Source organism: Telmatherina bonti (assembly GCF_933228915.1).
Source record: "Telmatherina bonti genome assembly, chromosome: 7".
NCBI lineage: Eukaryota > Metazoa > Chordata > Actinopteri > Atheriniformes > Telmatherinidae > Telmatherina > Telmatherina bonti.
This window is the reverse complement of record NC_136625.1, coordinates 34,516,440-34,583,698: the sequence shown is the minus strand read 5'-3', so window position 1 is coordinate 34,583,698 and position 67,259 is coordinate 34,516,440. Positions and strand designations below refer to the sequence as shown.

At 40.1% G+C, this 67,259-nt stretch overlaps 4 protein-coding genes across 4 annotated transcripts; 3 read left to right on the top strand and 1 right to left on the bottom strand.

The window, feature by feature from the left end:
• Positions 1–485: 485 nt before the first annotated feature.
• Positions 486–2,626, top strand: LOC306758558 (regulator of G-protein signaling 21-like; the record flags this gene model as incomplete). The annotated part of the gene is made up of 4 exons (XM_079243885.1): positions 486–538; positions 805–815; positions 961–1,127; positions 2,372–2,626. The coding sequence occupies 4 exons, from the start codon at positions 486–488 to the stop codon at positions 2,624–2,626; spliced, it is 486 nt and encodes a 161-aa protein (XP_079100011.1).
• Positions 2,627–7,485: 4,859 nt separating this feature from the next.
• On the top strand, positions 7,486–21,766 carry ro60 (Ro60, Y RNA binding protein; the record flags this gene model as incomplete). The annotated part of the gene is made up of 9 exons (XM_079243293.1): positions 7,486–7,529; positions 9,758–10,349; positions 10,619–10,839; positions 15,936–16,082; positions 16,166–16,303; positions 16,377–16,493; positions 17,616–17,732; positions 19,226–19,372; positions 21,614–21,766. Exons 2-9 carry the CDS (start codon positions 9,776–9,778, stop codon positions 21,764–21,766), a joined length of 1,614 nt encoding a protein of 537 aa, XP_079099419.1. The 5' UTR covers positions 7,486–7,529; positions 9,758–9,775.
• A 3,959-nt stretch (positions 21,767–25,725) lies between these two features.
• On the top strand, positions 25,726–60,794 carry cdc73 (cell division cycle 73, Paf1/RNA polymerase II complex component, homolog). Its single transcript, XM_079244293.1, has 17 exons — positions 25,726–25,866; positions 26,390–26,495; positions 26,641–26,710; positions 27,647–27,709; positions 27,872–27,924; positions 31,273–31,361; positions 31,539–31,752; positions 33,108–33,206; positions 33,357–33,435; positions 33,939–34,003; positions 49,947–50,004; positions 52,221–52,256; positions 52,374–52,461; positions 52,537–52,698; positions 55,419–55,519; positions 57,383–57,524; positions 60,061–60,794. Exons 1-17 carry the CDS (start codon positions 25,736–25,738, stop codon positions 60,095–60,097), a joined length of 1,593 nt encoding a protein of 530 aa, XP_079100419.1. The 5' UTR covers positions 25,726–25,735; the 3' UTR covers positions 60,098–60,794.
• Positions 35,791–37,416, bottom strand: LOC306758734 (beta-1,3-galactosyltransferase 2-like). The gene has a single exon (XM_079244112.1). The coding sequence runs from the start codon at positions 37,319–37,321 to the stop codon at positions 36,068–36,070; it is 1,254 nt and encodes a 417-aa protein (XP_079100238.1). The 5' UTR covers positions 37,322–37,416; the 3' UTR covers positions 35,791–36,067.
• Positions 60,795–67,259: the final 6,465 nt, after the last annotated feature.

The window sequence follows — 67,259 nt, the reverse complement described above, 5'->3', positions numbered from 1 at the left end:
AAAACACATCATTTCATTGAAAAAGCAAAACAAACTCATGACCATATGACCTGCAACTATTAATAGCATAGACTTGAATGGTTTCTTAAGTGACGTAACGACTGAATGACTTTTATCAGCCTGTTTTAGGCATTAAACATGGAGAATGTGATGGGAGTTATGACACAGAGCTGTGTTTTGTTCTATAATTAAACTGAAAGGGAAGGCAAATGCTTTGACGTACTTGGCTCCTATGAGTTGAGTAACGTTCAGGATAAAAGAGACAGTGGGGTCCCACGGAGGAGACCTGAAGCCTGTTGTTCAGGGAGAAACATCAGACCCTCATCGACCCTGACTCTGAGCAGTGAGCAGGCCCAGAGGCTTTGGTTAGGCCAGGAGTTGTGGATCAGCTGCAGTCTGAAGGAAAGTCTTCTGAACATTCAGCATCGTTGTGGACAATGCGACGTACTTCCAAATCATAGCATACAGTGAAGAGAATAGCGACAATGAATGGGCTGTGCAAGTCGTCACATGTGGATCTGAAGGACGCATGGAGAATGTAAGTGCAAAATATATAATGAAGCCTGCTGAAGGCTGTTTGTTTTTATGCACCTGGAACAGTTGCACTGTTTAATTATTGTTATCCGTTATCCGCTCTTGTAGAGATATTGCTTGGAAAGCCAGAATCCATACCTTCATGCGGAGTCCATTACCATGCAGGAGAATCAGAAGGTGTCTTTTAATTTCCTCTTGCTGCGTGGAGATATTGTGTTTTCTTTGATATTGGAAGCAATCCAAATAAAACCTGTTTTCTCCTGTTTGCAGGCAAGAAACAAGTGAAACAAACCTTACGGGAGAATCTCTTGAGACACTCCTTTCCAAGAAAAGTAATTTCCGTCAACTTCCAACCAGTTTGAAACTAATGCCATGCATGGTTGCTGCTGATGTTATAATGAAGACATGTTGTCTTGTGTATAAAAGGTGGAAGAGGAGCATTTCGGGAATTTCTGAAATCCGAGTTTTGTGAAGAAAACCTGGATTTCTGGCTCGCCTGTCAAGAATTCCAGACTTCTGTCAACCGTCATGATCAAGCCAAGACAGCAGCTAGAATTTATGAGGAGTTCATCAGAGCTGATTCTCCCAAAGAGGTAAAGTGATCAATTTAACAAGGTCCAATAAAAAATTAATAAAGGATTTCCTTTATTAATTTTTTATTGGACCTTGTTAATTTAAAAGTATTAATGATAATAAATTACATGAATAATAAATTATTGTTACAATAATATTAATAATATTAATAATAAGAAAATGTATTACTGATTATATTATTACATTATATTATTATGTGATTTATTAATGATTAAATTATTAGATTATGTAAATTAGTCATTTGTTATTGGGTTGAACACGATTAAAATTAATTCATATTCATTATAATTATTTTAACATATATTTTTACTGCAATTTTAGTATCTAAAAATAACAAATATTGAAAAGAATCATGAAATAAATAATAATGGGAATTATAATAACTTTTTGTACTAAATTTATAATAATAATAATAATAATAATAATAATAATTATTATTATTATTATTATTATTAATATTATTATTATTATTATTATTAACAACAACAACAATAATAATAATGATAACAATAAATTTACAACTAAAAAAAATATTATAATAATAGCCATTCTTATTGATTTCATGATTATTTTCAATATTTTTTATTTTTAGATATTAAAATTGCAGTAAAAAAATATCTTTTAGAATAAATAAAATTAATTTTAATTAATTAGTTTTAATAATATTATTACTAATTCATTGTATTATTTGAATTAAGGTATTAATTTTGTTTTGTTTTATTTTTCATTTTTAGGAACAATTTATGACATTATTTACAATAAATAAACAAATAATTTTTTTAAAAAAAATGAATAATTGGAACCACATGTGGCTGCACGGTGGTGCAGTGGTTAGCACTGTGGCCTCACAGCAAGAAGGTCGCTGGTTTGATCCTTGGCTGGTTTGGTCAGTGGCCTTTCTGTGTGGAGTTTGCATGTTCTCCCCGTGTATGCGTGGGTTCTCTCCAGGTACTCCGGCTTCCTCCCACCATCCAAAGACATGCATGATAGGTTAATTGGTTACTCTAAATTGCCCCTAGGAGTGAGTGTGGGCATGAGTGTGGTTGTTCGTCTCTCTGTGTGGCCCTGCGATGGACTGGCAAGCTGTCCAGGGTGTACCCTGCCTGTCGCCCAAAGCCAGCTGGGATAGGCTCCAGCTTCCCCGCGACCCTGAATTGGAATAAGCGGTTCGGAAAATGAATGAATGAATGAAACCGCATGTTAACTTATGTATATGTGAATGACAATTGTTTAAACTTTGCAGGTGAATTTGGATTTCTGTACAAGAGAAATCATCAGACAGAATCTGCAGCAACCAAGCTCGTCTTGCTTTGCTGCAGCACAGAAGAAAATCTACAGCTTGATGGAAAACGGTTCCTTCCCACGCTTCGTCCAATCCGAGCACTACAAAATCCTTATTGATGCAGCTTCTGAACAGAGAGGACTTAAGAAACACCGTATGGCCTCGAGGATAAAGACTGCTGGGGATGATTTGAAAGTGGACAGGCAGAGGGATTAACATCATGTGTGGTGTTGATGGTACAAACTGTTGGGTCACAGACGCTGCAGGCAGTTTCACTCACTGACCTCAAAATATCAATGACTCTGACAAAGTGTGCATGATGCACTGCAGGAGCAGAGTGGCCATCAGTAAAAGTAAAACTGTTCTACTTAATACTGTGATGGATGAGACCACTGTCTTGAAGTGGATTAGATATTTTGTAACTATGCAAGGTGTTTGCACATGAATGCACATGAATGCACATGAAGTGTTTGTTACTATGTATGAATACTTCACATGGCCTTATTCTGTATGCAGGGAGCGATGTAATGCCAACAACCTCACGTCTGTGGTAAATTCCCGTCACTGGTTCTGCTGGTGGAGAAACTGAACCTCAGGAACACAAACTCATTCTGTCTGTCTGGTGCAGCATTGCCACCTAGTGGTGACTGGGGAGACCTACAAGCACATGAGCCAGAGACAGATGGAAGTTGGTCTGAATGGAGGTTTTGCATGAACTGCAGTTTGTTGGCTTACATAATTTTGCATCATCTATGGTTTACAGCACTGCACAGAAGTCCCATCTTCTCCTTTCATTTTACTTCCAGATTTTCAATGAATCTTTTAGTGCTTTTGAACATCAGTTCTCCAGGCTTTCTTAAGTTCTTTAATCCTTTTTGCCTGAACATCGGCAGCTTTTTCGCTCAGTTTTCACTCATCTTCAGTCTTTGTTGGAGGAGATCCTTAACAATGACTGATGAATGATTTATTTATTGCAAAATGGCTCCAAACTCAAGGTGAAAAACAAGGAATGTGTCTACACGTAACAGACAGGTTAGGAAAAAAAACAACTATAAAAGGGGTTTTGGGGCTTTTTATTTTGTTAGGACAGGCACAGAAGCAAATCATTTCCACCTAAGTTACATCTAAGAACAATGCGAACGATAACACGGTTTGACATGAAACTGTATTTTTGCACCAACAAGGTGATTCCCAAACAGCTGAAGACTTGGGATATTTCATCTCAGGGGTAAAATGTGCTTTTAAAACATGAGAAAACTGGATGAATAAAGGACAAAAGAAGAAGCATTGCCAGGAGTAATCACAGCTATTTACAGCAGATGAACAGGATGTGAAAGTAATAGGATCAAATCAAATAAAAAGTAGACCTTCAGCTGATCCTTTTGGTCAGAAACCAACTTTTATGCCCATATGACCAAGCACAGGTAGGGCCACTGTGGAAAAAACTGCAGACAAACCCACATGGGACCCCTATCTGCAGACTAAATGGAACCCTTATGGGCCCACATGGACATGCTGACTGGGACCAGGTCTGATGGAGGGATGGATCCTCCCCAGCAGCAGGACCTCAACAGTCCTGAAGAAGCATGGGATCATCTTGACAGCAAACAGAAAGAAATCAAGTCAGAATCAGAAGACGGGCTTCGGAAAGTCCTTTAAGAAGTCTGGAGAACTATCCCTGAAGACTAGAGCGGTTCAGACTCTGTTAAAGAATAAAAGTGATCGCACACATCACGGACTATGAAGCTCATTTGAGATGTGTTAACTGTTTCTCTCTTATTGCTGCATTTCTACATTTCAATAAACAACTGCATTCATTTCCCATTTACCTGCTAATGCATGAAGAAACAAAAGGTAACACAAGACGGTTGCTCAGGGATGAACTCATGGACTCCTCTTTGCAACATGCAGACATAAATCGTGATTCAAGTGAAATTTGCAGGTTCGACAGTTTCTGACACTCAAGACTTCCTTCCCTTAAGCTTTAACTTCTGAACATGGCTGCATAGAATGAAGATCAGTGGACTCACAACTACATTTGAGAGTGGAAATGACCTTTACAGACCCCTGAAAGGTTTCTCTCAGCAAAGAACGAACCCTTACTGTCTGCTGAAGGGTTGAGGCTTGCTCATTCCACCTAATCTACTCATTCTGTCTCTCACACACTTCCCAGTGAGGAAATGGGGATACCATAAAAACAAAGGGGAGCAGGGAAGCAGGAGGGATTTGATGGCAGAAAAAGTGAATTAATAAAATATAAAAATAGACATGAGACCTGTCAGGGTGTTCCTGCCTCATGACCAGTGATTGCTGGGATAGACTCCAGCTGCCCCACAACCCTTAACTGGACTAAGTGGTTATGACAGTAGATGGATGGATGCAGAAAGAAACTAATGGATAAAAACAGACATCTGTAAAAGAACTGAAAGAATTTGATATTTTTCCCAACCAGGGGTCCAGACCCTCTTGAGGGAGACCTCCAAGGAGCACTAAAAGTCCCCCAGACATCCCTTACAGAAAACCACATGTGGACTAGATATGCATGTGAACCACATCTGCATATGTGTGGTTTGGAAGATTTTCATGTGATTCACATGTGAATCACACAGGAATCATGTGCAAAACATGATAATATCTGCACATGTGGTTCACATCTGCATGTACATGTGGAGCACAGGTTTTCTGTGAGGGTTTGACTCTCCATCCTGCTATATACAAAATTTTTACACATGTATTTTTTGTCAAAAAAAAAAAACTACTTACAAGGCTAAAACTTGTGCATCTGAAGGTTTTTGCTACAGGGGTTAATGACGTCAGTGAGCAGGTGGGGCGACTGAAATGGTGCACATCCTCTCTCTGATGATAACCAGGATATTCCTGCAACATTTAATCAATAAAATGTGTCTGAGAAACACAAATTAAAAAAGGCTATATGCTGTTTTTAATTTTTGTAAGGACAGGACTCAGCCAGAATCATGTATTTATGGTGTAAATCTTGCTGATGAAAGCATAAAACCAGGCATTATATCAACACAGGGTGGGGCTCTGGGGGATCCGTGGTGTTTTAGTTTTCACATAAAGATGTTCTTTAAAAAAAATAGGTTGGAAACCACTGATATTGACCTCTGTGTGAAAATTACTTTAATTTAAAAAGTGCATACCACAAGGTCTGTTCATAGTAAAGGGAACACCTATGAGATCTGTTCAGATGTGTAAATGGTGTTACTGGTGAAGCCTAAATGGAGACAATACAGTACAAATGTCAAATGTTTCAGGCTCAACTTGAAAAAAACAAGAAAGAAAAAAAGCTTTCAAGAAAAATAGAAATATGTCTTTGCAAATGTGCAGCTATAACTGTGTTTAAATGGGACCTCAGGTTTTCAAACACAATTAAATTCCAGCAACACAGTGGAAAGTAGATGATAAAGCTTTATTATCATTGTCCAAGAATACATTAAATTTTGTTTTGCAGCATCTCTTACAGCAGCAACGTCACAGGAAAATGTTTAAAATAGATAAAGATAAAAATGTATATACGTTTTAAAAAGAAGCTATTATGACTTTTTTTTTTTTTTTTGGTGTTTTTGCTTTTTAATCTCCGCCTATCATTCTAATGCATTTGTGTTTGAAGAAATATCGTTTACTATTATTATTATTATTAGTTATTAGCTATAAGTAATTACTTATTTGTTTATTTATTGAAATAATATTTTAATTATGTCCTGCATTGAGTTTCACTGATAAGAAATTAATTTTTAAATGAGAAGAAGAATGTTAGTCCGGCGGTTAGCACATAGCACTAGCATCACACATTTTTCAACGGACTCGCCGCGCGTGCCTGTGCGCGCACGTGTTGTTATTGTTAAGTGGAATGCGCGTGCGTGCATGGGTGTTGATGTCCCGGCATCCACCGCGGCACCGCCCCTGGTTAAGCATAGACATAATATATACACGCCTCGTTGAGCGCTGGAGATTGAACCAGCGTGGCCGCCATATTGGATGGGTCACCGTTATCGAGTCTTGCTGCAGCTTCAACGTAGTTTCCCCACAAAACTCTTTTTTTGTGGAACAATGCGTATATAGAACATACAAACAAAAGACTTTTCTACATAATTGGGTGATAAATAATGTTAACACAGTGAATGATTTACTAAATGCAAATTATAAATTCTATTCCTATGAGGTGTTTATGGAAAAATATGACATTGAAGCTTCACAAAGAGAGTTTTACATGGTAGCATAATTACCTCTGCCACGGAAGTAATGTTTTTACCGGCTTTATCTGTTTGTTTGTGTTTAAGATAACTTAAAAAGTTATAGATGGATTTTCATGAAATTTTCAGGACCTGTTGGGAATGTGAAAAAGAAGAACTGGTTTCATTTTGGTGCTGATCCAAATCACCATTTTGATCTAGGAACACTCTCCGAGTGTTTTTCTGGGTAACTTGAATTGCAAAGTTTTGACACAATACTTTATTTTCAGACTTTGTAAAACGGTGTCTCTACATTGATAAATTAATCAATGTAGATAGAAGAAAGAGTCCGCTATAGTCAAGAGAAAACCAGCAACTATTCCAGTATTTTGTTCAGCATACGGTTGCAATAACAGGCGAAATATTGAAAGCAGATTGTGTGGAATTACATTTCACAAGATTGAATAATAACTTGTTTGACCAGATAAAAATAGATAAATCCAAATGCATCAATAAATAATCAAACACGTTAGAATCACATTCATTTATACATTCATTTATATTGTAGCTACCTTATGTCTTAGTTAAATAGCACATAAAAATATTTTAGCATAAAAGTATGTTGTTTTTAATCCTTAACAAGATCTGTATCATAACAATATTTCTGCCCTTTGTAACAAACCAAAAAAATCAGGGAATAATTCGTGGAGTTATTGTTGTGGTTGGACCTACACCTTACAAATACGTGCATTGGAGGCACATGGAAGACCCATCCAAGATGGCGGCGCGATAAGACGTCAGCTTGTATAGGCAGCGTGATACGATGCAGCGTCTATGTATACGATGTCTATGAGGTTAAATCACACAGACTGTCCGAGAGGAGGCCTTGCATCATCACAACTTCATCCCTGTGCAGAAATAACGCGGTAAGTTCGGGTCCATATCACGTACTTTCTTCAGGCTTTTTGTTCTGCCCTCACGGTATTTGCTGGGGTTATGTTTCGCTTTAAATCACAGACTGTTTCCGTAGAGTTTGGGGGGTTTTAGTAGGTGAACAGCTGCACATCCCGAACTCATCCCCCCCGACCAACCCCGCTGTCCGGAGCCCGGCTGGAAAACGCCTCAGATGGGAGAGCTGATAGCATGATGATCTGTCAACTTCCAGCGCAAAAGCACCTACACTACATTCAGTATTTTTGCCTGACATAACTACCCATTCAACTGAAATATAACCCCGTTAAAATCTTTTAACCATAACTAACTAAACACCAGAGAGCGCCCTGCTGGATTAACTAGTTTAAGTTACCGAGGCTGAACTGGGAGTGTTAGCTTAGCCCAGTTAGCAGATGGAGATCTGGCAACAGCTGACTTTAAGTGTGGTGAAGGTCTCCACCTAACAGAGGAGTTTCTGCCTTATGTGTATTATCATGTCCTCTAATCGGCTTTAAGCTATTCCTGTCAGCGCTGAGGCAACGAGCTGGTGGTGGTGTTAACTAAGTCATGCAGGTTCTGGTTGATCTTCATGGGAACTTGTGTCATATTTATTCATACCTTTCATTAATGATGGGGGGGAAAAAACAGCTGCCTGTAAAAAGAAAAAAAAAAAGCTGAAATTGACTAAAGTAATAATAAATAAAACAAATTTTATGTTAATCATTACATTATTTTCTAATGAATGAAAATGAAAAACACTTTATCAATCCCCAAAGGGAAATTCAGTATTGTAGTAAATAATAATTAACTAGAGGAGGTCTTGTTCCGGAGGAATGATCTGTATCTTTCAGTTTTACATCGGACCTGAAGAAGCCTCTCACTGAACACACTTTGTTGTTTCATCACTGTGTTGTGGGGAGGGTATGAAGAATCCTCCATCATCTTCATCAGCTTGTGCAGCATTCTTCTTTGGACAATCAGCTCCAGCGGCTCCAGAGTTACTCCGAGCACAGAAGCAGCTTTCTGGATCAGTTTGTTGATTCTCTTCAAGTCTCTGGTTCTGATGCTGCAAAGCTGACTGCACTCTCCACAACAGACTCATCATATCACAGAATCAACTAATTCTGGTTCAATAGAAATATTTTTTCAAAAAGCAAACAAATAAGATCATTTATTACATATTCCATCACTCATAAACTAATCTTTTGTTGAACAATCCTTTCATGTTTCCGCTCCAGTCAGGTGTTTTCTGTTCCTCTCAGTCAGACTTCTGCACCTGTTGACAGGTATTTTGTCCCACTGTTCAACAGAAAGTGTTCTAATTTGTCCAGGACCAATTTGTTTGTTTGTTTGTTTTTTTTTCTTTCTTCAACTCAATTAAATGAAAAACAGTGTCTTATATTACTAAATGATATTTTTGCAAATTCTTATTTATTATTCCTTTTTTAAGTCTCCAGTTATTTGAGTGATTGTTGTAAATTCAGCCTTTTCTTTAATGAAAGGGGATGAATACATATGAACACAACTGTATCTCCTCCAGCCTGCTGAGCAGGGGCGCCCACCACTGGATTGCAAATTTTAGATTTTTGTTTTTGCTTGAAGCTGATAGAAAAACAGCTTTTCATGGGAATAATAAAGATCTACAGCTGCGTTTAACCCTTTATGGGGCAAGGGACTATTTTTGATCGCTTTGTTTTTTTTCATATTCAGCATGAAACTATTTTTTATTTTGTTAATGTAACAACAGAATGGAGGTCTTGGTTCATTCCAGAAGGACAATTTTAGGTTAAAATTTCTAATTTGAAGGTATTTGATGGATTTCCCTACAAAAGGGTTAAATCACAGTGCATTCATCTAACTAGGTTATTTTAATATAAATGGTTTATCAGTTTATATCATTGCTATATTTTATTACAACCTTTGAAAAAAAAAGTATTTATTATTTATAATGAAGGTTTAAAGATTTTCTTCTATAGTTTATACATCTTTTTGGGCCACTTTCAAGTCATGGGGCCCTTCGAATCTTCCAAACTTTTCGCCTCATGGCGCCTCTGCTACTGAGTAATCCCGTGTGTGCATAATTTTCACCAGGAGTGGAGGTTTAACCTTGCCACTGTTTTGTTAAAGTTGTGTCTTTTAGGGGTTTTATTTTCTTTATGATGAGCCTGTTTGTGTGGTGAATGATGAGACTGTACACTTTCCTCTCACCGCTGCTTCTTAGGCCTTCTGTTGTGTGACAATGGAGCCATCAGGAAGCACTACGAACAACCACGCCCTGAACTCAACAGGTGGTGTGTGTCCCTGGGAGGTCAGCGACACGGCCAGACTGCGCCGCTTCCTGTGCTTCGGCTCAGAGGGAGACGTGTACACCGCCAGGGAGGAGGGCCGTGTCGGCTTGGAGCACGCCGGAGCTCTGCTCTCTTTGCTTCAGGATGGCCGAGGTCCGGAGGTGGTGGATGAGATCAGAAGATTCGCTCAGGAAGGGCGAGCTGTCAGACTGGGCTCTTGCTGGTTCGCTTTGGCTTTGTGCTCCCAACACTCGGAGCTGAAGACCAGGCAGGCGGCGTTCAAAGCCCTGAAGGAAGTTTGCCGGGACCCTGCCCATCTGTTTTCCTTCATCCAGTATAAAAAGGAACTGAAAGAGGGAATGAAATGCGGGATATGGGGGCGTGCCCTGAGGAAGGCGGTGTCTGACTGGTACAACGAGCAAGATGCCATGAGTCTCGCTGCGGCTGTGACCAAATGTAAACAGAGAGAGGGCTGGTCGCATCAGGACCTGCTCAGACTGTCCCACACCAAACCAGCCAGAGACGGTGAGTTGGCGCTTCAGCCAAAGCTGTTCTTGTCTGTCAGAAGTCACGTCCTCTGCAGGATGTTGGCTTTGCAGTGAAGTATCTATGAATCAGCAGCCTTGTGCGTTGCTTCAGCTTGGATCTCCTCGTTACTTGAAGTGAAATAAATGACTGTAATGTGGGGAAAGAAGAGAAAATGAAAGTGGTGTCCTGCTGCTTCAGGTTTTACCTGTTGCTGGGAGAAACCTTCCAGCTGGGAAGGTAAACAATGAGCTTTTCTCTCTTTGCAGCCATCGCCTTGATCAGCAAATACATAACTAAAGGATGGAAAGAGGCCCAGGTGGCCTACGCAGACAAGGAGAAGTCGGAGGAGGTTGTCCGGGTGCTTTCATACCTGGAGATGGTGGAGAAGGTCAGGCACAGTTGTGATGAAACGGAGGTCGTTCATTTAATAGAGGAACACAAGCTGGAGAGGGAGCAGCTGCTGACGGACCATCTCCAGTCCAGACAGGTACATGGGGTGTTCTTTGTCTGTATTATTACACACCAGTAAGACGTAGTGACATGGAGCTGGGAGGTTTAGCTGGTGGAATCAGTTGCATGTTGGGACAGTAAGCTGGTTCAGCAGGGTCTGATCCCGTATCTGTGTCGGCTTCTGATATAGTTCAGGGATCAGGTGTCTGTCTGAGCTCCCTGATCCACCTCACCAGTCCGGGGAGGGGGCTTTGGTGGTCCCGTGTTTACATATAATACATATTATGCAGATTTAAGTCAAACAGATTGTTTTAATGCAGAATCAGTTTGTGGAATATTTCCATCAGAACTCGTAAACATAAATAGTTGAAAGTGAGTTTTCTCGTTCAGACACGGCGTTGCGTACGCCTGAACACGCAGGACGTGTGGCCAATGAGCTCCCTTTGCTCCTCCAGCATGTCACGTTTTCTGATTTATTTTCATATATTTCAGAATACGTGCACAGCCAAGGTTTCCAGAGTAAAATGTTGTTCAGCAAATACAGTTTCTTGTCATTTTTCTTCATTTCAATCAGGAAAAACAACCCAGTAGCCAGACCATCATTCTGCTGCTATAAAGCCCAAACAGACAATAAAAAGACCCAAAAAATGGCAGAACGTTATACTGGATTATTTTTATTTATTTGAAAAAAATAGATTTTTTTTTTTAAAGGTGGAGTATGTAAGATTTTCAATATTTTCAAAATAAATGAACTAATAAAATAACTACAATCATAATTAGATAGTGTTTTAAACATGTAGGTTCCAGTCTGTCCATATTTGATGTGTTATTAAATTACAAGTTTATTTAATGACAAATGACAAAAAGCACTTTTTTTTTTTTTTTTTTTACTGGTCAGAAAACATTCAAGAAGGGTCTTTGTTATTAATTAAACTTGTAATTTAATAACACATCAAATATGGACAGACTGGAACCTACATGTTTAAAAAACTATCTAATTATGACTGTAGTTATTTTTTTAGTTCATTTATTTTGAAAATATTGAAAATCTTACACACTCCACCTTTTAAACAAAATGATCAATTTTAAAATTGAAAAGCAAAAAGTCCAGATTTTTTGTGATTCAATTTCCCACCCTACTTCACACACACACCCTGCTTACCGTTACACACTTCCTCTTTAATGTTAAGTATTAAAACAAGCCGTTGTTCCCGCTCAATTGTTAAAATCTGTTTCTATTGAGATTATTTAGCGGCTGCAGAGATTATCTTTGATTTCCACTGGTGTTGATGCGCTTTCCATTAGATCTAATGGGTAAACTGGATTCATTTTCTCCACCAGTGTCTCTCATAAAGACATTATAAGTATTTTACTGCAACTTCTACAACATTGAATGTTTATGTAGATTTGGCAGAAAATATTGATATGTGATCAGAATCTACACAAAGCGGGTCTGTAAAGGAGATCTGATTTCCCTCCCTGTTGTCTCTAATAAACCGTGTCGTAAAGCTGGATTTGTCCTGATCAGGATTTATTTACACCTGCAAGCCACTTCCAGCCATCTATCTGCTGACAAAAGTTACAAACTAAACACAAGTTCATTAGTTTTTTAAACATATTTTTGATTTCATATCCAGGTTAAACTTTGCCTGGTTGTTGCAGAACTTTTAACAAGTCCATAAAAGCGCGGCAGAAATAATAACAGGAAGTAGAATCTGTTTCTTTTCTTCCATGGAACGCTTTTCAACACTCGCTGTAGCGCTGCTAACGTAAAACATGGACGTCTACATGAAAATATGTTGATAATCAAAGCTCAAAACTGACATTTACTGGTTTCACGATGCCCCTCAATGCAGCGTTTTGTGTCAGAATGACACAAATGTTACGCTGAGGTCCTCTGCTGCCAGCCTTTCAGTTCTTCCCAAAGTTTGTGATGAGGCGTCGTTCCGTCGCGGTAGCGCTTCCTGCCAGAGCCTGTCGATGCTCCGTCTGCACATGAGAGAGATTATGATCAGGTATATGTTTTATACGTTTTATTTACTTTGCAATGTGGGAAACTTGTGTTTCTAATGTGTCAAAGTTGGTTTTATATAAAACTCTATTTGTATGAAAAAGTGTTTTCTGTATAAAGTTCTGCTTTGCATGCGGCACACAGGTGTTACGTACTGGAGTAGTCCTGCGTAGGAAGTGGGCTCACACTGAGAGCAGGGTTGTTCTGTTTGTTGGTGAATCCTTCCTTCACCCGTTCATATGGACACACATTTCATCTGTCTGATTTAAACCAACCTGACTGAAGGTTCTCCTCGGCGGCGGGGAGCTCTGAACAGTGGATGTGTGGGTTCTCCCCGGGTACCCCCACTTTCTCCCACCATCCAAACACATGCATGTTAGGTGAACTGGTTACTTCAGGTTTTTCCAAGGAATGAATGTGAGCCTGAATGCTTGTCTGTCTGTCTGTCTGTGTGATGGACAGGCGGCCAGTCCAGGGTGTGACTGCTGGGTGTGAAGCTTGTTCCATCCTCCATGAGGCTGCAAGAACAAGAAAAAACTTGTTGTTCATCAGGTCCATCCGTCCTCCAGGAGAAGCAGGTCTGCAGCAGGGGGGCGATGTCTGCTTTATGTGCCATGAACCCGGTTGTTTCCTCCACCAGGTTGTGTTTCTCCCGCCGTCTTTGTGCTCAAGATAACTTAAAAGGTTACGGACGGATTTTTATAAAAATATCAAGAGTTGTTGGAAATGTAAAAATAAAGAACTGATTAAATTCTGGTGGTGATCCGGATCACCGTTTGGATCCAGGAATTGTTTAAAAGGATTCTTTAACATCGTGCTTGGTGGAGGTTTCCGCTGTTCACGCGGCGGGGCGGGTCGTGCACGCGGCGGGGCGGGTCGTGCACGCGGCGGGGCGGGTCGTGCACGCGGCGGGGCGGGTCGTGCACGCGGCGGGGCGGGTCGTGCACGCGGCAGGGTCCGAGTGTTTTAACGCCACAAGTAAAAGTGGTACTTTCTCACCACCTCGATCTGCTGTTTTATTAAAACGATCCGTTTTACCTGCAACAGTAAAAACGTGAAGCAGCAACTCCGCTTCCTGCTTTCTCCGTGTTAACCACGCCCACCTCAAATATTTTTTTTTCTCTATATTTTCGGACCGCATCTTCCTGGTGCGGCCCGGAGTTTCATGGCCTTTTTTGCCCTCGACCCCCTATGATCCTAATGTATCTCTGTTCTTATCTATTGTAAGGCAGCGCTGGTATATTAAAGGGTTCTTATGACGGTATTTGGAGTTTTCTGAGCTTTCTACAGTGTTACAGTGTTGAATCCTCATCAGACATGTGAACGGCACTGTTTTTTATCACCTAAACGCATGTTTGAGTTTGAGTTTGAGTTCCAGCACGCTCTCCGTTCGGTTTCCATGGCGACGAAAAATGCGTCATTTTAGAGAGTTTTTTTCTACTTGGAAATCCTTGTGACGTCCCGGGGGATAAGGTTCGGTGATTGGTTACCTTCTACTGGTTAACAAGGGCATGTACAAATACATCAGGCGGGTGGAAAACGTGGGATAAAGTTATTTCCAACGATGGCTGGTGAGTTTACCAAAGAGAGACATCCTGCTGCATTCGTTGCTGTGGGTTGCTGTTTTCCACTTCGTTTTCAGGCTCTGATTCAGGTTCCAACATGTAGGGCTGTATGCTATGTGTTGACATTGTATTTTGTTTTTTTATTGAGTTCATATTAGCCTAATCCTTCTGTTTATGAGATGTTACAATGACGGCGAAAGCAGGTGCGGTGCGCGCTCCCAATGTAGTGCAGTGGCGGGAGGCGGAGCTTAATGCGGAAGAGTCTCAATCCACTCGTTTTGCCCGCAGGCTGATCTGACAGCCTACGGAGAGGGTCGGTCTGAAGTAAATAAAGCGATTTGTGACGATAACTCGATCAATCCCAGTCCTTCTGGTCTCAGAAATAAAAATAAATTAGCCTGAAATGCACATAATAGTTCCACTTTAAGAATTTAGTTCACCTTTACTTGTATTGTGCTACGTCACACCTATGTCATCTTTAGGGCATCTAGGGCACTTGATACATCAATTCATAATAAATAGCCAAGTTAAGGAAAACCCATAGAATGCATCGAATCTTCATCCGCCATCCAGACCATGCAAAAAGTCCTAAATCAACCATTTTTGTCTCTACATGTAGCAGTATTTCCAGATGAAAACCTTTCCTTGTAAAAAAAAAATAAAAATAAATAAAGAAATGACATTTGCACAGAATTATAGAGACAAAAAAAGCAATATTATTACAGAATATGAACACAGCTCCACTTTAAGCTCGGTTCTGTTTTGCTCTTTTGTCATGAATGTTACATGTCTGTATGTCTGACCTTGGATGAGCTGGCTTGAACTGTGAATTTCCCCCCGGGGATGAATAAAGTATCTTGGATTTGAATTGATTTAATATCCGACCAATCACACGATACTTCTCGGAGCCCCTCAAGGAAAAAGTTCTGCCAGCCCGATGAGTCGAACTGTCTTTCAACGTGTCCACGAGAACAAAATGACGTCATTTTCTTCTTGGAACAAGAAACAAGTTCTGGCTTCTCGTGGAGGATGGAACAGGCTTAATGGAGTAAACGCTGCGTCAAATGCAGGAAGGGACTTTTTTTCAGTCAGCTTCCTGTATTTGGTTCTCTTGAAACGGACCGAGACCCGCGAGTGTTGGAAGACAATTTGTAGTCCGTTTGCTGGGAAACGGACTACAAATTGGGATCAAAAAGACGGATGTGAATTTGCTGCTGTCATGTCTCATCATTCTCCGGTCGCACATTTAATCCTCACCCGCTCAAATGAAACAAAACTAAAATCAAGATGTTTTACATCTTTATTGGTTCAAACGTGGCATCTTTATTAGACCAGTTCATGTGATGTTTCCACTTGAGGACAAATAAAGGCTTGTTTGTTTATAGAAACTTAAAAACTTCAATAAAACTGTAAAACCCAGCAGTTGTACTGAAGCGTTTCAGACCCACAGAATATTTATAATCTGGAAGTATATCATGGGATAGTGATGAATGAACACAGGACCGTGGTTGTGTAACATGGAGTGTTTTGATGAAGGACGCTGTTGTTTACGTGCAGGTATGGAGAGCTTTGCTGAAGGAAATGGCTCTGCATTCGGTGCTGAAGATCCTGGGAAAAATGACATCAAACAAAATCCTTGAACCAGGAAACTCAGAAACACAAATCCTCTGCGACCGACTGCAGAGCGAGTCTGCTCTGAAGAAGGTACGATCTGAACGTACTGCTGCTTTTAATTCCATGTGAGTCTCACTGTTCAAGCAATTAAGTGTCCTTTTGTAAACCCCCAGGCAAAGATCCATCCTCTCAGCATCCTCTTGGCTTCAGAGAACTACAAACGAGGCCAAGGCTATCAGGGTAAAACCAAGTGGGAACCAGACGGCTGCATCCTTAAAGCCATGGACTCTGCGTTTTACAGAAGTTTCGTGGTAAGTGATTCTGTTTGGAGTCGTTTCTCCCAGCTCCTCGGTGAAGATGGATAACAGATGGTTGTTTCTGCAGAATGTGGAGCCGGTGGGTAAACGCTTCCTAGTGGCTGTGGACGTGAGCACGTCTCTGAGCAGCGTGGTCCCGGGGTCAGCCATCAGCACGGCCGTCGCTGCTGCGGCCATCACCCTGGTACGATCAGACCGCCTGCATGGGCCCAGTTAGTTTTGGATCATTTATAACAATAATAATAATATTATTATAATTGTAATAGTAATAATAATAACAACAATAATTTATTATTGTTATAATAATATAATAATAATAATAAATAATAATTATTATTGTTGTTATTTATTAATTTGTTTTTTAAACAATTATTAGAAATAATTATTGTAAGCTATAGTCATATTTTATCATATCGTAATGAGAATAATATGAGTTAAAATAATTTGTATAATTAAACCAATCTGTATTTAATAAAATATAATCATGATAATAATTTAAATAATAAGCTAATTAAACCGATATTGATAATAATAAATAAAATAGGATGGTGGTGATAATAAGAATAATGATAATTACATAAATTAAACTACTTTTATTATTTATACTTTTAATAATAAAAGTAATAAGATGTCAGTTTTTAAACTGTTTTTATTTAAACTTAATTTATTTTTATTTGATATTTTAACCCACGTGTAAATATGAAAAGTGATTCTAAGTTTAGTCGGATTTTTATGACTTGTCTTTCTTGCGTCACAGTTTCACCAAAAAGCTTCTTTTCTTGGTTTATGCTTGACCATCTTTTTGCAGCGTTTTGCACACAAACCTCCCATCTCACCTGATCCGGATGTGCTTTTCCTCCCGTATAACCTTTATGAACACAAGACTATCTGGAAAGTTCACAGTTTGTTGCCTTTGGTTTTAAATCTCATGGATTTTATTCAATTATCTAATTGTTTATTTATTTAGCAGTTATGATGTGTAAAGAACTTTGCATCACAGTGACTTTTCTATGGAAAGTGCTTTGTAATGCAGGTGTGATGGCTGGCTGGAGGAGTCCACAGTGTGTATCTGTAAGCAGGGCTCAGGCCGTCCCGTCGGTAGAGGAAAACCTGCATGAAGAATTCTGATTCCTGGGAAATTCCTTCTTCTCTATCTTGGTCCACAGCTCTGTAGACGTTATTAGCTGCCAGAGGCGACCTCACAGCAATAAGTCTCACATATGTAAAGAAGATTTGGATAAATGCGTGGTGTTGTGTGTGTAAGGAAGAGAACAAATGAATATTTTTACGTGTGTGTTTTGCACAGATTTTTGCCCGGACAGAGACAAACACACATGTTCTGGCCTTCTCTGAGGGAGCTGTGGTTCCATGCTCTCTTTCTGCCCACATGACTCTCGCTGAAGCTACCACTGAACTGGTTAAGGTAAGGCGTGTCGCAGCTTCAGACAAGAGGAAAATGTTTCCAGGTTGCCGTCTCATGCTACGCAGTTACCACGTTAAATTAAATAAAGGTAGTTTAAGCATCAGAAAGATGTTTTTGTCAACACCAAGTATGCAAAACATACGACACATCAAACAGTGGAGGCAGAAGCCTCATGTATATATGACACACACGTACACACACACACACCGCTCCTTTTTAATTTTTCCATTTCTGGGACATTATCAGTGTTTCATTCAAATAATTGAATAATAAATAACAGAAACAAAACTGATTTACTGTCATACATTCCAGCTTAACCACATATTCCAGTTGTGCTCATATTTATTCATAACTTTTCATTAAAGAAGGAAAAAAACAGCTGCCTGTAAAATAAGCTGAAATTGACTAAAGTAATAATAAATAAAAATTTTATGAAAATAATTACATTATTTTCAAATTCTGGTTCAATAGAAATATTTTTTTAAAAAACAAACAAATAAGATAATTTATTACATATTACATCAGTCAAAAACTAATATATAGTTGAAGAATCCTTTAATGTTTCCGCTCCAGTCAGGTGTTTTCTGTTCCTCTCAGTCAGACTTCTGCACCTGTTGACAGGTATTTTGTCCCACTGTTCAACAGAAAAGTCTCTCATTTGTCCAGAACACATTTGTTTGTGATATTTTTGCAAATTTTTATTTATTGATTTATTGTTCCTTTTTTAAGCCTCCAGTTATTTGACTGACTGTTGTAAATTCAGCCTTTTCTTTAATGAAAGGGGATGAATACATGTGAGCACAACTGTATATACACACACACACACTCATGTAAATTCCATACACATGGACTGACACACACACATTTGCATATACCTGCACATACATAAACCTTCTATTCTAGTGATTTTGCAGACATTTTTATTCTTGCATCAAGTGATGTGTGTGGGAGGAAGCCGGAGTACCCGTAGAGACCCCACACATACACAGGTAGGAAACTCCACACAGAAAGGCCACTGTTCAAACCTCCTCCCAGCTGAACCAGCAACCTTCTGGCTGTTCAGCCCAAAATAAATACAGAAGTTTCTTTCCACCGTCGCTTTGTGATGAGCGATCCAAGTCAAGACTGGATGCGACCAGTTGGTTTTTCTTAACTCGGCCACTTCCAATGAACTGGCTGGAATGAATGAGTCTGAAAAGTTCCCGCAAATGAGACTGTTGTGAAGTGGCGCTGTACAAATAAAGTTAAGCTGAATTGAATTGATTATCATAGTAAAAAAAATCCGGTGTTTCGTAACATCATTCATTCACCCAGGAACACATCTGTACTTCTCAATAAGCATCTTTGTAATATTTCCTTATCTTTGCTATATTTCAACTCTTCCATGCCATGGAGCGATACACACCTGTGTTAAAGGTGGATTGTTTCCAGACGGACTTCTCTGTCCATGTTGGCCTGAATAGACGCATCTGAAAGTAATCCTTATGTTCCAGATCCCAAGTGGGAGCACAGACTGCACCCTTCCCATCACGTGGGCGACAGAAAACGGGAAATGTGTGGATGTGTTCATCATTCTGACCAACAACCCACTGTGGACGTTAGCTGCCAGTCCAGTGGAGTCTCTAAGGAAGCACAGAGAAGTAAGTTTTCCTTTTCCTTTTTTTAATATAAATATATATATTTAGATGGACTGAATTTAATTATAGATTGTATGATATAGATTTAGTTATGTTTTAGCTAATTATTGATGCATTAGAACAATGTAATATCAGCAGTATCTGGCTGCAGTACAGCAACTTTTCTAGCATTGATACCATGAAATAAATAAATGTAAAAAGAAAAATAGATTTATTTTAAAAAAGGGGAAAAAAGCAATCTTGATGTAAAAAAAAAAAAAAAAAAAAAAGGATTACACTAGAAAAGGTTGTAAGCTGTCAAAAACACAATTTCTTTTAGCAGATTTTTTTTTTTTTTTACTTCTAAACTGAGGCATCTTGAAGCCATAAAAGTTTAATGGAGCTTTGGTAAACATTATTTTATCAACAAAAAACAAATAAATTCAAGCTGATGTGCGAACATTGGACAGGAAAATTGGGACATTTTCTCAGAGAATTTACTTCTCTGAGATATTCATACCAACTCAACTAATTTGTTCATTTCTTGGATTTTCTCTGTATGAAAATATAAAACAGTCACAGGAAACTAAAATTTTCAATTGCAATTAATTTAGTCATTTTCTGAACTATATTTGAGTCAGCAGTTGGAACAGCAAAACTTCCCCACGGCAACAAGTCCTTTAAAACAATTCCTTGATCCAGATGGTGATCTGGATCCCCCCAGAAATCCAATCACTTTTCCTTTTTCCGTTTTCCGATAATTTCATCGGAATTCATACCTAATTTTCTGAGTTATGTTGCCAACAGACAGACAGACCAACACTGCCAAATACATATTTATGCTAAGGTTATGACAATGCCAAATGCTTTGATTAGCCATGGTGAGATATAATCAGCGTTGCTAGGCAACCAGAGGGAGACCACATTGATAACTAGAAGCACTCAGAGCACTGATGTCCACCAAGCCACAGGGTCACTCACCTGAGAAAAACCCAAAAATCCGATATGGCGTCAAATCAGTATCACTATTACCTGAACAGGTTACCTCGATTACGATTAATTAGCAGTTTCTTCTGTATCATTTTAGTTTTAGCCCTCATAGCTAACCGTTATGTTTTTTTGCCACTATTCTCAGAATAGAAGAGCAGATATTGATAAGTGAAAGAGAACGCAGGGTTTAAATAGATAAATGGTCAATTAATATTCATAATATATTTAAGAAGAATTTTATAACAATTGAAATAATTGATATGAGTAAAATTACATCAATTCTGTATGTTGCTATCAATTAATTTTCGATTAATTTCCCAACCTTACCCCAAAAGGCCCAACATTCCACCCACTTACTAACCCAGTAAAATGTTGTGGTAAAAAAATCTTCACATTTTCTCTAATGGTGTCAATCTGGGTTAGCTGTTAGTGTATTTAACACCTGCCATGATGTCATCTTGCTTTGTTTTTCACCATAGATAGTGGGCATTATTTGTTGAGTTGGCAGCCATAATGTCAAAATGATCCTTATTTCCCCATATTCTTAACAAACACCTGGATTCAGACGGTTTTCTGGATCACCCCAAAGACTAATCCCATGTTCCTCATTCCATTTCCGACATTTCCTGTAAATGTCATCAAACTCTGCCCATTACTTTTTGAGTTATGTTGCTAACAGACAGACAAACCAACGCCAGTGAAAACATAACTTAGTCATTGGAGAAGGCAACGACAATGGTTGTACCTGCTTGGTCCTTGATAAGCCGTAAAGATGCATGTAGAAAATGTTTGACTGCGGATGGGGTAGACATTGTGCTGAACATTCAGAAAATGGACCACCAACACTTTAATTTATCCAGTTTAGAACCAGATTTACTTGGAGTTCTGATCACCTGCTAAATGAAGGATTCTGGGTCATTTTTCAGCGCAAAATGACCGACACGCATTTAGAAAAGCGAACAACATGAAGCACTGATGTAACACGTTGAGCAAGGCGGTTCAAGCCGAGAAGTCCCAGTTCAGCCAGCAACAAACTAATTTTACGACAAACACAATAAAAGCCCAAATTTCACCACCATGAGTACGAAAGCATCGCCTGGAACAAGCTTCTTTATTTGCGATCAGTACGTTTATGATTTACAAGGTCTAAAAAGACCCAAGTGAGTTTTTCACTGAGGAAGAGGATTCTGCTCCATTTATAAAGCATGTTGTATTACTATCCAAAGGAAAAACAACTGGCTTTGTCCTCCAACTCTTTGTCTTTATTCTCAACAGACATCAGGTGCCAATTCCAAGCTGGTGATGTGTGGGCTGACATCCATCGGACACGCCATCGCAGACACAGAGGACAGAGGTTTACTGAGCATCTGTGGCTTCGACCTCGGAGCTCTGAGCGTCATTCGTAACCTGGCTCAAGACCTGATCTGATAAAGTACTGAGACAGTAACAAGTACAAAAAAACACGAAGGCAGCGGTGGCACATAGTGGACCAACATGGCTCACAAAAACGGTGTCCCTGAAGGAGCACTAATCCAAAAGATGCTGATATTTACAATTCCACGTTTTCCTTTTGTATCACACTGCTTATAAGTCAACTGACAAAGTGTCCAGCGGGCTGGACCACTCTGGAAATGTTACGTGCTAATATTTTGTGTCGGATTGGAAAAGTAAGTGCTAAGACAGGGTATGTTGTTGCATATTGTGTTGTCAGAGTTTATATGATGGACTGGGGGGGGTTGTTGGTTTATTAGTAAGACACTAATGCTGGTCTTCCACAGCACGATGATAGCAGATTGTCTAAGTCCGGACGTTGGAGGCTTAGTGCAACATTAGGCTGATTTAAAGACTGTTTCCTGTAGTTTCACATATGTAACTATGGTTAAGAGTTAGAAGGATTAATGTTACCTTTTAGATAAAGTTTTAACCTTAAAACCTCCTATCATTTTATGTAGCATTATTATAAATTGTATATATATATATATATATATATATAATATATTATATATATATATATATATATATATATATTATATATATATAATATATTATATATATATATATATATATATATATATAATATATTATATATATATATATGAAATATATTATATATATATATATATATATATATATATTATATATATATAATATATTATATATATATATATATATATATATATATATATATATATATAATATATTATATATATATATATATATATAATATATTATATATATATATATATATGAAATATATTATATATATATATATATATATATATATATATATAATATATAATTTTTTTTTTTAAAAACACCAAAAGTCAACGGAACAGCTTGTTGCTGTCATGCTATTCTGTTTAAACCTGTAATTCTTTCTAAATACTAACATTTAATATTCCTTTTACTCAGACCTTGCCTTTTAGCTTAGTATCTTTACTTTTTTGTAACAATTTGTTTATCCCCATTTAATTGTTATATTAAGTAATGTGTTCTATTCCTAATGACTCTTAGTGCTCTTCAATCTGTTGATCCATTGATGAAGGAAAATATTTAGGTCATGGTTGTTTTCTTTTTTTTAAATTGTTTGTTTGTTTTTTTTGTAAGTACTTGTGGGGGTCCTTCCTTATGTTTAAGCTTAGAAAGTTTTACATCTTTGCATATTTTAGTCTGAATTCTATGCATCACAATTGCCACACTACTGTATAATTATTCCAAAAAGGACAAATCAGTTAATTAACTGTTTACCATGTCTGGGCCGATTATGCAGTTACATTGCTGTACCTTTAGCCTTGTTTCCACCAGCGAGTACAGATCGAATCAGGGTGGGATTTCCCTGAGAAGCAAAGTATAAACCAGATCACGATAGGTGCCTCAGCTATGTAAAAACATGACACCATAGCAGTGCCATGCCTTCCTTAAAGTATGGCCAAAACACAAATCTGAAACTGCAGAGGAGAATGGCGGTCGTACAACAGTTTGTGGTCTTTCTGCTTTGTGTGTGGCTGTTCATTACAAGAACAAGACAGGCCTTGTTCAAGAGGAGGTTTCAGGGTGCAAAGAAAGTCAAAGCAAAAAGCTAGTTCTGCTTTATTTATCATGTTCCTGATCACACGGAAATAGACTTTTTTGTCAATTCAGATTGGTTAGATTGGTGCACCAAAGGAAGGATCCATTCCCAGGACCTTTCCCTCCTTTCGCATGTGGAAACTAAGCAGCTACCTCTGCTTTAACAGGTTTCCTCTCGCTAAAAGTGAAACCTATGCAAAATAGCCAAAAAGTGTAGTTTCCCCCTCATCCACTAGGGGCTCCAAAACAGAGCAAATCCCCATAGACTCCCCTGTAAAAAAAAAAAAAGAAAAAAAAAAAGACCAACTTCACAACAGAAATAAACATGTTTACAGACTGGTACAAAAAAAAACATCAACTGTGGAGGAAGTTTTTTTTCTTTTTTTTTTAACTCATCTGTTTATAACAAGCAGCAACCTGCAGGGGTTAAAAGAGAAACCTATGTGGAAGTGCATAAAACTGCAGTTCCCCCTTCATCCACTAGGGGCTCCAAAACAGCAAATCCCCATAGACTCCCATGTTAAAAAGACCAACATCACAGCGGAAATAAACATGTTTACAGCCTGGTACAGAAATCCATTTTAGCTTTAATAGGTCAGGTTTACCTTCATGACAACTGTGGGGGGAGTGTTTTTTTTTTTTTTCTAACTCGCCCGTTTAAAAGTAATTTAATCTCGAAGTTCGGCACATTTAGGGGTGTGTCCTTTTGATTGACAGGTACCTGATCTGCCGCTTCAACTAAGAAGAACGTAGAACAACCGCGGATTTTAGTCAGTTAACAACGTGACTTAGCTTTAGCCCGCTTACCTCCGTTAGCCGGTTAGCTCCTGTTAGCTCTGGGTTAGCTTGGTAAGCTCTTAGATACAAGTGGCTCAGAGTTCGCTCGATGTCAATCATCCACCATGACACTCACAGCCCCCCTCTCAGCTCTACCTCTTTGCCCATATTTGTATTTTCTGGGCAAGACGACACGCATGCCCCTGCCAAGATGGCAATGGTAGCAACCGCCCATCAAGCTTCAATTCAGCTCTTCAGAAACCTACGGGTGACGTCACGGAGGCTCCATCCATCTCTTTATATACAGTCTATAGTTTATAACCAATTCCATCTTGAAATTTGCCATAATTTGGGGTGTGTCTTCTTGATTGACAGGTACTGAATATTTTGCTGCTATAAGGGAGCGTGTAGCACACCTGCAGTTTTTAGCCAGCTAACACTGTGATGTAGCTTTATTCCAGCTACCTCTGTTAGCCAGATAGCTTAGCTACAGGGAGGTCAGCGTTTGATCAACGTCAATCATCAACCCCCACGCTCATAGCCCCCATCTCAGCTCTACCTCTTTGCCCATTTTTGTGTTTCTGAGAGTGACAACACATGTGATACTGCCAAGATGGCGATGGTGGGAACCGCCCAGTGAGCTTCAATTCAGCTCTTAAGAAACCTATGGGTGACGTCACTGAGACTCCGTCCATCAACGCAAAAAATTTACCCAGACCTGCGTCAGTTGGTGGAAGCAAGGCTATTAAATTAGGAATGTTTTGTTACGCAATAACTATTTGACCTTTAAAAGAATAAAAACAAATTGAATGTACTTTTTAAAAAACATTATGTTGATTTAAAGTTACTGCTTTATATTCCATACATGGGAAAAATGGTGGTAAATAACTATTTACAGCTATTTTTCATTAGCATTAGCGGTCAATTAATTTAAAGGGGAATTCAAGCTAATTGCTACAGTGGTGCTCATTTAGTCAATAGTAACGGCTGAAAGCATTCACTGAACTTTTTAATTCTCATTCATTTTGGTGTAGTTTACGATGAAAATAAACCACAGACCATGTAACTGTGAAGGATGTTTCTATACATGGACTTGCTGCAATTTTCAATGTCAAGGAAATGTCCACTGTTTTTATTTTTTTGAGCTAAAGTTTAAGTAACTGTACAAAAATGACAGTCAATGCATTATTTTGTAGACCTCACACGAGAGACCTCCTTATTGTGAGAATGTTTTACCACCAAGTTAATTTTTTTTTTCCGTCAAATTATCTGTCATATCCATTTTCTGGAGTATTTTGACTGTAGTGGCGATGTAATCCATTCCCTAATAAACATCTTGCAACGTGTTTTCTCTTTCACAAATTTTTATTAGACTTTTCTGACATGAATGTATTTTAGGTAAATGACTGGTATAGAACTGACTTTCTGAACCCTGGCGAGGTTAAAAGAAAAAAAAAAAAAAAAAGTTTAATTCGGATCAGGCATCTTGCGAGGCCACATGATGTTGATAACTGGGGCCCTTGGAAACGCACCACATCAAGGCAAGTGAAGATGGCGGATGTGTTGAGTGTTCTTCGCCAGTATAACATCCAGAAAAAAGAAATCGTCGCTAAAGGAGATGAAGTTATATTTGGAGAGTTCTCCTGGCCGAAAAATGTCAAGACCAACTACATAATCTACGGGTATGTCAATGCTTAGATATGCACGTTTTATTCCAAGGCCCGTAAAGCTGTAAATGCTAAGATGCTAACACAACTCCTGTCCTCGTTGCTTTGGTTAAAACTTAAATAATTTTTACTTTATTTTGCTATTATACTTGTATATATTGTCTAATCAGGCATATTCTCTACCATGTAGTGGTGACAATATGTATTTTTGCAGTTAATTGCATATTAAGAAGATTTACTTGAGCAAACTTGCATTACTGAAGTGATGCTAAATAGTTAGCATCAGCTAGCCGCGTTGTGTCCAAGAGATTCATGAAATTGCCCTTAAAGTGATTCGGTTTCCAATAATTATGGCTATAAATTGCTTTGTTTGAAGCTCAAGGGGCAAACCTTGTTCCCTTTGACGCAGAAAGTAAATAAAAATCCATTCACGCCTAACCTGGTAACTTAATTGCCCCATGTTAAAATGTCAACATTTCTTCTTTTTGGACTGACTTTTCGTCCATTAATTTTTTTTTTCTTTTGTTTCAATCCTCAGTACTGGAAAAGAAGGTCAGCCAAAGGAGTATTATACTTTAGACTCTATTTTGTTCTTGCTCAACAATGTGCATCTGTCGCATCCTTCCTATGTGCGAAGAGCTGCAGTAAGTACATCCATAAATCCCGAAGATTTTGGTTTGTATTTGTAAAATAAAGCAACATCTTTCAAGTTTTTTTTTTTTTTTTTTTTTTTTTTTTAACACTCACATCTTTAAAGTGTGTTTCAGTGACATGACTTTATGTTTACAGACTGAGAACATCCCTGTCGTCAGGCGGCCTGACCGAAAGGGTTTACTGTCATACCTCAATGGCGAAAGTTGTAAGTACTTTCTCCTCCTGTGTGATACTTAGGGTGACTAGATCTTCTCTCACCAAATGTGGGACAATGTAAGATTCCACTCTGCAATGACAAAGTTTAAAAAAAACAAAACAAAAAAACAACAACTTTCTATTCTGCTCTTTGGTCATAAAGTTTCTAACCAAACATAACAGATCTGTGACTATAAAGCTTCCCTCTGAGTAGCATGTTTTTTGTGACTCCAATTTTTGTGCCTTTTCACGTCATATTCTTTGTTCCCTTTGACATATAGTGTGACATGGAAAAATTACTTTGACAAACCCTCTCACAGTGTCCTCAAACAGGTTTAACCGAGAAATATATATGCTTTCCCAGTCTTTGTTGTACCAACACTCTTTCTTCTTCGCTGCGATCGTCTCCCTGTCCTCCATGATCAATCGGTGTATTTATTTATTTATTTTCTTCAGTGGGTGCACCGGTGCATCCTAGATGTGCATTAAGTCCCACCTCCTAGTTTGATTGACATGAGTGTAACTCAAATTAACAGGCAGTGTGATGTGACAGCTGTCAAATCTTTTGCCACACAATTAGTAAAATCCAGTTTTGTTTTGTTTTTTTCCTTCACAAAAGTGAAGACTGGTCATAGCAATGCGGGACAGTGTCCCGTTTTGTGGGACGTGTGAAAAGTAATAGAAATGTGAGACTATCCCGCACAAAGCGTGACATCTGGCCACCCTAGTAAGGGTACATATGTAACTCAGTAGACTTTATTTTAGACTAGCCCTAAATGTTATTCTGACCTGAGCCTGTCTCATTTCTCCGTTGTGCTGTTTTATGATGATGTAGTGTTACTGGAAATGAACATTATTGCAGACAGGTGTGATTGCTCAGAAGCCTGTTCTAATAACTGTTTATGCTTTTACTAGTTGAATTATTAACTTTGTGGTTCATTTGCAGCAACATCAACGAGCATTGACAGAAGTGCGCCTATAGAAATAGGTCTTCAACGGCCGACACAAGGTAAGTTCACTAGTCTGTTTTTTTATGAGTTGCAAACACAACTCGGCTGTCTTTTTTTATTTTCTGCAGGATCAGATGTGGAAGTTGGAAGAAAAATGTATCTAAAACTACTTCCAATTTAGTTTGTTCATATTCTTAAAAATGAATTTAATCTATTTATAGTGAAAAGAGCAGCTGATGAGGTGTCTTCTGAAGCCAAAAAACCAAGGATCGAGGTAAGTTGATCAGAACGTTACGGGTATGAACAGTCAAAAATATTTTATCATCAAGGGAATGTTTTTTTAAATGTTTATAAAAAGGGGGGCAAAAGGCCTTGGCGTGAAGCAGTGGGCATGGTTAGGTACATAATGATTCAAACTGATTACATTTTATATGGCTGCAGCGTGATTATGAAACAATGAAACATGCATATCAATCCATCCAAATGGATGAGATTTGGCAGTTCATCGTACAGGCTGAATATGCCGACATGTTTTCCAGTATTGCAAAGGACAGTCCCGGAAAATATGCCTGTATGTTGTTGTAAATTTACACACAGTATTCCAACCACTTACGTAGATAACAGACTTGTAACCAACATTATGCTGCTATGTGGAATAAAAAATCTTTTCCTTCAGTCAAAAACACGTTTTGTGATTTAATGATCAGCAGGGTCATTAGTCCAGTCCAAAAAAGTAATTAGTTACTTTCACTCGTTACTTTGGTCAATTGTAACGCCAACTTTACTTGTTACTGCGTTTGAAAATTAACATCAGTAATTATTGTGTTAGTTTACCGTTTCTTAACTTACCGTGTAAACCAGGGGTCGACAACGAGATCTACATCTAAATATTTGTCGTCTGAAAACTCGACACACCAGGTTTTAAATTTCTGCCTCAAACCAGCGCAGAAGGCTGAGAGGAGTAGCCAGCTTCAGGGTAACGTCCCTCCTACTTTGCCTTGGTAAGGTTGGAGGGACGCAGGACTCTGCTGGAACTACCAGAGCCGTGTGGTGTTTACTGCTAAAGCCTGTAGCAAAACATTCACCGCTACACAGCCAGTTTCTCACTGCTGACTTCCCGACGCAGCTGACGTGCTTCCAGCTCAGGTCTAAGTCGTCTGTTTTTACTGAATGCAGTACTTATATTTATGATGAAATATCTTGTTGCCATGGGCGTTCTGAGAGATCCACAGTAGCGAAATGATTTCACACAGCAGCTGATCAATCAGAATGATCAGCTGATACGACAGAGCAGTTTCTTTCCACTGATCTGTGAAGTCAAAAGAAAGAACTTCAGTAGAAAAAAAACTCCAGTGAGTTATAAACCGTCTTGTTTTATTTTATAAAATCTAGAAGTGAAGACATGAGTCGTTACCTCAATCACATCCATCTCTATGGCAACATGTCCAGACACACACACACACACACACAGAGGCAGCGCATGAACGTGGCACTTAAACGGCAGACATGGGGCAACTACAGCGTGGGTAATGCAGGAACGAGCATTACTACAGTATAGCAACGTCATTTTGTTACTGATATTTTAAGTGCAGTGCATTACTTTACTTCATTACCCTAAAAAGTATTATAATTACTGTAACGTATTACCACCAACACTGCTGATCAGCAAGCCTTTCACCAGCTTATTAAAATCACATCTACCAGAATCGGTTTCATTGTCGAATCAACATTATTTTATTGATTTAACAGTTGGAAAAAGTTTTTTACATCCATACAGCGAGTCAGTCGTCCACATCAGCTTTACAATGCATCTAATAAGCAACTTCTTCTCCTTCCACTGCGGATCAAAGTCTGTTTTCCTCTTTCATTTGACTAATGTTAAAATGTACATGATGATAAATCTGTTATTGTAGAAGGATGGTCATAAACATCTATCAGGTGTTATTTCAAAAACACATTTAATGCGCACGTAGGTAATACGGAGTGTGAATTACTGTTTAAATCCCAGCTAATATTTCACTGGATAAACCCAGTAACCAGTTTGCTTACTTGTGTTCCAAAGAGAAGTTGGATCAGGAACATCGATGAGTAAACAATACTTCACAAGTAACTGATTAGATTCCCCGTTTCAGCTTCTCACTATGGTTTGTAATGCAAAGTGGGAATGACAGAAACAATAACACACTTACAGCCATTTATTGACCATCTGAAACGGTTTCTCTCACTTCAGATTCATTTAGAGCTTGGCGCTGAGGCTGCAGCTGCTTCCTCAGATCTGCAGCACCTGTCTTCTTCTGTTTGTTTTTGCATTTCAGACTGAAATGATGAAAGAAATTCCTTTTATTTAAATGTCTCTCTGGCCGACTGAGCTGTACATGTCCAGGCTGGACTGCTGCAGAGGACAAGAGATACTGTCCGTCAGGGAATTTCTCTCTATGTATTTTACATCACAGAAGATGGAATATAATATAAATGGAAACATACAAGTGATTTTTATTGGAAAATGAATTCATCACCAGTCAGAAAATAATGTGTCATGTCGCCTTCAGCAGTGATCAGCAGCTGCAGCGCTGCAAAGTGCTTCACTGTGGAAGAATTCCTCCCGTCCGGCACTGACGTTTATCACATTCAAACAAATAATGCATAATAACAATGTATAATAATACATTAAGAATATTGTAGCGCCTCTTCTTTTTGAACCAGCCGCTGCACAGTCCTGCGTTTTAGTGACAGTTCGTCAGATTTCCTGTCTTGCAGGGTTAGTGAGTCTCCCGCAGTTCTTCTTCTCTGGCCTTTCAATCACTGCGCGTCTTCTTGCAGGAAAAATGCCTTCTCGTTCCGCGTCGGTGATGTTTGTCCCTTACCAGTAGCTGTAGTTTGTGATGGTGATTCCCTACCGGCTCACCTGTCATGTGGAGAAACAAACCAAAATTTCCTCGAGTCGTCATAATGCACCAACAATTGTTCCACTAAGTCCCTTTAAGTCGCTGTCTCAGTGACTTTCTTTTTGAGATATCTCAGTGTTTCTCAGTCCAGGCTCTCAGGACCCCCCCCACCCCCAGCGTGTTATACAGGTAACCTCTACTTTAACACACCTGAATGAAATAACAGGGTTGGTTTAACAGGCTTCAAAGAAGACCTTGAAGTTCAATAATGTGGCTCAAATGTTTTGAGGTGTCTAAAACATGCAGGGCGGGGGGTCCTGGATTCAGACACACTGGGGTAACTTAATTATATGGGCAGAGGCTGTTACCATGGTAACCAGAGAAACGGAAGTTCTTTACTTGTCCATCTTTTACGTCTGCAGTGATGAGCAGTTTAGCCAACGGCCTTTTTAATGAAAACAAGCTGCAGTCCGTCCTGCAGGTGATGAGGCAGCAGCTCTGCCTGGCTGCTCATCTGCCACAGATGCAGACCGTGTGTGTGTGTGTGTGTGTGTGTGTGTGTGTGTGTGTGTGTGTGTGTGTGTGTGTGTGTGTGTGTGTGTGTGTGTGTGTGTGTGTGTGTGTGTGTGTGTGTGTGTGTGTGTGTGTGTGATTCTATGTGAACCTGCTTCCAGCTCATCTGACTGAGATTAACTTCTGTCCTAAAGTAACTGTGTTGATGTTACTTTGGCGTTTAGGATGAGGAACGAGTTCGCCTGGACAAGGAGCGCCTGGCGGCCCGCCTGGAGGGCCACAAAGAGGGCATCGTGCAGACCGATCAGATCAGGTACCACACATCAGAGCCATTGCTTCCTGGACTGAGATAGGTAGCTATTTTTATTAAACGGTGGTGTATGTGAGATCTGATCCGGATCAGTCTGATGGCTCTGACTGTCCCGCTTTTCTAATCGCTGATGTCTGCGTACCGCTTCAAAAGGTCCGAACTTGTCCCCGCTTGTTTCAGATCGCTGTCTGAGGCCATGTCGGTGGAGAAAATCGCAGCCATCAAAGCCAAGATTATGGCGAAGAAGCGTTCAACCATCAAAACCGATCTGGACGACGACATTACCCTGAAGCAGAGAAGCTTTGTGGATGCGGAGGTGGACGTCACCAGGGACATCGTGAGCCGCGAGAGGGTGTGGAGGACCAGGACGACCATTCTCCAGAGCACTGGGAAGGTCAGATCCAAGAAGCAGGTCTCATCCAGGCACACGGACGTCTGGACGCTTTCTGTTTGCATCAGAAAGTTTATTTTATTTCCACTTCCTCACAAGGCGCCATCTTGCTATTTAATTTAGGAACCGGGAGGGGACAAAGTTTGTTTTCTACTGATAGATCATAAAAGAAGTGTTAAACGTGCGATCACGGCTTCCATACAGAATGAGTGCAGACGTGCGTTTTTCCCCACTGTTCATTGTGGGAAGACGAATCCCACCCTGCTGGGACCCCGTGCCCCTCCTTTGGACCACACGCCAAATTTTCTACATCCTTCACTGCAAATCGATCATCAGTTGCTTGACATGAGAGAATTCTCCAAGTCTGCATGTCGGTGCCTCTTAGATCCGGCTCAGGGATCAGGCAAGCGTCCCTCCTTTTACAGAAATGCAGCTTCAGCTCGTTTCATCCTCCATAAGAAGCGACAACTTTGTTGCTCTCGCGTCTCCGAGAAGAAAATGACGTCATTTTCTTCTCACAGACGTGTTTGGAGACAGTTCTTTTTTCTTGCGGAGCTCCGAGAAGTATCGTGTGATTGGTGGGACATTTGAGGTGGGCGTGGTTAAAACGGTGAAAGCACGAAGCGGATTTTAAAACGGATTGTTTTGATAAAACAGCTGATGAAAGTGGTTAAAAAAAAAAAAAAAGTACAAATATTTTTACATGTGGCAGTAAAACACTCGGACACAGCCGCGTGCACGACCCGCAACAAAGTCGCTCGTTGAAAATGAAACAAGCGGGTTGATTGCACATAAGCAGACACCCCTCCCCGCTGCAGATGGAGCTTCGCGTGGAGGATGAATAAACCTGAAGAAAGTTCCTGCAGCCTCGAGAACAAGAACAGATTTCTCACCTTAGTGCAGGATGTAACAAGCCCCCCCCCCCCCCCCCCCCCCCCGAAGCTCAGGATGTCCTGCTGACATTAAACTCTGCAAAATGAGTTTACATGTTGATCGGTTTGATCTGGATCTTTATTTGTTCTGCCACCACACAAACAGGAGTGTGTATGGCTTATCGCTGTGAACTAAACTGAGCAGGAGGAATTCTTCTTTCATAAAACGTGAAAACGTTCAGAGACACTTTTAACCACCAGGTGGAGACAAAAGCTTCTGTTTCATGTCAGATTTTCACTAAACAACCAGAAACTCTGAGCTTTTGTCTTAGTTTTGCTGGGTTGTTTACTGCTTGGTCTCTGAACAAAGGAGTTTTTCCCCTCTCTACCTGATGGTGCTCTCTTTTAGAAATATAGAGTCAGATACCTGATTAAAGCTTGTGTTGTTTACTTAACTCCTGTATCGTCTGGTTTGTTTTCATGCAGAACTTCTCCAAGAACATCTTTGCCATCCTTCAGTCGGTGAAAGCCAGAGAAGAAGGTCGCGCACCAGAACAGAGAGCAGCACAAAACACCACTCAAGTGGTAAAAGCACGACTTCCTACCTGTAAACCAGCCTGCTGGAGCTGAACTCGTGGTTGTTTGTATCTGACAGGAAAACAGCCAGAATAAAGAACTGTGTTGAAGTCAGAAGCAGCTTCATAAGTTCTAAACTTGTGCTTCATGTTGCTTCAGGACCCGTCCCTAAGGAACAAACAGCCAGTCCCGGCGGCCTACAACAGATACGATCAGGAGCGATTCAAAGGAAAAGAAGGTGAGCTTGTTTTCACCGAGTGATGAGTTCCAATCAACGGAAAATCAGCTGCTTGTCGACTCGGACGAGCAGGAGAAGAATGAGGAACTCTGACCTTCCAGATTGATGAAAGGGATGTTGATGCTAAACCAGAAGGGTTTTAGCTCAGCTTGCCTCTACAAGTCTGCCTTGATAAAGCAATGCATCCGATAGCATCTCTGTCATGTGCTCATTTATATTATACAACTTTAAGTTCAGGTCAGCTCAGTGTTTTCTCCAGATTTGCTGTAGATTTGATGCAAGTTGCTAAATTAGCATTTTCTAGTATTAACCAAGAAAAGTCTGCAGTTGGCATGGTTATACTTTTATCTGTCATTGAGTTGCACTGTAAGAGGTGTCATGGTCGTGTCTGCTCTGCAGAGACATCGCTACGCTGAGAGGAAACTAACTTTGTTTATTTATACTTTTAGATTTAGAATTAAGCTGCTGCCATTCTGTCACTCATTGCAGTTTTTCTTTTGTAGAAACGGAGGGTTTCAAAATCGACACCATGGGCACCTACCACGGCATGACCCTGAAGTCAGTGACGGTAAGAACATGGCGACCGTGCTGTCGCTCGACCTCAGTCGCTGCTACCTGAAATACACCGTGTCTGTTTGCGCAGAGCATCAGGTTTCTCAGTCAAAGTCAGATAAGGGGTCAGAGTTTCACTAGTCATCATTCCTTATTATACCATTTCTAATATTATAATAATTACAATTGAATTGAATTTAATTGGATTTCCCTTTGGGGATTAAGAAAGTATTTTTCATTTCATTAAATTAGAAGATTTAATTAACTTAGTAATATTATGGATGTTGTATTACATCTAATCAGTGTTCCAGGCTAATGCACTGCATAATTGACTAATTATTAATGGTAAAGCATCAAATTTAAGAATCTTAATATAAAAAATTGCTGATATAATCTACTTTATATTTTAGGTTATAGATTTTATAGTAGAATAAAAAGTAAATATAAAAATGAAGTAACTTTTTTTTTTTTTTAATGTTTTGAAAATAGAGAAAAGTTCAAGGTTTCTTTTTGTGTTTTGCTGATTTTTGGCAATAAACAGATGGTTTTTGTCTGTTTTCACACTTTACTCTGTTACAACAAACCAATGTATGAAGACTAAATGGAAAAACCTAAATGTGTCCAAGAAGCTGAAAACTGACTAAAGTCGCATCTACTTCTGCATGTTTTTATTATTTGTTTCTAAAGATAGAAAATTAGTCAACTTTCTTCATCTAAAACAGCGGTTTGGGGGGGGTTTCTGTAAGGCAGTGTGTTAATGGATGCGGTATGACTCAGCTGCGTGTCTCTAAACATCTGGAGTCGTGGGTCGTGAACTTGGCGATTGCATGACTTCTTTCACACTAAATGCAACAGGACATGTTGCAGCCCTGCAGGCAGACACGATGCTGTTCAGCTGTCAGCCCTTAAACAGTTCAAGCTCTTGCTGTTTCTACATTTCTCATTTAACCCTTTATGTCACCTTTTTTTCTCTCTCCATTTTTCTCAACCTTTTTTCTTTCCGATCATTTCAGCGTTTTGCTGCTCAAGCCATGAATTTTCTTAAATTAACTTCTTTTTAGACACATTTTTAAAATACTTTTTTTTCTTTTTTTTTCTTTTTTTTTCTTCTTTTTTTTAAAAAGTTTTTTACAGCCTCTCTGGTGACCTTCATCCTTTCCAGGAGTTTAACTCTTGAGTATCTAAATCATTCATTTATAATAAATAAAAGAAAACATAAAAACATTATAAAAATCTTTTCTAAAATGAATGTAACAAGGTTGTAATTAAACCCCTTTAAATGTCAAAGTTTGGCACAAAACTAATTCGATGATTCTTCCTCTGGTGGCCTTCAGGGTCTCGCCGACTTCCATTAAAACCACATATTTTGATCTCAGTGTCATTGCCGTTAAAAATCATTGACTCTTTAATGTCAGCATTTCTTGACATCTTTTCTGGATTCCACCAAATTAAACTGGTTTCCAGTAAAAGGCAGATGCAGGACAACCTGGTATTTTTTATGTTTTGTGTGTGTCTGTGAAATTATTACACCGCTCTTCTTCTAAATGAAGTCCCGACAGAAAACATGAATCGCTTCAGTGGGTTTATTGTATTTGTTGAAAGGAGACACATGATTGGTCACCGTCTAGGGGTGCTTCCTCTTTTTTTTTTTTTTTTTTTCTTTTCCACAAATGCTTTATTTTTGTCAAAAGTTTGGTCCAAACTCCAGACAGAAAAATAACTTCCACATCTAGAGCAAGAACTGTTCTCCATAAATCCTAACTTGTACTGTTTTGCAGTGTCAGTCTTGTGCTGCTGTTTACCCAGACTTGTCTCTTTGGTGCACATGTGGAAACATTTATTGCCTGTCTGCATCGGTTTATTAAACACAGAGAAAAATAAGATTTTGTACCACAGCAAATGGATATTTGATCAAATATAACTGTACGTGTGCTTTCCGGTTGTTCCCTTCTCATCGCAAAGATTTAATCTCATTAGTAGAAAATTGTCGGTTTTCTGACAGGATTTGATAAACACTGATAAACAAATCCCTTGACGTAAAATGAGAAAGTACACGCGCTAGTACAGTAGGTTGACGGCATCAGTGAAGTAGTTTCTCCCCGTACACTCTGTTTACGTGAGCTCTGTTCGTTCTGTCTTTCGTCATGTTGATGCAGGCGTTTTTTCTGTTGGTCTGAAGGTGGTACCAGAGTTTCAGTATTTCGTTGGGATGAAAGCCGTGCGACGTTATCAGATGGTTGTACTTGCAGCTGGAGTAAGGCACTCGCCAGTGGTTGAAAAGGAAGCCGTTGGGCGGCGGCGTCGGCTCGATTCGCAGCTGAGCCAGACATATGCCAACGTACACGTCCTCCAGCTGCAGGAGAGGGATACTTGTAGAAACGTGATAGATTTTGGAAGCCATGTCTCCAGAGAAGACGTAACCAGTCCCAGAGCAGAATGTGGGATACTTGTCTCCTGGGTAGAGCGCCGGGGGCATGTACCACTTACTGTTTTTGTTTCGGTTGGGTGCAAAGCCTCTCATGTTGTAGCCAGTGAAGTACTTCTTCCTGGGCGTCAGTTCTGGTCTGAGCAGCTTATAGATGAGGTAATGTGTGTTGACGAACATGTCGCTGTCCGTTTTCATGACGTAGTGCGCCAACGGGCAGTGCATGGCCACCCAGTTCATTCCCATCAAGGTCTTTATGGTGAGGTTTTTGTAGGAATCCAGAAAGTCTTGCTGAATAATGTCATGATGCCTTCTGCTCTCAGCTTGTAGCATCTTTTGCTGGAGGGCTCCCAGCTCTCCATCGTTGTTCCCCAGCAGAAAGAGCCGGATAAACCCCAGAGCCGGCGCCACGCTCTCGTTTCCCCAGGTCTGCCGTATGACGTTCCTCGCCTCCACCTGACGAGCCTCGGTGGTGATAAGCAGCACGAGAAACGGAGCAGATTGGTTTTTTGTGCACTTGTCTGGCTCGTTGATGATATATGTGAAAGGTCCCTGTGATATTGTGCTATTGGCGTCCCCCCCTTCACTTTGGCTGGTGTTAGCTGCCTCTGTGTCACCTTGCAGTGAAGAAACACCCTTCCTCTCATGAGAGCTGATGTTCACTTCAGTCTTGAGTATTTGCTGAGGAATGATGACAAACCTCCATGCTGGTTGATGGCTGCTGTTGTTAGCCTTAGACGTATGAAGCCCCCCACCTCCGTACACCACAGGGTAACCTGTCCACCATGGCAAACCAGTAAGCTTAGGGAGCCACACCTGGTGGACCAAAAAGACCAGAACTCCCAGCAGCGAGAGGAGGTACAGAAGTTTAACAGTGTGTGTACAGCAGTGACGTCGCCTCCACTGCATGATGCTGCAGGTTTACACCTCTGATCCAGGTCTTCAGAGGAGCCGCTGGAAACTGCGAGCCGAGTCTCTTAAAAGCATTTCATTGCTGTTTTCTTACTTTCTCACACATTGATTTCTTTCTTGAAGCCCAGCGGTTACCTAGGTGACAAACCAGAAGGGACATTTGTCAGTATTCATCATATAAAGATAAGCGAGGGGTATAAGGTTTAGGTGCTACATCGTATTCTTTCTCTGATGCTCTTTGTTTGCATTTATAACTTTCCAGTTCTAATCCTCGCAGCTCATTCTGTAATAATTAAAGATTAAACACACGTTTATATTAATATTGACCTTATAAACCCTGATTGTGACTGCATGAATTAATAGATCTGTGTTTGGAAATATAATTTACAGGTTTATGGATTACATGAAAGATAATCTGTCATAATAATAATAATTATACTATATATATATATATATATATATATATATATATATATATATATATATATACTAACCCTTTAACTGTCGTCTACTGTTTGGTGACCGAAATTAATTTAATTAAAAATAGGTATGTTGCATAAAAAGTAAGTAATTGGCATCCTGTTACTGTTGAAGATTGTGACAATTTTACTTTTGTAACCATGTTAACTATTTTCTAACACTTCAAAAAGGAAGAAAAAATGTAAAATAAAAAAAAATAAAGTTTTGTTTAGCGTTTGAACTAAGGATAAAAATGTGTAACCCATCTTTCATTCAGGGCACAATTAAATGGCTCTCAGTAAAGGAATACATTGAAGTTGCACGACGTAACTCCTTTTTAGAAATGTGCATTTCTGACTCGTTTTGATGCCACACTGACATTCATTGTGGACATTCCTGGAGCTGATGGTGTCCAGGAGCGTCCCTGGCTGAGAAGCAGCACGCCACATCTGTTTTTCCTGCTCACTTTGCAGCAGCAGCTCGTTTTATGGCACAATGTTACATTCTAGCAAATGGATGGCTGTTTTTGAATTTGTTGAATATTATTTATGAAGAAAGGGAGAGAAAGGGGTAGAGCAAGGAGGTAAGACAAGAGTCAATAGTGGACTGACTTTTACTGGCTGGGCAGGGCTCAGAGAAGAGACAGGATGCAAGACCGATGCTGAAGTATGTTGTTGGAGCGTCTCAGTAAGAAAACCTGTTGAGTAATGGGCCTTTGGTAGTCAAGGAGATACGAGCTGATTTACACACAAGTTGGTCACATCTGGATTGAAGCATGAAATTTGGCACAAATGTAACCAAGTATGTTGTCTTTTATACATGAGTAGATTCTTCTTCTTCATACCTCCATTCGTCCAGGCATGACCACAGAAAAACATGTTTTTGCTCATTTGCTGCTTATTTAATGAAGTAATCCCAGTAATGCTAGTTCACTTCCCAGATGGCAAAAGATGCAAATTCAATGTTGATTTTAGGTCATTAAATCAAAATTATTATGTTTGAATTCTGTCACTTAATAGGCACTGTTTCAATGTTCTGCATGTAGATCTGCCAGCACCTGTTTTAACAAAGTTGGAAACATTTATGGAAGGGTAGGAGGCTTATAGAATATAAAATAACCTTCCCAGGCTGTCAGCAGAGGATTTTGTTATACTAGTGTACTGGTTCCTTTCTTTATAGTAGTATAATATGTAGTTAGAAAAAACACCAAGGAGGTTCCTTTGGATAAAGACTGGAAGGGGAAAGAACCCCTGAAAGAAATCTACTAAACTGAAGTCTCAGCAGTCTTTTTTTAGCTTTTCTAGCTGGATGTAGACCTCTTGCTGGCATTTGTTCTTGGGAAACATTATCTTTATTTAAATATTAGCAAACAGCTTGACAGGTAACCTTGCCCTCTCTTCTTCCACGCTTTCAGTGGCTCAGATATCACATCCTCGTTTGCTGACAAGGGGCAAGAAAACTATTTTCTACTTGAGTATTTTTTGAGGGGTCATTTTTGTTCAAGACAGTGAGCTCCACACCTGGAGTGGTAATGGCAGAGGATTAAGCTCGTCTGGAGCCATAAACTGTTATGATGCCCACTGTTTGAAGTGAAAAGAGCTCATCAAACGCATATTTCGTACAAGGAAGGCAGTCCCTTTAAACATTACAACAACAAAAGCAGTATTAATAAAACATCACAAAAGAGCTGTTTATCCAGGTGGCCATGTGTAGGACAGAAACCTACACATGGCCACCTGGATATTGAGTTCTTTAGAACTGAGATGGCTGAGGCCAGGAAAGGCTTCATCCCAAAGTGGACCAGTCTTCCCAAAGCTTATTGTTGTTGGGTCTTGCTCCAGCATGAACGGGGACATACTCTGTTGCATTTGTGACTAATATCATGCTTCTGTCCAGAAGTGTTCACATAGTTGACAGGATCCTGTAAGAATCATGTTTTACAATGCTGGATTGTTAATGAGGAGTGGTACTTCATGTGAGTTCATTAACAGCCTTTAATTTATGTTCCCATTGCGTTGCTGTAATTTGGATTTGCATAGATTCACAGTGAACACATTCAGTCCAATTTACAAAACTATAAGCCTCAGAAGATTTTTCTAATCTGTGTTAGATGTGATATTACCAGTGAAGAACAAACTTTTAAGGGACAAGAAATAAACACTCTTCTTACATCCTCATCTGTAAATAGTCACCATGGTAATGCTGTCGACATTCTGCATACTTATTTCTTACAGCGTCTTCAGTGACATGTCAGACTTTACAAGTTAGATTTTATGATCATTTTACTATACGGTTGTAAAATGTAGTGGTGTAATCGTAGCTATTACTACTACCATTACTTGTAAAATATGTATAGTAAATATGCTGGAGGGGATTTTGGCGCTCATTTTTAGGACACTAGTCACACGTCTCATTCAACGGAAGGCTTGCCATTGGTGACTAATGCAACACATGGAGTTATTAATAACATGGATAAGAAAAAAACAAAAATTGTTTTACTGTGTAAAGTTGATGTCTTTTTAAAAATGTATTAATCTTCAGACACATGGAGCTGTATACTCGCAACACACAGTTACACCTGCATACGCACTATTATTCTATGTTTCATTGTTCCTATCTCTCGTGTTGTCATCATTTGTTGTTAAATAAAAAGTAAATAGCATGAAGACCAGATTTGGATTTTAAACTTGTTTAAACTGAGCAGATAGTTTACCAGTTGTTGGTTCACCACTGTTCTGGCTAACATTTGTAGTTGGCTTTGATTATTGATGTGATTATTTCACAATAAATGCTGTGTAGACATTATTTAATCCACATTCTACCAGCCTTGTTAAACAATGTCTTATCAGCTAAGTGTGTAACACTGGCTGCCTCATGTGTCATGTTACATCCAGCTTTACAGACGTGTTAAATCTTGATGTGGTTAAAGATTTTCCTCGGATCTGATGCTTCTGCTCGCTGAAGGAAGGAAACCTTGTGCACTACACTAATTCTGACATCTTGCACAATAATAGAGCTTATATGAGCTTACATGTTTTTAGATAACCTTTTGCATGTTTTAAAGAGGTAAATAAAGACTTCATATGAAGTTCTTCTGAGCCAGGTGTTAGAGAACAACTGTTAGACTTTGTAGAATTTCTCAGCATGGTACACCCTCATAACGTCTAATTAATCACCCAGTTTGCATCCTACATGCACTCTGAGCTCTCTCCAGCAAGTATAAGTCCCTGTCACTTCGCTCTTTCTTTTCTTCTTCTTCTTGAGTTCTTTGCTGAATAAGCCAGTACGTTGATGCTAGTTGTCTGATCCTCCCATAATAAATATGAGCCATCGAAATGAGTCGCAAACAGTCATTTTAAGATCAAAAGCTTATAGTGCTACTTTAAGAGGTCAAGGTGATGGTTAAGTCATACATTTCTTTCATGTGTTAAGTTTTGTCACATTTGCTGCGTTTACATGGGAGTTTTAATTCCAAATAAAAGTTAATTCCGCTTTAAACTGATAAAAAAATTTTAAAAAAAAAGACCATGTAAACACTTAATTCCTAGTGCAAATTTCTATTCGGAATTCAACTTAATTCCGATGTAAGTGGCTGGTTTATTCGCATTTTTATTCCTCTGTTATGTAAACCTTAATTCCGCTCTAAGTTAATTCTGGTCGTTCTGAGCATGCTCGTTACCTTGTCCTGTCCTGGTGACGCACGTTGTTTTACCCCCCGTGTTCGGTGGTCTATCTTTCTTCTCCTTCTCAGTTGCTGCAGAAAGTGAAGTAGTATGCTGGTGTTGAGCTGCTACTTCACATTTATAATAAAAATAGTGGTGAAACTGGTACTTATTATGTAGTTTTTACAAGTTACGACTGAAAAGACGAGAAGCTGGGAGCCAACTTTGTTTATTTCCGGTATACGTCACGTGTACCCTCTGTCCAATCAGAACCCTTCCCAACCCGCCGCTCTGAAGAGAAATTAAATGAGGACGTGTTTCATTCGGAATGAATATTTTCATGTAACCTCGTAGGAGAATATGTTCATTCTGAATTATTTAATTACGGTTTATTAATTCCAAATGAAAAACATCATGTAACCGTAGCCGATGTGACACAATGTGGAGGTTTCATACTTCTGACAGTACTTTTGTCATTTGGGGAATCGTCAGAACATGAACTGGTGAAGGAGTGTGTCTTTTTTCTAGATGAGTTCATCAGAAACGGACAAGTTAACAACTACTTGGCTGCCATGGTGATCCAGCCAGGTTAAGGCAGAGAGGCGCCAAAAGACTAAACCCCTTAGTTGGATCCAGAAGTGGAATGCTCCTTTTTTCCTCATCCTGAATAACACAATTCCCCTAACAAAAAAAAATAAAAGAAGAGAAAAGGAAACCCAAGAGGAAGAGTTTGCGAGGACTAGATGAGACACACCTCTTTCATACTAACTGAAATGGAAACATGTGTTTCCTTTTTAGAAAGAGACGCACCCTTCACCATCCTGCATGCTCTGTGTGATTGCATCCGATGATCTCCGTTCTGAATGCTTTAATCATGAACTTACCCATTTTAATCTGACAGGTTATCTCTGTGTACTATCCATCGTTTGTCCGTGTAATAAATTGTAGCTTTCACACACTCGTCACCCTTTTGGTTTCATCTCGCAGGCTTGATGCCTCACATCCTCATTTCTTCAGCAGTGTGTGACCAGTCACCCTTTTTTTTTTTTTTCTTCTGGCTGCTTCTATGAAGGATTGTTGTTCAGTTTTAGTAATTGTAGCATTCCAGTACGTTACGTATCTCCCAGATGCACGCAAGTGGGATTAACATGTGTTGCAGTCTGTCCGTTTGACTTGGCGCATTGTCCCAAGAGCTTTGATTCAGATGGCGCTGTGTCGCTGCCTCTTCATGGTCAAAAGGAGATGAAAAATCTGTACCTGATGGTTCAGCTGCAGGTCTTTTTGGCTGTCCTCGTCCATCATGTGGTTGGAATCCAAGCAGCGGCGGTCAAATGAGCTTCATGTTTTTGATGCTGCAGCAGCTTCACATCCCTCCGTTCAGTTTTCCGTCTCGTCTCTACGCTGCCCGTTAAATTCTCACGCTTTCATGTCAGTAGCTCTCCCTCCGATGTGCTTCCATCCGTCTTTGTTTTCATTTCCCTCATTCAGCAGCCTCTCACGCTTGGCTGTGTCGAAGCGATGTCTATGAGAGGGCTGCAGGGGTGGGGAAGGCAGAGAGCGGGGGAGGAGGAAGACAAACAGGAGGTAGCGCTGTCAGTTGGATGTTCGTTGTGAAAGGCAGCTCCCGGCTTGGTTGCTTTGCGCTCTCCCACCACGTCACGCCGTCTCTGCTGCTGTTGCTGCCTGCTCTGTTACAAGGGAGGAGGGGGTTGGGCTACTGACCTATTTGTATTCACACCTACTTTCCAGAAAGAGGAATAAAGTCTTGTGTGAGTTTGGCATGCTGTGGGGTAATATGGGAGGGAAGAGCACTCTTTCTGTCAGCTTGTCTAATCTGATAGAAAGATGACAGGCGCTTGGTTGAAGGTTCTTACTTGAGCAATGATGGAATCCAAAACCACCATGAAATCAGTGTTTAGCATCTCAGCCTATCATTAGATGTAGATTCAAACAAATAATAATTAAAATGGCATTTTCACCACGTGCATTCAGCTGAGTTTGGAAGACATGTTTCCAGAAACGAACAAAGCCACAGACGGCCAGTGAAGCATTCCTTCAAGAAAACAAACTTTATAAAACATATAAAACATCGGGTTATGAGCCAGTTTATGCCATTTTAGTAGGGATGTCACAGTTACATTTGATTTAATAATTTATAGCTGTATTAAATGCTGTAATTAATTAATCATAAAGATTCCTCAATATTGTAATTTTCCAGAAAAGTTCATGTCTGAAACAATGCAGATCAGCTAAACTTGTTCAAGGTATAGGAAAAAGCTGGACATATACAACTGGACATATCAAGTGTCATCCTGCAGCCAACCTCTAAATGAGGGGTGGGGAACCTTGGCCCCCATCCTGACAGTTTTAAATATGTCCCTGTTCCAACACACCAGATTCAAATGAATAAATCATTGGGCAGATCTTTATGAGCTGTTGGATCCATTTGATTGGAATCAGGTGTGCTAGACCAGGGATACATGGAAAACCTGCAGGATTCTGGCCCTCAAGGACCAGAATTTCGCACCCCTGCTCTAAATGCACTGCTTGAAAACTGAATCTTCAAGTAAATGGGAGGATAAAAGGGGGATAAATATCAAATAAATAAAATGTGTAGTTTTTGGTTGATGGTTGTGATGGGATGACGAAGTGGATTTTTAAAAAGAAATAATAGGGGTGAGCACAGTCACTATTTAATCAGTGCTTTGCAATAAAACAGATACTGATTTGATTACAAATGATAAATGTTCAAAAATAGTTTTCATTATAATGTAACGTAGGAACTCGGCTGTAAAGTTTGACCAGAACATAAGTCTTGCATGCTGCCCAGACACTTTATGGGAACTTGTCCATTCCCCCCTAATATTTTAGGCAGCAAACCCTTCTTTGCATGCTTACACATCCCCGGACATGACGTAGGGGGTCACATGACCACCCTTGTTCAAGTAAAGATGGCTTCTGGATGAATTTGTTCCATCTTCTGTTGAGCACGGCAACACATAAGCGGCAACCGAAATGGCTGCACCAAAACACAAAATGGTTTTCTGTCCTCAAAGTGGAATCTCGTGGGATGAGATTTAATGACTAAGCCCGGACAACCCGATGGGCAACATAGAGCTTTACGTCCGAAAGGAGGATTACCCAGATATTAGACAAAGGACACATTCACATCAGCCATTTTGATTGAAATCCGAGTTTGTTTGCTTGGAAAGTCCGCTTTGTTTGGGGAAATGTGAATGTACCAAACGAATTCTGATTCGGAAGGAAACAGTTTTCTTCTTCACGTGGGTTTTGTCCTCTTTTGCTAAATACAAGTGCAGCGCCACCTTTGGTGGGAATGGGGATATATTATGCTAATGGTTTGGCTCATATGACCAAAGTGCAGTGTGAATACAATCTCAGTCCTCATGAATACACCCCCCTACAGCTGAGCCGAGTCTAGCGGACTATCCTGATGTGAATACACCCAAAGTGTCCTGCTCCAGAAACACTGAGGTCTTTGTGACCTGATGCTTGAGAATAGTTTGATGTGAGGCCTTTTACCATAACAGAATGCATGTTTACCATAAACATACAAAGTAGCACCTGACATCTATGTATAACACACCAAATCAACATAAGATATAGTATGGAATTTCCATTATATGACTATATGTCATTAAATAAATGCTCCCAACTTTAACTTTGCCTTATTAATGATGTAAAAGAGAGTTGTTTTTCCCATCAGAAAAACCCTTTGATGGGGAATAAAATAAACATTGAAAATAATGTTAAATGTTTAGTAATGAAATCATAGCACCCTAAATCATAATTGAATCACAAGGTACCTCAGATGGCAGACACTGAGTAATAACTTTAATATGTTCATGCAACAGAAAAAATGCATTAATTCACCTGCTAAATCGCTTAGAGATGACAAACTCCCACACTGCGTGATGAGAATCAACAAATATATACTCCCAACTTCAGGATGAACTGGTTTGATTTAGTTTCTGAAGATCTCTGAGATCTCACACGGCACATTAGTCATGATTTATAACGTAAGACAGATGTTTGATGTAACAAGATTTTGCACTGACGACACTTTATGTCCAGAAGTAAAACTGTTAATCCTCCTCTGACATCATAACGTTACATAAAATCTCCTCCTGGCTATGATTTACTGCACTGTTTACGTACAAACATGGATGTAAAGTGAAAGTTAAAACACTATTGAAGGAATATAACAATTTGGTCAGAATTTGGATTGAAGTGCATCAAAAAACCAATCAGTCAGAGGTCACCAGTAGAGTGACATCAGACATGTCAGACAGGCGCAGCGATGAAACCGTACCTTAGAAATCGCCGAAGTGTCCCTGTAATCTGTATGAACTGAGCAGACGGCTCTCCGCAGGTTACGTGTAGGACATGTGGTTGTATGAAGCACCGGAGCTGGGTCATGTTACTCCTCCTGATGGACTCTGCTCTGCAGCTGGAGCAACAAGTCAGCTTCAACTTCTGTAAATAAATGGGATTGTTAATAATCTACTCATCTTCCTGTGAAAATACAAAGATTGTGTGGATGTGAATCCTCTTAATCCCAGCTGTGGAGGACAGTTTCTGGTAGGCGTGAACTCCAGGACCGGTGGACGGCGTGGACACGACCGCCAGCTGTTTTGGAGGTAGAATCCCTGCTGCTGATCCTGGAGAAACTCATAAAATATTCATACACGGTTTGTTGTTTTCACTGATGAATCATGCTCTGAATATTTTATTTCAAGGGGTCTCTTTAACACAATGGAAGCTGCAGGAGGGTCTCTTACATATGCAGCAGTCTGAAACTGCTCTGCAGGCGTCCTGATCAACATTGTGATATTACAGACATTGACAAAGTCTGTAAATAATTCAGAATACGTTCATTTGTAAATCTCATCAACCTGTATTTATTCCCGAAAGAGGATCAACAGTATTCCAGATGTTTTTCATGGAAAATAAGAGTTCATTTAGTCTGATGTCAGCAACACGTTTGTAAAAAGTAGTTGGATGATGGATGATGTTTAGCATCGTTAGCATCTCCTCTAACGTCTATCTAAACATCTGGGAAGTGAGGAGAGCAGCTGCTGGAGTTTTAGGAGAGGAATGTTGTCCCGTTCTGGTCCTGATGCAGGATTCCAGCTGCTCTACAGTCCAGGACCATCATGATGCTCCAGAGGTTTTGTACTGGTGAAACTGGACTGCAGCAGACCAGTTCTCCTGTTCCACCATGCTGCTGTGATGATGCAGGATGTGGTCCAGCATGGTGGAACCTGCAAGGTCTTCCCTGAAAGAGACGCTGTCTGGATGGGAGCAGATGTTTCAGCATTGATGGAGCTTCCCAGATGTGGAAGCTGCCCACGCCATCGGCACTAATGCAACCCCATCCCATCAGAGATGCAGGCTGATAACAAGCTGGATGCTCCCTCTCCTCTTTAGTCTGCAGGACACGCCGTCCATGCTGTCCACAAACTATTCCACATCTTCGTCCAGGTTTCCACTCAGAACATTTTAAATGAGCTTTGGTCCAGAGAAGACGGCGTGTTTCTGAGTCCGGTTCACATATGGCTTCTTCTTTGCATGATGGAGCTCTAACTGGCGTTTCTGGATGTCAGGGTGACTCTTGTTCAGTGATTTCTGGAAGTGTTGAAACAAATGTAGTTATAATAACCTCACATAGTGACAGGGTTTGTTTAAACCAGGGGTAGGTAACTCCAGTCCTCGAGTGCCACAGTCCTGCAAATGTTAGGAGTTTACCTGCTGCAACTAGTGCACAAGTCTGCTAATTAGGTCTGATGTGTTCCAGGTGTGTTGCAGCAAAGAAACTTCTTTTTTTTGTTTTGAAGGGAAAAGCAGAACTGGACATGTGGAAAGCTGTTTGTAAACTCTGTAATAGACATGTAGTATACTGCCGTAGGACGACTAACGTTACTGCCCACCTGGCCAGACGTCATCCTGAGGTAAATGGAGAGCTAACAGCTAGACGTAGCGCAGCAGCAAAACCAGAGTATAAGTTCACACAGCTGGTTCAGAAATATTGCTGCTGAATAAATTTTAAAAAACTGACACAGTTGATTTTTTTTATTTGGGAAATCTGGCTCATCACATAGTCTGAACTTGGTCATCATGCAACTTTTTCACATGGTCTGCTGTTTAAAAATTGACAATACTTGGGAATTGCAACTTAAATCAAACCAGCACCCAAATAAAATAGTTAAAAATCAAATTGACAAAAAAGCGTATTGTCCCAGTCGTATGATTTACCGATATACTGTTGATTTGGATGCACCAGCAAACGGTGCAGGTGCACGCCAGTTGTCTCTTCATCCCCTTCTGTAACACGTCTTCAGAGCTGCTTTTTAAACACCTCTTCTATGCACCGATTGTTATTTAACTGGTTGTGAATAAAAATAAGGTTTGAAGAAAAAGCTTCTTTATGTAAAGCACAAATATTAAGTAGAAAAAAACATTAGTTGAAGAAATAAGCTTGAAGGTGTAACTTTACTGAACTGAATAAAACCCCACATTTCAAGCTCTGAAATGGATCATGAGGCTGTGCTGCTCCTGGAAAAATGTCCCTCCACTGGATTTATATGTAATCTTTTTCATGAGAATTATCTTCTTGGATTTGCATCTCATGAAAGGAAGCTCTTCTTTGGCTTTATTTTAAGCCATTTTTTGGCTCCAATTGCTCTTTTTTTTCCTTTTTTTTTTTTTTAACCATGATGATTATTTTTTTTCCATGGATGTTCTCCAGGACCGCCTACAGGTGCAGCTCAAACATATGAAGGCTACTCTGAATTTCTGGCTTCTGTTCGTTGTCGGCCCAAAGTTTCAACAGAAACTAGATGCCTGGTCTGTGCCAGTCGCAGTTTCCAGCTAACGCACAACAGTGTGTACGGCGGCTGATCAGAGCCAATCAGCTCTGCTCTGACTTTAACAGCTCGCTCCTTTATGTACGTTAATGTGGACATCCCATTTCATATGTTGGGATACGTCGCCGCATGTCTTTTACCTCGCCATAGTTGCTCATTCAGTTCATCCCACTAGTGGGCAGTGCTGAGTTCAGAGTTCACTTCTGCGTTCTGACACCAGCTGGTGGCTGAATGTAACCATCAAAGCACCAGAAGTAGAAGAACAAAACCAGTTTTTTTGCTCTTCTACTCAACTTCTCTTCAGGCGCTTTCTATTTGCCGTTTTCTGCATCGTCTTCTCCTCTTCTTCTTCTCTGGTTTGTTCCTTTCACTGGTTACATGTCATCTTGAATAAACAGTCTGTCCATCTGCGTTCTCGCCTTGTGCGTCGAGTATAAAATGGGCTGTAAGTAGGGAATAAACGCAGAACCAGCAGACAGATACACGTCCTGCATCTCCACCTCTGAAATATTCTCTTGGCTTACTCAGTGTTTTGGATCATTGATCATTAAATCTTCACTGCAGAGTCCAGTTTGGAATTTCATTTTGTCCTTCTTTGTTTTAAAGGAGTTTCTGCAGGACCCCCTTTTTAATACCATGTCAGTATTATGATCCATTCCTCTTCTTTCATGTGAAACATTTTAAACCAGGAATCTTTGCAAACTATTTCAGGTGAGTTTTCTATGAGACGATGCTGCTTTAGTAAAACAACTTTGTTATTTATGATAGTTGGATAGTTTATTTCTAAAGTAACCTGCAGGCTTTTCTTTGTGTTCAGGATGAAAAGTCTCCAAGTCGTGTTGTAACTTGTCTGGCTTCATACTTCAACATATTAGATGATAATATTTTGGTACATGGAAAAGTCTGTGGTCTCATTATTACCCACCATTGGTTGTAATTATTCTTACTGGTCAAGCTGGGACAGATACTCTCCATCATAGTTTGTTCTCTTTTTTTATTATTTGAAGTCTCTCTTGTTGATTTATCATAATTTCCTATGAGTACTTTTACAAATTTATCCAGTGTAAAAACTCCCAAGTTTTATTTAGCCTTGAAGCCCCCCCCGTGATAACACCGGTCCCCAGTGTGGGAACCACTGTTTTAAAACATCCGGAGCTACCTGGGTGTAGCTTTGTGAAACATTTGTGTATCGCGGTTCCATGTCGACGTTCATCTGTTTTGCTTTTATTTGGTCGTTTCTGAATCCTCAGATTAGCAGCTCAAACATTTCAGGCTCCCGGAAGTCTCGCTGATGCTGCTAGACTGTGAGCCATTGTGTGGCCCCATGAAAAGCCTCTTCCTCCTCCTCTTCCTCATGCACACGCATCCTCACATGCCGACACACACATTCTCCTTTAAAACCGAAGCAAAAGAGAGCTGGGTGCTCTGATTAAGTACAATTCCTCCACTTTAGAACGGAGCGCGTTCTGCTTTCCTGTATCTCATTTCTGTCTTTTGTTTCGATATTTTCCTCTTGAAACTTTTTTCCAAACAGTTTCTTGGTTTTACTTCCCAAATATGCACAAAAAGACTGTTTTAATTATTCATTCGCCCAACTTGTTTTGTGTTTTGCAGGAGGGAGCATCAGCTCGGAAAGCGCAGACTCCGGCTCTGCAGCCTGTCCCTCGTCCAGGTTGGTGTCGCAGTTCAGATGTTCATGTTGGTTGTTGCGACTGTGGCTGACACACTGCGCGTGTTCCTGTGTCAGAAACAGACAGTGGGAGGTTTTTCCTGGACTTGTTGCTGCCAGCTGTGAAGTCCTGCTGATGTTGGATGGAGAACTAGAACTTCATCAAATAAAAAAAAAAGTTGTGTTTAAGGCCAGATTTTTTTATAAACACGACTTCTTTTTCCCCCTTCTGTTAACGTAGCGGTCGACCTGGTCACTATCTTTGCTCAGTGACCTTTGATCAGTTCAAGGACTCTGTAAATTCGACCCAGTCTACTCGTGACAAGCTGGTATGTGACCAAACCCCGTAAATATTCTCCTGATTGGACGAATCTGCTCGGCGCCTGTGAAAGGACTTTTTTGTCAGGAAGTGTCACATGGCCGTTTGACTTTGGAGGAAACAAGATGCTCTCACAGCTTTTCCTTTTCCATGTGACAAAGCAACAAAGCTGCATGTGTGTGAGACCCAGACGGATTAATGGAGTGATTATAAAACACATTTTATTCATCCCACAAGATGATTCCCCTTTTATAGATGTATTACTGAATCTGTTAAATTATTATAGAGTTTTATTAAATCCCAGTTATTTAATCAAGAATCAAAAACTTTTGACATTTAAAGTTTTTTTTACCAAGAGTGTCCTGACCAAGATGGACGGCAGCTTATAATAAATAAATACAAATAAACACACAATAAGTTCATGTGAATATAGTTTTTAAAAAGTTCCCAACCTCATAGAACTGATTGACTAGAACCATTAAAGCATTTAGTCCGACTTATTTGCATCATTATGTCTAAACGTTGTTCAGATTCAGGTGGTTTAGATGTTTAATCTGAGCAGACAGCATTTTATTTAGTATTCCAGTTCTCTCATGAAGGTTTGATGTCTGCCAATAAGTTGGAAGCAGACCCACCATATAGAACATGCACTCATCAGTACCACCCTGCTGGTACTGTGTTGGACCCCCCCCCCCCCCCCCCCCCCCCCCTTCCTTTTTCCTTTCTTCCTTTTATATTTGGTGTCATAAGTTCAACAAGCTGTTGGAAACATTTCTCTGAGGTTTTGCTCCATGTTGACATGAAGCATCACACAGTTTCTGCACATCATGATGAGAATCTCCCAAAGCTGCTCTGCTGGATGTAGATCTGGTGACTGTGGAGGCCGTTGGAGGACAGAGAACTCATCGTCATGGTGGAGATGATGTGAGCTTTGTGACATGGTGCATCATCCTGCTGGAAGTTTCCATCAGAAGATGCTACACTGTGCTCAGAAAGGGATGGACATGGTCTGCAGCAGGACTCTAGCAGGCGGTTGTAAGGACGCCAAGAAAATCTCATTCCACCATCAGCGTTGATCCCGGCAGGATGGATCCATGTTGTCGTGATGTTTCCAGCAGATTCTGATCCATCTCCAACCAGTCTGCCCAGTCTCCTCTGACATCAACAAAACAGTTTCAACTTTTCAACTCATCTGGCTCCTCTCAATGCGGAGGAGCAGCAGATCTACTCCTATCTCTAAGGGAGAACCCGGCCACCCTGCGGAGGAAACTCATTTCAGCCGCCTGTATACAAGATCTCCTTCTTTCGGTCACGGCCCACAGCTCATGACCATAGGTGAGGGTAGGAACATAGATCGACTGGTAAATTGAAAACTTTGCCTTCTGGCTCAGCTCCTTCTTCACCACGACAGACCGGCGCAGAGTCCGCATTACTGCAGACGCTGCACCGATCCGCCTGTCCATCTCCTGCTCCATCCTTCCCTCACTCATGAGATATTTAAACTCCTCCACTTGAGGCAGGACTTGACTCCCGACCCGGAGAGGCCAATCCACCATATTCCGTCTGAGGACTCTGATTTGGAGGTGCTGATTCTCATCCCAGCCGCTTCACACTCTGCTGGAGATCAGAACAAAATGAAGCCAGCAGGACCACATCATCTGCAAGGAGCAGAGACCCCATCCTGAGGCCATCAAACTGGACCCCATCAACACCTCGGCTGTGCCCAGAAATCCTGGCCATTAAAGTTTCCACCAGAATGGTTGATGTTTGATAAGCAGTGGAACTTTCTGAAGTTGCTTCTTCATTGTTTAGGCTGGTGGTCCGGTTGCTCTTTGAAACCTTTTATTTTTGTTTTTCCATGATCTTTATCATCATTCATAAATGTCCTCTGTCCTTCCAGTGTCACAAGCCAGACCTCCACCAAATCAGAAGAAAGGTGCGTTACCGAGCGATTTATTCATCTAACATGCTCTTAGTGGTGTTCTGTAATGTTCTAAAAGCTCCAGGTATGGAGTGAGTTCAGTGCTTTTATAATTAGTTGTCCTTTCTTCAGGGTCCCGTACCCCCATCATCATCATCCCTGCTGCCACCACTTCCCTCATCACAATGCTCAATGCCAAAGATCTGTTGCAGGATCTAAAGTAAGGATAAATTCTGATGTTCCACCTCGGCTTTGTCTTCTTCCTGGGAAACTAAAGCTTTTTGTTTCGTGCCAGGTTTGTGACATCAGAAGACAAGAAGAAGCAGGGCATCCCGCGGGACAACGAGGTTCTGCTTCAGAGACGTAAGGATCAGATCCAACCCGGTGGCACGACGCTGAGCGTCACCGTCCCGTACCGCGTCATCGATCAGCCGCTGAAGCTGGCGCCACAGGACTGGTGAGAAGCTTTTCTAAACCGTTTGTCTGAGGGACAGTTTCACCCAAACTGTGATAGATGGCTCAGTCGCTTCATGAAACACTTTTCTGTTTCTCATCAAAACCTGAGATGGTTCACACAATTTCTGCCTTTTTAATCACAGGAAACCAAAATAAATCAAATATTTAATTCATGATAACACGACAAGTGTCTTTAAAAGAAAGTAGAACATTTGTTGCCGTTTTAACTAAAACTCCCTAAAGGAGGGATCTTCACGGCTCTTCCTGACCAAATAAAGGACAAATAAATAAACTTATTATAACTGGATAATTTATTGAATAATGTTGTCATTTACAGGCCCCTCCTCTAGATGTGTGACGATAGGCTTTTTTCCTGTTTGGATGCCAATTTGATTTAAATTTAGATTCTCACAATTCTTCGATATTGCTGAATTTTGTAGATTAAAAACAAAAATATATGTATAAAACTTTTTTTTGCTCGTCATTTTTCTTGATTTCAGTCAGAAAAAAAACAACACAGTAGGCACACAATCGTTCTGCTGCCATAATGCCCAAGAAGACAAGTAAAAAGATCAATAAAAATGACAAAATTTTTTACAATGGATTATTTTTATCTATTTGGGAAAAAAATTTAATTTTAAAATTGTGAAGCAAAAAAATCCCAATTTTCGATTTTTTTTTTTTTCTTTTTCCCACCCCTACTCTTCTCCATTTCTCTGCTGCTGCAGCGGTGCGTCTGATATAAACCAACTTTATTAATATAAAGAGAGGTTTTCTTTATCTTACTGACTAATTCGAGCAATAAGAAAAAGAGAGCAAGCCGGCGGTAAGTGGAGCATTTAATACAGAAGCTACTGTCATTTATCTGTCCGTTTACTTCCTGCTTTTCACCAGGCTGGAGATAAGACCCATCACCTGGATAAAACTTTCTGTTGTCAGCAAATTAAAGCTGTGTCCAGTTTAGCCAAACAGTCAAGCTAAGAATGCAACGTTTATTAGAATTTATAAGCAAGAAATATGGATAAAATGCACTGAATGTGGACGGATTGAAGTTATTCTGCATTTGGATAAGATGTATCTCTCTCGACGATCTAGCTGCTCTGGGATTTTAATCCTACTTTCCGTTGGTTCGCCTGACAGCTGGAAAGTCATCCCACGTTTAAGGCAGCTTTAAATTCATCCTTTTAATGAGAAACTTCATAAATATTTGATTTAATTAAAATACTGTCTAAAATGAAATTTACAAGAAGTATTTTAGGTGTGATTGTGGAAATAGAAAACTGTTTGTGAAGAGTGTGGAAGCCTTTTCCTCCATATTGCAGTCATTTTAACACAGAGCACATGACGGTGCAAATAACACTTTATAATTGGACAGCACTACTAAGCCCCGTGCTGGACTGGTGACCTGTCCAGGATGTTCCTGCCTCTCGCCTGACTGTTACTGGGATCGGCTCCAACTTCGCCGCGACCCTTAACTGGACCAAGCAGTTCAGAAAATGACTGACGGCACTAATAAATACATATATATGATCTAAACTGTATAATTATAACTATTTTATTACTAATTAACACTTGTAATCCTGTTAAAACAATTTAATCATTTATTTCATTTCAAGAGATGAATGAATTTTTCAATAAAGACAATACAGAACTTTGACCATTTTCCCGTCACGCGCCCCCCATCGACGGCTAGTTCAGCATCCATCTTGCTTCCTACCGGACCTGTTGGCTCTCTCCAGCCAGCAGAAGATCTTCCAATGACTCTTGTTTTTTCTTTTTCTCTCTTTTAATCTTCTTGTGTTTCTTTGCTGAATCCGCGACGTTGTGTGTTCAGTTCCTCGTTATACCGTGAAGCAAAACATCACGCCGCATCCCGGATGTAAACGTTGTACAGTGTCGGTTTCTCAGCCTCGGGACGCTGCTGGGCAGCAGCGGCTCTTTAAAAAAAAAATTAAAAAAAAGCATGATAGATGTCACTGTGTCATCGAAGAAGTCCGGGACGCGGAATTTTATGGTCAGAAAGTTACGTAATGTGTCTTTAACTTTGATTATCTCTTGATCTTCTAATGTTTTGAGTTCAGAAGCAGCAGCAGAAAAGTAAACAAAAAACAGAGATAAAATCTGGTGAATTCAGCTTCACTTCAAAGTCCTGTAGTAATGAACTGCTTAGCAGACTGTTGGAAACCATTTAAACCTAAAGACACTGCAGAGCAGCATTCCCTTCAATCAATAAATATCATAAAGTTGGATAATCTCTGATAAAGATAAATGGAACAATAATAACAGTCACAACAAGCTGTTATTACATATCAGCCTCCCAACAGATTTACAAAGTTCTAACTGGGAGAACTGGAGACGAGGCGGTCAGATTGGCAGCAGTAGAACGTGTCGTGGATCAGTTTCGGTTTCAGGTGTGTTGCAGCAGGTAAAACCATCTATAATGTTGTAACAGAAGAAGCTTGAAACAAACCGGATCTGAATCTATTTCAGAGGCTTTAAAGTCGCGCAGTAAGACACAACTGTTTCATTCTGCCACTGCTGATGCTGAACGAGAACAGAAACTAGTTCAGTGGCCACCAGCGAGAGCCGTCGACGAAACCACACAAGCCATCGGTTTTATCACCATCCCATGACACAATTCTCCTGCTAAACAGCTTTCTTCTTCTCTCTGTTTCTCTTAATGCTTTTTCACGTCTTCGCATCCATCGTGTGTCCCTGCAGGGATCGAGTGGTGGCCGTGTTCGTGCAGGGACCTGCCTGGCAGTTTAAAGGCTGGCCGTGGCTGCTGCCCGACGGATCTCCTGTCGACATCTTTGCCAAAAGTGAGTGAGTGATGCATCCTGTTGGGATGCTGGAGAAGTCATTTCCGCCCTTGCAGCAGAGAAGCTGCTCGTGCTGATTTATGCAGACAAAGTGGCGGGACTTTTTCTACCGCCCCCCTCCAGCTGAAGTCACATTGAGATGAACAGAAAAGGGAATTTATTCAGTGATTTTTTTTTTTTTATTGTAAGTGTGATTGAATCAAACATTCATTATGTCAGTGAACTGCAACAGTCTGTTAAACAGCTTTATTTAACCCCTTCAGCCGGCTCGACCAACTTCATGCATCGGTTTGTGTGAGGGGAACTTGGAAAGGAAATTCCCCCCCCCCCCCCATAACAATTTTTTGCAAACATAAAGCAGAAATGCCACTAAATTGACGATCAGAGTGGATTTTGTTTTTAACGTATTTATTTTGTACAACTTTTTCTTAGAAAGGCAGCAAGTAGCTGTGCTGTCAGCATGAACAGCAACCAAAACAAACCGCAGCATCCAATCGCTTCTCCCCAAACAAAGCTTATGAAACTAAAACAAACACGGATCATCTGATCCAGGCCAGTCTGGACACCAACACAAAGCCAACCTTCTCCTTTCACAGCAAGCGCATCACATTGCACGTTTACCTCACCAAATCCTGAGTGCATACTCCACCAATACTGGTGAAACTGCAACATGCCAGCGTTTCATTGGCTGCCATTCACAGCCAACTTGCTGGTCGTCACGGCTCTTGGGAATCTAAATAAAGGTTTTACTAGAGCTGGGCGATACATTGAAATCTTTCTTTGATTACAATTAATAAACAGTTTTTCCAATGTTTTTAGTTTTCACCTTTTAAGCTAACTGAAAGTTTTTGCTACAAATATTTTCACAATAAAAGAGCAGATAATGATTTTGAAACAAGTGAAAGTAACAGTATAACTAAATGGACATTTAAGGAATATTAATATATTTTAGAGAAATTATATACAGAATTTACGGGAGTAAAATGACTTTGATTTATGGTTATAAATGTAAGTTTCCGTTTATTTTTTTAATTAATTACCCAGAACTATATTTTCCATCACACAAGATTTTAAATTTAAAGTAGCCCGATGAATTTAGACTTCATCCATCAGAAATTTTTCAGCGTAAATACAGGAGCGTCACCACTATATAAGATCTTTGACACAGAATGAATATGGATCTGCAAGATGTTTTTTTTTTTGTTTTTTTTTATTGATTCAGAGATTTTAATTATTTACAGCAAAAGCTAATAGTAATGTAAGAGACTTCAAGAAACTAAATCCACTCCTCAGAAGCTGTCGAGGATCCAGTTGTTAAGGGCACTGATGCCAACTACGACTGATTTGTACTTCAGGATTTGATCCTCTGCACAGTGGCAGGAAATGATAGTTTGGTGCTAAATGGTAAATTTATGCACACAGTATCTTTTAGCCAGATTTGAGTAGAATCCTTCCTGTCATGTTTTCCACTGTGTCAAACTAAAACACAACAATTAGTCGAGGAGAAAAGTGTCTTTTGTTTCGACGTGTAAACGTTCACATACTGGGATTATAACGTGCGAGGTTAAAACCTGACCTGATTAATTGTGGACTTATTGTAGGTTTATATTTGAAGGTCTGAAGGTTTATTTGAAGGTCTGTTAAGGTGAAACGCATCACCAAAAACCCTGCAGGTTAATGAATATGATTCAGTTGTGAGAAATGATCCTTGAGTGTTCTGGAGACCTTGACATTGATTGATCCATTTATATTAAATTAAAGTCATTTTAAATGTCATCTGTGTTGTTTTTTGACCAGCTAGCATTCAGAAATTGTTTGCGGTCTCGCTGGTTTAAAACCAAAGCTGTAACTTTTCCCCTCCAGTTCGAGCTTTTCATTTGAAGTACGATGAGGCGAAGACGGATCCCAACGTGCAGAAGTGGGATGTGACCGTCCTGGAGCTGAGCCGCCACAGGCGCCATCTTGACCGACCCGTCTTCTTGCGCTTTTGGGAAACCCTTGACAGGTACTTTAACTGCACATTTAATTTAAATCCAATCCATGTTATTTATACAGCACATAAAACATGTGGGTGTTGATGTTGCTGTACACATACAGACTTTAAACACAGATCTTACAAAGAAGAATCCAGAATCTGGCAAAGCTGATGAAAACCTGTCAGGAAGGATTTCCCTCCCTGCTGGACATGGAGGAACTTCTTCCTCACACCGACGTAGGAAGAAATTCCTCCAGATCTTCTGAGATCATGGAGGAATGTCTTCCTCTGACTTATCATTATAAGATCATATAGTTTCCTATAAACCTGATCTGAAATGAATCTCTCCCTCTGAGCACATTTTGGTTTAAATATGTCTAAAAGACATTTAAACTCATTTATGATCTCTGTCATCGTTGTTTACACCTGCAGAAAATGAAGTACCTGATTGTACCTTTAGTATAAAAGACTGTCACTGGGTGGTACCTCAGAGATACTGCAGTTTTACTCTTAGCAGCACAGTTATAAAGTCCAGACAGCCTGCAGAGGAGTTTTTGTCTTTATCAGGTAGAAACTGTGCTGTTAGGGAACTCAACTCAACTTTATTTATAAAGCCCTTTAAAACAACCAGAGTCGAAACAAAGTGCTGTACACAATCGGCAAAAATAAAAACAGAATAAAACAGTTCAAATGCAAATAAATAACATAATTACAAGAGGTCATACAAGGAATATGGAATTAAAATAATAAAACAAACTAAATAAATAGCAAGTAAAAACCACTAATAAAAATAAGGCACACTGACCGGAAGCTGTCTTACATTGGGTTTTAAGTCAGGGAATAAAAATGGGTTTTAAGATGAGTTTTAAAGATGGACAGGGAGGAGGCTTGTCTAATGTGGAGGTGAAGCTTCCGTTTGGACCTCGGTACGTCCAGGAGCAGCAGGTCAGCTGACCTGAGGCAGCGGGTACACCGGGCTGACCTGAGCAGGCACAACAGCAGTAGCTTTAAGGTACCACCCTGGTCGCAATCTTTGTACCTCTAAAGGTACTATTAGGTACTGAGAGTGTAGCTGTGTAGTTAAGTAGAAATTTACAGCCATGCAGTGATGATGGAGATGATTGTTTCCTGGTGTTCAGCAGGGAAACATCCTTTTATTCTGAAGCCTTTACCCTCTCCTATTTATCTTACTTCCCCTCTTTAAAATATTTAAAAAAAAAACAAAAAAAACAATCAGTATTTTAAAATCTTTTTTTACTTATTTTTTTCTGCTTATTAATATTTAAAGCATATTTAAAACACTACATGCAACAAAAACATCAGCTTTAAATTCATTTCAGTTCTTTGTTGTCTATAGTTGTGATTTATTTTCTAAAAGCAAAAGACAATCATCATGACATCATCTGAGTCATGATTAGTTGAAGTTTAATCTGCTCAAAAAACACAAAAACAATGGGGGGGGGGGGGGGGATGCACAATATTATCAGCATTATATAAGTATTAACTAATACAGGCTTCAAAATGAATTATACGATTCCACTGATATATTTAACTGATAACTAATCTGTCAAATGAAAATATCAGAGATCCAATGTCCTGCATCCCTAAATTCAGCTGCTCAGCTGTAAACCTCAGCGTTGTAACAGTGTCGGCCATCTTCAACCAAAGCATTTATAAACATGAACAAAATGCCAGAGAAGGGCGTCAAAGTCAAGACACTCAACCAAGTCAGAGTTTGTCCATTTTGGTTTAAAGGTCCCATTTTATACATTTTCTCCAAGATTGCATGTCGGAGTTTTACTCCAAATTCAGCCGTGGTCCCTAATTTCAACCATTCCAAGTAGTGAGCTCTACTGAGAGCAGGCAGTTTCTGTGTCTGAACCTCCAAATCAGGGTCCTCAGTCCTGGTCCACGAGGACCGGGGTCCTGCAGGTTTTCCAAACATCTCAGCTGCAACAGTTCTGATTCAAACCAATGTGTATTTAGCAGACATGTGCAGAGCTTTTCTGACTCTGAGACCAGAGTTTTCCAGCAGGGTTGTCTGGAAAACCTGCAGGACACCGGTCCTCAAGGACCAGGATTGGTGATCCCTGCTCGAGAGGTTCATAAGCAACTACTGTCCACGCCCTCGCCCTGACTGGCACTTGCTCTGATTTTAGAGAGCAGGACCAGCTAGCTGCAGGGGTTGGCTCCATGGCAGTACGCACTACTGGGGGTGGTAGTTAATTCCCTTTGGGAGGTCACAAAGGGAACGATCTCCGGCTCGCCGGTTTGAGCAGACAGTTTCTAAAAAGTGAAGCGAGAGGGGTGACCGAATTCTCTTATATCTGAGCCTCAAACACAGAACATAGAGAGACACATATGACTGTTAGAAAACCTTTAGAAAGTGAATGATATGGGACCTCTCTCTCTTTTTTTTCTTTTTTTTTATGTAAAAAAAAAAAAATTGTCGTGTGTTGAAGTGGGAACCCCACCGGACTGCGGTGAACCAAGTTTCACTGCAGTCAGGTGACCTGAACTACGTCCAGTCACTGAAGCTCAAACTGGCTTTTCTTTCTTCTTTCAGATACATGGTGAAACACAAATCCCACCTTCGCTTCTGAGTCCTGATCGGAGTTGACCCTTATCAGTCCCACAAATGAATTCTCCAGACTTCCAACTGTGCTCTGTCCACATCCATCATCCAGACTGCCCTTCCTCCGACAAGCCCACCCACCAACAGGAGGAGGGAAGAACGTGCAGGATTTGTTGCTCTGGACTTCAGAGCAGATTTAGTTTTTGGGTTTTTTTTTTCTTTTCTTTTGTAATTCTCTAATATTTTCCTGTGGTTACAGAGAAATACCAAAATATGTTTGATTTAAAAAAGACTGGAAACGGTTAAATCCACGCGAGGTTGGAGAGACAGATTTTCATTCTTCTAGGAGTCTTTTAACTCAGATCTGCTCAGATTGAGTGGAAACTTAACATCTCTGGGCACAAACAGGCACGAAGCCGCCAAGTTTATGGGAAGAGACTTTATTACACTTTTTGTTTTGCGTGTTTGTGGTCTGAATGTACATACATGATGGAAGCTCTCCGAGCATTTTGCAGACTATTTGTTCATACATAGAAAACTACTCTGCTCCAGCTCCGCAATTTAAATCAGCAAATATGATAACAGACGAGCACATTTATTGGTCATGCAATGGCTTTGTTAAAGTCTTCTTTTTTTTCTTCGTTGGTGTTGTAGATGAGAGAAATGATGGAAAGTATTGCTTTAAGTCGTCACATGAAAATAGACAATTAAATCTTTGAGATTCATGCTTGTGTGTTTTTTATTCTGTATTGGAAATGCTTAGATCGTTTACTTTCATGAGACTTGCAGTTCTGGTCACAAAGTGTAACTAAGTTTTTCCTCTTCACGACTGTACATTGTTATGCTAGCTAGCTTCTTGCCTGCTGGTTTACCCCACATGATGTTGGATTTTTTTTTTTTTTTTTTTTGACGAACATGAATAATTCCTATTTTCTGAGCCAGCTTATTCCAGCCTGGGGGTCCTAGAAGCTATCCCAGCTGCTCCAAGGCGAGACACTGGGTAATCTTGGTGAAGTGTCCCTGGAGGACCAACTTTGCCCAGTACCTGCTTTTTCCCACTGCAGGTTTTCAAGATCATTGTACATGACTTGACAAGCTGTTGGCTCCGTTTCATTTTAATCAGGTGTGTTTGAAGGAGGAAACATCTAAAACCTGTAGGACCATGGTTGTCAAACCCCAGAGTGTCACATCTCCTGTTTAAAAGCTCAGTTCACCCATTTTCTTTACGATTTTAATTTACAGATTTATTCAGCTGTCAAAATTAATACATCAATGCAAACGAGTAGTAACAGAATATTTATTCATATATATATATATATACACGCAAGATGCAGGACATCACAATCATTTCAATTCAACTTTATTTATATAGCGTCAAATCAGGGCAATGCCATCTCAAGATGCTTTGCAGAGAAGAAACTATAATGAAGGCCAATTCATAACGGCCTATATAAGGAAATCAACAGATTGTGTTGAGTCCAACTCAATCTCCCATCCTGATCAAGCACACTGGCAACAGTGGGAAGGAAAAAACTCCCTTTTAACAGGAAGGAAACCTCCGGCAGAACCCGGCTCAAGGACAGGCAGCCATCTGCCTCTGCTGTGTGGGGGGAAGAGGACAGAGAGACAACAAACAGGAACTGCTACTCCCAGCCAGGGAGACCTGCTGAGACAGGAGACATACATGTTAATGATGCAACACTGTTATGGGGGGGTAAAAGAGAGAAAGAAGCTCAGTGTATCAGGAAATGTCCCTCAGCAAATCAGCCAATTGGTTGTTTCATCTGAAATTGTGGACCAGCTAGTTGGTCTTGGTAATGCACCAAACCATTTCATGCCCACCACCATGAACATGAAGGAGAAGCAGCTGTTACATCTTCGTAATGGCTGACAGTGACCAGACCAGGAAGTAAGAACCTGAAAAACATTTTGGGAAGTTTGAGAATCTCAAGAAAAAGAGGAAGGAACAGTCTAGAAAGACATAATTTCCAGCCTGAGGAACTTGAAGTAACACCTTAATGCTCTGCACGCATTTGTTGAGGCTGCAATCTCAGACACAACACCTAGCTGTCGGCAGACCACAAGCTAGCTGTTTATTTTTGGAATGTGATTATTCTGCAGCTTTTAAGCCGATAAAGTATTGTCATTGTTTTAATGAGATTTTTAAAGTTAATTAGTTCTTTGTGTGCCTATTGTCATGTTTTTTTAAAGGTCGCTTATCATTCTAATTGGTAGTCTAGATTGCGCTATTGGTTTGTTTGATTTAATGCAAGTCAAGAATACCGTGTTGGCTTTGACCAAACAGAAATTTTAGCATTATTTTATAAGTCTCTTAAGAAGTTCTTTTAAAAAAAAAAAGACGGAATAACAAGGAAATTAAATAAAACCATGTTGTAGTGGTAGAACTTTCATTTTCCATCTAATTTAGTTCATAAAATTGAACTTCCTGGTCAACTTAGGCAAGTTATTGGTTTACATTAGACAAAAAAAACAGAGAATGATGTTCAATTTATTCCTGAAGCCTGAAGGGATGGTGGCGAAGCAACTGTATGTGAGGAAGATGTGGCCAGAGGAAACCATGCTCGCATTTAGTTAAGAAGGGGAACACTGCACAATGCAAAGACAACTCTCAGGACTGGGACTGAACAGCTGTGTAGCCCAAAGAAAAGCACACAACAGTGAAGCTAATTAAGGAAAAAGCTTTAATTTGACGGGAAGGATGAAGGTTGGACTGATGAGTGGAGAGCCCAGATTGAGCCTCTGAAGGCCGTAAGTAAGAACAGCAAATGAAGTCCTACAGACATAAATCCAGAATCCTCGATGGTCTGTGAAGGCAGCACTGACCTGTGGCAGTTTCAGCTGCTCGGCTCTGGAGTTCAGCAACGTCATCTTCCTACAATGAGGTCATTTTGTATGTTACTTGTGTGGCACGGTGGGTTACAAGATAGATGGTAGAGTTCATTTGCGTCATTTCTTCCTCACTCGACACCTGAAAGCGAGCAGCAAAGGCCTTCGAAATGTGAAGAGAATAAACTCATTAGATCTGAATGAAATGGCACACTTCTGCAGTCCATCTTCCGTCACCACCTGCTACCTGCTGCCACCATCACAGACATGGATAGCAGCACATCATCCAGTCAGCTGAGAGGGTGGCTGCACTTCTCTCTTAGACCTGTACTCCACCAGAACTCTGAGGTGAGCAGGAAAGATCCTGGCTGATCCTTTCCACCATGGTCAGAAACTTTTCATCCCTCCCCTTCTGGCAGGAGACTGCAGTCCATCAGGATCAAAAACCCTTGTCACAGAAACGGGTTCTTCTGTCTGTGCCATACTCATCGCTAAGACCCCCATATGACATAAGCTCTCATACACATTTTTAAAACTATTATTCTGCTATAAGTAAACTGACCCTAGTGGTAGCAATAGTGGCCTTTTGTTCCACTATGTTCTGGGTTTTTTAGCTTGAATGTTACTTGTTCACTCCTCATTTTAAATCAATAGGGTGTAAAAATACATTGTTACATCAGTTCAATGACCTAATGACCTGATCCAATTTGAAAATATATCCCATTAGATCTCACAATTTAAGTTTTTTTACGCAGTTAACCCACCCAGAAGCAGAGTCTAATTTTTAACAAAGCAGACAGTCTGTTCTTCATCAAAATGTTTCACTGTTCCTTTGGGGAATCGTAGCTCTGAGTATCATCTTTAAAATGGCCATGGCCTTTTGTGCTTGAGCATGTAGACTAAGCTCACCTGAAACCAGAAGAAGCCATCACTTGGGACCTATATGTAGAGTAGTCGCACGTCTGTGTGCTCATAGAGAGGAACATTTATTTTGTTCTTGTGCATAATTCATTGAGGCTGGAAGTCATAAACAGAACCATGTTTTTTATGATTTGATTTGAGTGTTGTGTTAATCCATGGATTCTGAACTAAATCAAATCATTGTATTGTGGCAAATTTTTCCCATTTTTATTGTTGTTTCTTGTTTAGTGCTCGGTTAAAAGATGATGTCAGGATTTATCATTCTCCAATTGTTACTTGGGTGAAAAGAAAAACTTGGTAATTCTATTATGTCATTTTGCCACTTTATCTATTCAAATATTAAACTGTTCTCCTGATTCAGGAGATATGTGTGGCCTTTTTCTCTTTTAAACTTTTTCAGTTATTCAGGTTTTTCTCAAATTTTCAGTTCTGTCTTGTGATTGGACAAAACAGCAATTCATCTTAGCAATTGGTCCATTTTGTGCATAATGACCTGCAGACTGATTCACCATGGTGCACCACGACACCATTGCATTGCAGCCCTATTAATAGCGCCTGAAAAGGAAGCTTTTCAGTCTATGGTGCTTTTCTGTTGACCAACAGGTTCTGTAGTAGTTGAACTTAGATAGTGACAAATGGTTGATGCAACATTCAAACAAAATAATTTTATGATTATTTTTATGATTTTTTCTCTCGTTTTGTTTTCCTCTTGTTTCTCTTGTTCTCTTTTTGTTTTTTTCTCTTCGTTTTCGTTTGATGTTTGCTTTGGTCGTGTTTTTGTCCGTCTGGCGCCGTGTTCATTTTTTATTACAGTAAAATCGCTCGACTGCTTAACACCAGAAAAACTCGTCCAATTCTGGCTGAACAATTTTTGCTTCTAACACACCATCGAAGCTGCTCTCCCAGCCCAGCAAACACTGTGACCAGTAACGTACAGACGACCCAAACGTTACTACTCCAGCTGATCCCAGGGCTTTGCCGGCACCCGTGACCCGTGGATTCTAATCAGAGTTGGGTCCAGCTTCAGACGTGGTTGCAGGCGAGCTCCTGACTTCTGCAGAGGTCCCCTTTTGACAAGTATCAGGACGACCACTGAATCCTTGCCCACTGGACCCAAGGTTCGGGTTCTCAACCACCAAGGCGCTGAAGTAAGGCTGACCCATTATTCCACTGTCTCTGATTACCGGCTGGTGTCTTAGTAAGTAGAAGCTGCCCCTTTTAAATCTATTCCCCCGGTATCCGCCTGATAGTCTACCCTGACATACTTAGTTAACTTCATTAGACTTGCCATCTTTCCAACCTTCCTAGTTGTGTAAGTTATGTAAGCTGCTTACATAACCTTACCTTTAATAATAATTTTATTTTACATTTTTGTTATTGGCTCGGCTCGAGCTTCCATACTCTCTCCCTCTCTCTCTCTTTCTCATCTTGGCTAATTCAGTATTTGATGCTCGCTGATGCTATTTCTGGTTTACATTATTAAGTTCATCTGTGCCTGATGATTTTAATCGGTGTGGTTTTTAATAAAGTGTGTTGTATTTTAAGAAGTCGTGGTAGCGTGATCAATTTTTGAGAAGTGATTTGTTCCCTCTGACGAGAACTTACGGTAAACGTATTCTGAGACTGATGGTTATCTGTTATTAGACAAATATCATTGTCATATTACGGTATTCCCTGCCTGACCGTATAACAAATTTAGGGCTGGGTGATGCCCTGAGATCGTCCGCTTGTCTAAAGACACAGCGAATTAATGATTAAAAACACCCACTATCGCTCCGACATTGGATCACAGGTTAATGTTAATGATAATACGCCACATTGGTTATTCTCCTGTCTGCTCCAACTGGTGCCTCAGCTCCCGTGGACTGTTTATTTGGCTTCAGCCCTCCATCTGTCACCAACCTCCATTCTCACCTCATTGGAGCCCAGTTTGCTGCAGTATAAATGAAGGTCATTACCCTATGTTTCTGCCTCAGAATGTACTGCATTTGTTTTCACACTTGAACTGTCTCTGCCCAGTGGTGTAAACGAATCTGTGTTCCCAACCAGTATATCCTAGGTTGGAAGTTTCCCTGGGGTGAAATTCCCCTGGGAAACAATTTCCAGGGGAATACCAAATGAATATTTCTACACTATGCGCCCTAGTCATTGTGCCATTCTGGCATTTTTGTAACAAATATATTTTTGCACTGTGCGTCATTGTCCCACCACACTAGCAACTGCATATGCCATGTTTATCAAGTTAACATTAGCTTGACAGGATGAGCTGTCAGCCAGAGGAGAGCTTGTCTGGGCCGCTCAGTCACAAAGGTAAATTAAAATAAAATAACTGGCAGCATTTTCTGTCATTTTGAAAAAATATTTTTGTGTTTTCGTGCTTTACGGATACACTTTCTATGACTGTCCTTCTGACTGACAGGTACCCGATATCCTGCTTTAGGAAAAAAGAATGTAGAGCAATCGTTGTTTTTACCCTAATAACTGTGTGACTTAGCTTAAGGCTGCTTACCTCCGTTGGTTGGTTAGATCCTGTCAGCTGCGGGTTAGCTTGGATAGCTCTTAGCTGCAGGCAGGTCAGAGTTTGCTAAATGTCAATGCTCCACCCCCACGCTCACAGCTGCCCTCTCAGCTGTACCTCCTTGCCCATTTTTGTATTTTCTGGGAGAGAGACGACACGTGTGATGCTGCCAAGATGGCAGTGGTACCAACCACATACCTTCCAAACAAACTGTGTAAGATGAGTAACACTGTTGAATGTAGATACTGTTTAGCTAAAACAGAGACATTCTATACAGGGGTGTAGTCCAGAGTATACACACACATGCAAGAAGCGCACATATCCCAAAGCCATCACTGCCACTATGCCAACGATGCTCAACCTGGTAGAGAGGTCAAACTGTGGCCCCATATGGAAGTAAAAATATAAAATTAAAATAAAATTAAAATATTTATTATTGAGATGTCAGTGTGGAGTCTGCAGGCATCATACAGCATGTTTATGTACAGTGTACGTGCTGAATGAGAGGAGTAAGTAGGCTAACTGCAACTGTTTTTCTTTATTCATTTGAATAATCTTGTCATAATTCTCTGCCATTTAGTTATTTAATTCATTCCTCATTCATAATTTGTTCAATTTAGTTTAATTGTATTTGTTATTGACTTGTGTTTTGCAGATGTGCAATTGAATAAATCAATATCAGCTGATATTTAGCGCTTTGCTTAATTTTTCCATTTCTATACACACACAAACACCCTGCTCATTCCCTAAGCAGGGAAGCCCGGACTTCCCTCTCCTCAGCTACGTTTGCCAACTCTGCTTGGGAGATCCCAAGGTATTTCCAGGCCAGCCGAGAGATTTAATCCCTCTGGGTCTTCCCAGGGGTCTCCTCCCACAGGGACATGCCCGGAACACCTCACCAGGG

Excerpts from the sequence above, each read along its gene's own strand:
- cdc73 (XM_079244293.1), top strand. The coding sequence starts at position 25,736 with ATGGCGGATGTGTTGAGTGTTCTTCGCCAGTATAACATCCAGAAAAAA. Across the intron at positions 33,436-33,938 it reads GCGATTCAAAGGAAAAGAAG|AAACGGAGGGTTTCAAAATC; the intron begins GTGAGCTTGTTT and ends TTTCTTTTGTAG. Across the intron at positions 52,462-52,536 it reads GATCTGTTGCAGGATCTAAA|GTTTGTGACATCAGAAGACA; the intron begins GTAAGGATAAAT and ends GTTTCGTGCCAG.
- LOC306758734 (XM_079244112.1), bottom strand. The coding sequence starts at position 37,321 with ATGCAGTGGAGGCGACGTCACTGCTGTACACACACTGTTAAACTTCTG.